Source organism: Grampus griseus, assembly GCF_964374135.1.
Source record: "Grampus griseus genome assembly, chromosome: 10".
NCBI lineage: Eukaryota > Metazoa > Chordata > Mammalia > Artiodactyla > Delphinidae > Grampus > Grampus griseus.
The window spans coordinates 33,208,740-33,260,756 of NC_139004.1; the positions used below are offsets into that span (position 1 = coordinate 33,208,740).

General features: G+C 43.3%; 3 protein-coding genes across 11 annotated transcripts; 1 reads left to right on the forward strand and 2 right to left on the reverse strand.

The window, feature by feature from the left end:
• Positions 1-795: 795 nt before the first annotated feature.
• NFYA (nuclear transcription factor Y subunit alpha) lies at positions 796-25,531 on the reverse strand (the record flags this gene model as incomplete). Of its 5 annotated transcripts, XM_082663972.1 has the most annotated exons (10): positions 25,409-25,531; positions 19,315-19,462; positions 17,659-17,745; positions 14,789-14,935; positions 11,018-11,149; positions 10,721-10,826; positions 9,390-9,538; positions 6,885-7,058; positions 6,005-6,106; positions 796-3,381 (listed from the first exon to the last, which is right to left on the reverse strand). In XM_082663972.1, the coding sequence occupies exons 2-10, from the start codon at positions 19,387-19,389 to the stop codon at positions 3,328-3,330; spliced, it is 1,026 nt and encodes a 341-aa protein (XP_082520098.1). In that variant the 5' UTR covers positions 19,390-19,462; positions 25,409-25,531. The 5 variants fall into 5 exon arrangements, with proteins under 5 accessions (XP_082520098.1, XP_082520097.1, XP_082520096.1 ...); XM_082663971.1 differs by lacking the exon at positions 17,659-17,745; XM_082663970.1 differs by lacking the exon at positions 17,659-17,745 and having other exon boundaries at positions 9,390-9,556.
• A 219-nt stretch (positions 25,532-25,750) lies between these two features.
• OARD1 (O-acyl-ADP-ribose deacylase 1) lies at positions 25,751-33,450 on the forward strand. Of its 5 annotated transcripts, none has more exons than XM_082663317.1 (6): positions 25,751-26,035; positions 26,796-26,875; positions 27,212-27,356; positions 28,389-28,447; positions 29,472-29,584; positions 30,975-33,450. In XM_082663317.1, exons 2-6 carry the CDS (start codon positions 26,837-26,839, stop codon positions 31,075-31,077), a joined length of 459 nt encoding a protein of 152 aa, XP_082519443.1. In that variant the 5' UTR covers positions 25,751-26,035; positions 26,796-26,836; the 3' UTR covers positions 31,078-33,450. The 5 variants fall into 5 exon arrangements, with proteins under 5 accessions (XP_082519443.1, XP_082519440.1, XP_082519442.1 ...); XM_082663314.1 differs by having other exon boundaries at positions 25,751-25,971; XM_082663316.1 differs by having other exon boundaries at positions 26,020-26,154.
• A 136-nt stretch (positions 33,451-33,586) lies between these two features.
• On the reverse strand, positions 33,587-45,505 carry APOBEC2 (apolipoprotein B mRNA editing enzyme catalytic subunit 2). The gene is made up of 3 exons (XM_082663313.1): positions 45,201-45,505; positions 36,636-37,199; positions 33,587-34,002 (listed from the first exon to the last, which is right to left on the reverse strand). Exons 1-2 carry the CDS (start codon positions 45,329-45,331, stop codon positions 36,656-36,658), a joined length of 675 nt encoding a protein of 224 aa, XP_082519439.1. The 5' UTR covers positions 45,332-45,505; the 3' UTR covers positions 33,587-34,002; positions 36,636-36,655.
• Positions 45,506-52,017: the final 6,512 nt, after the last annotated feature.

A 52,017-nucleotide genomic window follows, 5' to 3' on the forward strand; every position in this document is an offset into this window, starting at 1 on the left:
TTTAAAATCTCTTTCAAACGTGAAGCTGCTTTTACGATAAAACTGATTACCTGGGATAAATATCAATAGGGTGGTCTTTTCCTCGTATTATTTTCTAAGGACAAGTTCCATTGGCATCTGACTAAAGCAAACTCAGGATGGTTTTTAAATTTAACACTGTTAGACTAAGGCCGTTTAACACAGGAAGTCTTTTTCCTTGTTAGGGAACTTATTCCACTTCTGTTGTCTGCCAGGACAGGTCATTTGGTCTCACGGGAGTAATCCCCCTGCGCGCTTTTTCTCACACTTCGTGTGGTAATGGCCCATTTGAGGCTGCCGGTCTGTGGCTCAGATTGGTGAACACAAAGCAATAAAAGGACGAGCGTGTTGTGGATTTTTAACAATCAGAAATGCATCTATGTTTTTCTGCATAAATAAATCTAAAAATTACATCTTTACTATTCTTAGTTCTACAATATATCATATAACAATGCTGTTTGGTTGGTAACTGAAGGGCTAATTTTACTCATGGAATTAATTCATCGTGTTTTCATGAACACTTACAGTGGGAAGACCAAATGTATGATCAGTCCACAGGCGACAGAAAATATTTCCTCAGTAGGGTGGGAGGGCCGAAAGGGAAGGAAAAGAGATCAAGGGGAGACACAGCTGAAAGGCCGGACACTCTCAAGTTTGACACTGTCCAGAGCTTACATGTGTGTTTACAGAGTTCACAATATCAGCATTATAAACACAACCCAGAACCCAGGGGATGTAAACTCCTCAAAATTCAAGACACTTTTAAAGCATTTTATAAATTTATTTTAAAAAATAACAATTGAAATGACATCAATGATCAATCACCTGTGCTCCCCCTACAGCTGAGGGGAAAAACCTTCTGTATAGTTGAGTCCCAAAGGAAAATCAAGACATTATTATCAGGCACCCATTAGCCAGAAAAATGCTGTTGGTCCAGTGGTATAGACACTGACATGTTCAATGTACCAGTGCAATTAAAATATATATTTACAATTATCCTGCGGAAAAAAGCACTCAAGAAGTGAACTATGCATTAAACCAGTTATTCACTCATCCATTCACTCTTTTTGCATCTATGAAGCCATCACTAGTCACAAGGACAAATGAATAAAAGAACTTCTAGTAACAAAAGAATCCAAACCTCACCCCCACTTTGTGGGTTATTATGTGCTAAAATGACCACAATAAAAGGGCCATGAGCTACCTGAAATGGCAATGACAAAATGACAACTGAAGCATTTCAAATAAAACCAAACTCAAACTCGTGAAAACAAAAATCCGCAACAATATGAGGTTGGTATTACTATGTACAAACTTACAGACACAAATAAATAGCATTTTAGAACTGTTGTTGGCTTAAGTACTAGAAATTAGGTCTGAGGAATTTCTTTCTGAACTCTGCATCTTGAAGGTTCCTAAACAAACCAAAGGATATAAACTCTTCATTGTTTCTAGTAATCTATCATCTGAAGAACTTGGGGCTTACTGAATAAAGTTAACACCTGAAACTCACATAAAGAGCCAGAAGTTTCTAGTGAGCCCACAGGTCAACCCTGCCTAACATCCGCAAGCCAGGACAGACGACTAGATTCAAGGGACTAGGGAGATACTTCACTTCCTGCTTTCTTTGCATAGCTCTGTACCTCTATTTTGTACCACTACAGTGATTTCCCTTTGTGATGTTTTCTTTAGAGGGTTTAATTTCTTTTCCTTCTTAATACAGCTAGAGTGATATCAAAGAAAGAGCCAATCTCTACTCTTGGTATTTAAATCAAACCCAAATGTTCTTCAAAAGGATTGTTTTCCTTCTTTGTTTCCAAGAAAACAGCAACTCTTCTGAAATATCATCTTAGTTCTCCCAGGGTTCCACGTTTAGAAAAGAAACAGATTACTGAGGCACAATCCACTCTGGGAGTTGTGGTCCTGTTCCTGACCCTGCAGGAATCTCTATTTCCAGTCCGCAGTTTATCCCCAGAACATGGATGCAACGTGAAAACCTTTCCGCACAATGCCTACGGAGAAAAGGGGAAACAAACGGAAACTGGCACCAAAGAATCAGCTGCCATGGGAAGAATGAGAATGTTCGCTCTCCAGGGCCAGCACAAAGCGCAGGAGTGAAGCCAACATACATCTCAAGCTCTAGTAGGCAAACCTGGACTATGTCCAGGATAGCTTGATTGAACAGTGCTTTCCAGAAATTGTCAAGGACCAAATCTCAGACTTTTCCCTTTCCGTGCTTGTTAAAAGGTTATAGTATAAATGTAAATTATTCTCTTCATCTTAATGATCCATCGAGGGTATCCATCCACTGGTGAATCGTGCTATGACAACATCAGAGTATACATACTACCCTTTGTCCTTCTAGACTGAAACAAACATGAACCTTTCTATTCCCCAAATGCTGTCACAAAGCCTGTGATTGAAAATCTCTAGTTCTGCTCTGTTAAGGAGTTACTACAAATGTCCTCAGCACTTCGGCACAGAAGTTCTATAATTTTGTTCTCTACTTAGGAAAGGCAGTGTCAAGGCCCAGCACACTCTAAGTTGTCTTAAAAGTAACCTCAGCAAGAACTACAGTCCATATGACCTGTCGACAGACAAGCAGACCACAACTTGTCAAAGCTAAGAGATTCAGCTATATTTTTAGTGCTTGAGTCTTTTATCAGTCTATCCCCAGAGTTAGCTTCTTCTTGGCTGGAGTCCAAAAATACCAACCTATCATCTGGGTAGAAGGGATTCTTATTATTACCACAGATTAGATGCATGTATCTCAGAGAATTTATTGTTTCCATATCATGAGATGAAGCTTCCTTGCCTGGAAACCATCTCTGAATACAAAGTGTCCATTAGTCAGCCTGAGATCCCCCATCAGAGGGATGGGTGCTGTTTGGAATCCATGGGAAGGAGTGGGCTGCAGCTTCCCTGACTGCAGTTTAGGTTGAGAAGGTCGTTCTCCTCTGCTGAGATGGCTGGCTCGCATCACCAGTCAACATTAAGTGCTAGGTGTGGTACTGCTGGGCTGGCATGGGTCCCCTGCATCATCCCAATCCATGAAATGTCAATGTCACCAACAGTCTGAAATAAGTCCTGACTGAAAGGGTGAGTCAAAGGCTTGCAACTTCAATTTGCCAGACATCCTTGCAATTATAATACTAAGCCACTTATTAAAAACTAAGTGGTTTCTGTCCTGTAGAAAAGGGCAGAATGTAATCGTCAGTGTCCCATTGGAAGAGGTGATCAGTTTCCTTGGAACAGTGGGAAACAGTGCGAGGAACATGACCTTGATCAGTTCCATCACATGGCCTGGGGTTAGGACACTCGGATGATCTGTGTCATAGCCTCTTCATCTGCTTGATTTGGATCCTACAAAGAAAGCATAACAATTAAAGTCCTTTGCAAAAGAACTGGGAACTCATGGCTCTCACTACTTATCACCAAGGGAAATACACAAACTAAGTAAACCAAAGGCTTGTGATGTATCTAAGTCTGCACACACGGATTGAAACGCAGCTCCATTAGCAAAGAAGAGACAATGCATCTTATTCCTAAAAAGATTCAAGTCTGGCCTGGCATTCCATTAATAAACACTCCAGAGTTGAGAGTATCTCTCTTTTCTAAGCACCTATGCTGTGCTCTATGCTTAAGGATTAAAGGTCCTTAGGCGGCTAAGAAAAAGACCCAGAGAAACCAAGTCATGTTGTATATTTTCTGATCATCATATTTAAATACTGAGCCCTTAGCAGGGCTGGAGAGGACGCTGGAATTTATTTACTTTAATGCACTCATTTTGTAGATAAACCTGAAGCCTGGATGGGTGAAGTGATTTGCCTGGACTAGAGTCACAAAGTTAGTGAGGAGCCCAGCAAGAACTAACTCCCAAATCTCTTGACTCCGATTTAATCTTTCCATTAAACTCTGCCTACTGCCTGCCTTTTACAAAACACCTGCAGTGTTCAGACAAGGAACAGCCCTTGGGAGTTCCCTGGCGGTCCAGTGGCTAGGATCTGGCGCTTTCACTGCCATGGCCTGGGTTCAATCCCTGGTCGGGGAACTAAGATCCTGTAAGCCGTGCAGTGTGGCAAAAAAAGGGGGGAGGGGATCAGTCCTTGGAAGCTTTTTGCAACACTCCACAATAACCACCTTCAGTTCCTCCACACCAACACTCTGAAGCCTCAACTGGTGTGATCCAAGAAAAAGCTGAAACATTTCTGGAGGTGGTAGGACCAGAGGCTGGGTCTTGATCAGTGAGCATGAACAATAACCAGCCTCTACTGAGCTCTCGCCATGCGCTAAGCACTGTGCTAAACAGGTGCCTAATGTGACTTACTGCATGAAATCCCAACATTCCTATAAAGTATCAACAGCATCCCACTTTAATGGTGAAGAAAGTGAGGCTAAGTAACTTACAGAAATAGTTTGAGATCTGCTGCAGAAAGCAATGAGCAACTAGCATGCATCCTTGAGCACGGGACTGACATGATTAAGAAAGCACCATCTTATAAAGACAGATTTGACAGTAGTGCAGGTGGGATGTGATGGGTATACAGAATAAAGCATCAGTAAATGGGAGGAACGAATTAATTCAACAAACATTCACTGAGTGCTTGTTCTTAAGTGGGCATCATGCTAAGTACAATCGAGAACAACAATCCTCGACTTTCTACACAGCTTACAGTCTAGTGAAGGAGACAACTACTGCACGATCACACAAATAAAACAATATGATTATTATCAATATTGCACTCAAAAGAAAAGGAAGATGTGAGAAAATAATGGGGTAGAAGAGACCTCTGGATATGGCCTCTCAGATTTAAATCAAGACCTAAAAGAAGGAGATAGCCAAGCAAAAGGATGGTGTGAAAAGCTTTACAGACCAGCTACTATTTTGAAGTCAAAGGTTCCTGAACACTATAGCAAGAGCATAAAGACCAAGCAGCAGGAGGAAATAAAGCCAGAAGTGGGCAGGAGCGAGATCATGCAGGGTCTTGTTGGCCATGGTAAGAACTCTGTATTTTAGTCTAAGTGCAAATGGAAAAGGGTGGGAGTAGAAGGGATTTAAGCAGGATGGTGAGGTGATATGATACACGTTTAGAAAGATCACACTAAGATGTGGAGAGTGAACTAGAGGGGCACAAGAGGGGAAGAAGGGAGACGAGGCAGCTGCTGTAACTGAAGCAAAGAAGAGCAGGTTAGACCAGCCTGACAGCAGTTACGAGGGAACAAAGTAAGCTGATTCAGAGTATATTTTAGAGTTAAAACCAAGAAGACTTCAAGAATTGGACAACTGTAGCTTTAATAACTGGGTCAATGGACATGTCACTTGTTGAGATGAGTGTTTGGTTTAGTCATAAAAAAATAAAATAAAAACCAACAGTTCTATTTTGGACACACTGACTAGAAATGCCAATAAGATATAATCAGTGAAATTAGATGTAAGAACCAGTATGGTTACAGACTAAGTTCTGGAATTACACTGCCTAGGTATGAATTTCAGTTGCACCATTTTATTAAATATTTTACCTTAGGCAAATGACTTAACCCCTCTAAACCTCAGATTCAAATGTAAAATGGAAACTATAATTCTTACCTCATGGGGCTTGAGCTTGTTGTAAAGATTCAATGAAAAAATGCTTACAAAAGAAAAGTGCTTAACATAATGGCTGGCACATAGCAGTTAAGTGTTAGCTGCTGCTGCTGCTGCTACTACTACACTAAGAAACAAACCTGTTCTTTGAAAATCAAGAAAAGTGAGAATTTCAAGAAGGAATTAATAGTAATAACTGGCAAAGACTGGAAGGAAAAAAGGCCACTGATTAAAGACCTTAGTTCTTTTAAGGTGAAAAGGGCTCTAAGACACACAATGTTGCATCTAGTTTAGAGACTGATTAGTACCTAGTTTGAAAATATCAGGAGGACAATGCGAAGGCTTCCACCCAAGAAAATACAAGGCAGTAAAGACAAGAATAAATGGTATAAATCTTCTTACCTGCATATGGGGACTATCTTTTTCCTTTGGAGAGAAAAATCGTCCACCTTCACCACGCTTCCGTGCCATGGCATGACGGTGCCGAGACTCATGCAGGTATTTCTAAAATAAGAAAAATAGAACTACTAGCTGAAACTAGCATAGCTGTCTAATGCTCAAAAGTTTAGGACAGCTGTGATCAAAGCCACCGGGGGCAATTATGACCTTGTATTATGGAGAAATCTTTGGAGAAAACATAAACAGCAGCTAACTATATCTAACTATCATAAGAATGTAAATGCCAAAAGAGTAATAACTAAATAAAGATTCCCCAAAGGTATGAGAGAGATCACTACCTACCTCCCAATATACATCCTCTCTTTCACTTTAATAACAAACCAAATTTTAGTTGGCTGCTCAGTAAAAAGACTGCATTTCCTATACTTATTTGCAGTTAGGTGTGGCCATGTAATTAAATTTTGGCTAGTGAGATGTATGGAACTTCTTGAATGTTTCCTTGAAAGAATGCCTTTCTTATTCCCTTTGCTCCGAGGCTAGAGCCCAGACAGTCATCTTGGACCATGGACAGCATACTAAGAATATCAGGACAGTAAGAAAGGAGGAGAATGGGTCTTGAAGACTGGAAATGTGCTACCACAGCCCAAGACAATTTATCTCTGGACTTCTTTTACGTAAGATAAAAAAACCACCCTATTTATGTCATATTTTTTAAATATTGCAGTTGCAGCTCCATATAGCAATAATAAATGCTTTTACAAAAGGTAACAGCTATCTAACTTCAATGTTTGGAAGGTACTCAAGGAAACAAACTACATAAAAGTAATTTCAAAAGTAGAACCCTGCCGTTCTCATCCTGTATCCTTCCCAATGTTATACATACCCTTCTTTCCTTTGGAATTTTCCCTTCTGCCTCTAATTTAGCCCGGGCTTGCCTCCTCTTAAGTATACGGTGGTACTGTTTGGCATTCACATAGAGAGGCTCTTCTTCAAGCATCTCTGCCCCAGGGAGAGGGATTCTCTGGATAGCAGGCACAGAGCCAGCACCAGGTACCATCTGTGTGAAAAGAAAATCAGAGCTTATTAACTAGTGACATGAAGTATGGACATGGGAGACAGTTTATTGGTCCCTGTTAGTTTTCTTCTGAATGCTACAAAAAGCAGCTTTTATAGGACACTTAGTTAAATGCAGATTCTTGGAGAACATTTACACCAAAGGCCTGCATTTTATTTTTTTTAACATCTTTATTGGAGTAAAACTGCTTTATAATGGTGTTAGTTTCTGCTTTATAACAAAGTGAATCAGCTATACATATACATATATCCCCATATCTCTTCCCTCTTGTGTCTCCCTCCCACCCTCCCTATCCCACCCCTCTAGGTGGTCACAAAGCACCGAGCTGATCTCCCTGTGCTATGCAGCTGCTTCCCACTGGCTATCGGTTTACATTTGGTAGTGTATGTATGTACATGCCACTCTCTCACTTCGTCTCAGCTTACCCTTCCCCCTCCCCACGTCCGGAAGTCCATTCTCTAGTAGGTCTGCATCTTTATTCCCGTCCTGCCCCTAGGTTCATGACCTTTTTTTTTTAGATTCCATATATATGTGTTAACATATGGTATTTTTTTTAACATCTTTATTGGAGTATAATTGCTTTACAATGGTGTGTTAGTTTCTGCTTTATAACAAAGTGAATCAGTTATACATATACATGTTCCCCTATCTCTTCCCTCTTGCGTCTCCCTCCCTCCCACCCATCTAGGTGGTCACAAACCACCTTTTACGTTTGGTAGTGTATATATGTCCGTGCCAGTCTCTCAGTTTGTCACAGCTTACCCTTCCCCCTTCCCACATCCTCAAGTCCATGCTCTAGTAGGTCTGTGTCTTTATTCCTGTCTTACCCCTAGGTTCTTCATGACCTTTTTCTTTCTCTCTTAGATTCCATATATATGTGTTAGCATACGGTATTTGTTTCTCTCTTTCTGACTTACTTCACTCTGTATGACAGACTCTAGGTCCATCCACCTCACTACAAATAACTCAATTTCGTTTCCTTTTATGGCTGAGTAATATTCCATTGTATATATGTGCTACATCTTCTTTATCCATTCATCTGTTCATGGACAGTTAGGTTGCTTCCATGTCCTAGCTATTATAAATAGAGCTGCAATCAACATTGTGGTACATGACTCTTTTTTGAATTATGGTTTTCTCAGGGTATATGCCCAGTAGTGGGACTGCTGGGTGGTATGGTAGTTCTATTTTTAGTTTTTTAAGGAACCTCCATACTATTCTCCATAGTGGCTGTACCAATTTACATTCCCACCAATAGTGCAAGAGGGTTCCCTTTTCTCCCCATCCAGCATTTATTGTTTGTAGATTTTTTGATGACGAAGGCCTACATTTTCAACAAACATTCCAGATGATTCTGTAATAGGGGCCAAGGAGCCATACTGGGAAATGACACAACCATGTCCAAATTTTTGTCCACACAACTGCTCCATTTTCTAGGAATGTCTGCTGCCATCTAATGGTCATGAATGGTAATCATATGGCAATAAAAGAGCACAAGGAAAACACAAAGGAACATAGGTTCAGATTGACCAAGTGCTACTAAATGCTTTTAGTTATATAAATAATTTTAATTAAATTGTTAACTTACTATATAATTCAACCCATATTTTCCTAAACAAACAAAAACAAAACACTACTAAATGTATGAGGAAACAAGTAACGGGCTCCCGTGCCCCACTACCTTCCCAACTATAACAACTTTGAATGGTTGTATTGTTTTTTCTGGTAGTTCCTCTACTTCTGTGCAGGTTTCTACTACTCATTCTTAATTTATCCATTTTAGGTACTGTATACTGGCACCCTATTTTGACATATATGAGGATTTAGCTTTCACTCACACCACCCAACTCTCCTTCCCTGTCTTCCCAATATATCTACATCACAGTTTTTGGTTTCTCTATTGATTACAATCTTTCTAATTTTGAACTTACTTCTTGTTTTACCCACTCTGGGCAATATACTTTCCAATTCCCGAAGATCAGTAGTTTGTATCGCCCTTCATTATTTGAATTATGAATAAGATTACAGAAAAGCAAATACATCTGTTTATCTTCTGCTATATCTCTAGCACCTAGAATAGTCTCTGGCACATAGTAGGTGCCCAGAATGAATTATGGTTTGTTGTAATGTTTATTGTAAAAGTATATCTCTGTAAGTGTCTTAAGGGATTAACTGCAATCCCAAGAGGTCAGCATTATAAACAAGCTTTATGAGAGATATCAAATTGCAAGTTGAAGAAATTTTCAAAGACAAAGATACATGGAAAAACAAATTACAGGTGAGAACAGTGAAATGAAAAATCAATTTTCTTACCATGACCATCCCTCCTGAGTTGACCACATTGCCTGCCACTGGTAGTGTCACAGTGACAGTCCCTTGCCCACTGCTGGTTGTGTTGGTATTGGCTCCGGTCTGGACAATCTGTGCTCCTGCCAAACTGGCTGCAGGGATGGTGATCATGCCTGAAACAGGGACTGTAACTTTAAGAAAATAAAACATAAAACAAACAAAAAACAGGTACACAGAAAGGAGGGAACACAGTTAGTCCCTCTTCTATGTGGCACACACTTATGCACCCTGGAAAAACATACTCAATAGCACAAGGGGAAAAGAAGCTCTCCTCCATTCTCTCCCTGGTTTGCTGTATATAATCCAAGTAATCACAATCTTAGAAATTCTATCAACTATCTGGGTTCCAGTTCTGAATAAAACTACCCTTGAAGTGGGTAATTCACTGGGTATTCCAATAATAGTTTTCAATGGGTGACCAGAAAGTCTGGAGGCTTCCCTTTCTATGGGCCAGTATGACTCCAGCTATATCAACCGTTCTTATATATATGAATAACCTGCTTCAGGATGAAGATTTTTATAAACTTTTAATTTGTCTACCCTAAATTGACAATGAGTCAAACAGCTGCAGGACTAAAACTTCCAATTAAACCAGGTACTCCAAGCCCCCAAGCTATCAACAGCAGCACTTGAGAATTTGTTCATCATTCTCTGAGCTCCTGCCAATTCAGGCCCGAGTCATGGGAGAGCACGCTTACTGCACTCACTGGATCTTGTATACTGCCAAATTTTAATCACAGGTCAAAACTTTAGTCATAGAATACAGACCTCTAATAAGGGCTATGCACTGTGTTTATTTGGTCACATGCATGTCTCACTCACTAGACTAGAGGGTCTTTGAGAAGAAAACTACTTCAGTAATGTGCTACATATACACAGTGGGCATATAAGTCTTCTTGGAATAAATTAATAATGAAGAGTGGCCCAGAAAAAAAAAAAAGCAGCAATAGCAATAAATGCCAACTTGACTTATGATGTATGTCTCTACCACTAAAGAAACGCCATATTTCTAATCTTCTATTTAGAAAACATTTCTCCGCAGAAAGAATAAAAAGCTTATATAATCCGTAGGGTCCTAGTGGTTGTCTTTAACAACCACTGTAGTTCTACAAATGGAATCAACATTGGTCGCATATTGGTGACAAGGAACTAACAATCAACGGAGACTTAGAGGAAATTTTGTTGTTTTTCAAAAATATGTCGTATAGAGGTTGCCACAAAATTTCGAAAGCAGTCATTTGCTCAGGATAAGAAGGATGCCCCCAAAGTGCCACAGAAATGATGGGCACACGTACCTTGCTGGAGAATGGTGCCATCTGCGTTAACTGGCTGATAGACGATGGTCTGCCCCTCGGCAGTCTGTGCCACTTGCTGCCCCTGGACAGCAATCTGCTGTTGCGTCTGTAGGAAATAAATAATGCCACAGTTGAACGCATTCCGAAGACACCACAAGGAAAAGGACTATGTAGTCCTTTTTAAGAAAAAGAAATTTTTCTTCCCCATTTCTACTACATGTGAAATATCTGACTCAGTTGTCTAACCCTCCCAAAGCAGCTGTGCTCCTGTGTTGACACAGTGGACAGTGGAATTACCTGCGTCTGGCCAGCAGTGACGGCTGTCTGGGGCTGCTGGATGATGATCTGCTGGGTCTGGCCCTGCTGGCCCTGTACCTGCACAGCCTGCCCACCCTGGATCTGGATCTGTCCAGGTGGGACCAACTGTATCTGCGGAACAGAACATAAAAGATTAGTGTCCTGCTGACACTGGCCTCCTATGGTTCTGGAGTGTTAGTTACCCAAATTCCTCTAGAAGGCAGGGAATGCCCTAAAGAGGAAAAAAAAGAAGTCCTGTTTTGCTCTATTATGAATTAGAGATAACTTGTTTTCCATTTATGAAACAATGGGGGAATTTTGAACACTGTCTAGGTACTGGATGATATTAAGGAATCAACGTCAGTTTTTAAAACGATGATAGGCTGGCATGTGTATATATTTTTAAAAGCATGTTCATTTAAAAATATACCCTAAATATACCTAATATACCATATTTTTAATAGATGAAATGGTACTACATATATTCAAAATAACCCTTGAGTAGGGGAATACAGATGAAAATGGATTTACTTAAACATAATACTAGTTTGTGTGTTAAAATGGGTGATGAGGATTCACCATACCATTCTCTTTGTTTTTGTCTGTTTGAAGTTTTTTATAATAACATATTGAAAAAAAATTAAGTAATTCCTAATTTTTCCAACTGGGATTCTATAAATATGCATATATAAAATCCTTAAAAGATTTTGTATAGAAAGGTTGAGACTATCATATCAGACATCCCTGCAGTCAAAACTGAGATTTAACAAATTAAATTAGAAAGTGTTGGTAAATAAACAAGTAAAGAAATTTATCTGGTTATCTGGATCTTTTTCTACCTGTTTTGGATAGCGAGGAATACGTGTTACTGGTCAATAGGGTTTCCTCTTCTATCTATTCATATTCTTTGCCCATTTTTCTACTGGATTGTTATTTTCATATCAATACATAATTTTTTTTTTTAATGTATTCTAGATACGAACCCAGTTAAGTGTTAAAAATACCTTCTCCAAATTTTGTCTTCTACCTTTGTTTTATGATATATTTTGATGTATACAAGTTTTTATTTTAAAGTAGTCAAATCAATTTTTTTTTGTCTTTAAGAAATCCTTCTCTACCCCACAGCATAAAGAAAATATTCCTGTAAAGAGAATATAAATGTTTCCAAGTATGCTTTTTTCCATTTAGATTTGTAATCTATCTAGCAAGTATTTTTGATATAGCATGAGGTAGAGAATAATTTTCTTTTTTGATATCATTCTTAAACCATTTCCTCACTGATACTTTATACTATTTTTGTTATATACCAATTTCCAATATTCTTGCATCTATTTTTTGGCTCTCTACTTTAGTTCCATTGTCTATATCAAGCCAGGGATATTAATCTGAGAGCATAGATTTCACTGGAATTCTAAAACAGAAGATGCAATCCAAAAAAAAGGTTAAGTACACTTCTAAAAGACACAGTTATTCAAAAAACACTAAAGCAACCTCTAATAAAAATGGATCGAAATTTTAAGCATTCTAAGGGAGGCTATGGGATCTTACCTAGAGCCATATTATATAACATTAACAGAAAATAAATTTTCCAAGATGGTTTGATTAGTTACAGTCCTGCTTGGAGGGAGGGGAATAAAATAACCATTTCAATGTCTCTTAAAGGCCAAAAAAAAAAAAAATCCCCAAATTTAGAGCTGAAAAATCACAGAATTTAGAGCTGAAATGAACCCTAGCAATCACCTGATATAAACTGCATTTTCAAATGAGAAAACTGACACTCAAATGACTTGGCCAAGATCAGAAAGTTTGTTTAATGGCAGACCTGTGAATGAAGTCAGGTCATCGCACTCGTGGTACAATGTTCCTAGCACTGAATCACACTATTTCTATTCAACAGAGAAGAGGGAGTGGCAAGGGGGGGGTTGGAGACGAGGCAATGACAGCAAGGACAGAAATGAAACAGCAGTGTGAAACTGAGGCAAGTACACACACTAAAATATATTTAAAGGCTCACACATTTATGCATGGAGAAACATGGAAACTATTTTTAATCCTAACTAAAACTCTATCTTGGCAAAAATATGCCAAAAGCATTAAAAATGATCTTACCCTTTGCCCAACCAATTCTTCCAATCCAAAGAAATTACCATAAGATTAAATTCAACTGAAAAAATAAAGCTATAAAATTCGAATACATTTATAGTAATCTTACCTATAAAAGCAAAAAAAGAAAAATGAAACAAAAATCCCTAAATACACTTTGTAAATTAGAAATTCTGATTCATCAAATTGACCATTATGAAGGAATTAAAAATGATAAGAAAATCATGTGGGGGATAAAAAAAAGCAAAGTAAAACAAACAAAAACACCAAACACACAACAATGAAAACTATATGCATGTGTATAACTATGTCTGAAAGGTGTGCACAAGACTACAAGGGAATATGCAAAACTTAAAAGTTTGATTTATCAAGCATGGCCAAATTCTTTCAACTTATATTACATTCCTCCACAAAAATGAAGACATTAATGAAATAATTGTAACTGTTAAAACTAATTAAAGATGTAAACAGCTTTAGAAAATTTTAGTAAAAAGTTCATAAACATATATACTCATTGGGATTTAGCTATTAATTACAAAGGTGAGATGACTTAAGTATATACCTCTCTGAAAATTATTTCTCACTAACAATACTTCAGTATTAACCCCTCACCCAAAGTCAACAGTTCATCCTTTTTAACAAGGACATAACACTCCACATGAATAAAGTATGATGTATTCAACCATTTCTTTATCCTTATTAACACTCAGGCTACAATTATTTATTTATTTATTTGCTACTAGAATGCTGCATGTACAAATGTCTTTGTGTATTTTCCCCTACATATTGATGCTTTTCTTCCTATAGAATAGATTCTCAGAAGCAGGACAGGTAGATCAAAAGGCTTATGTATTTAAGAGTGACATACCTTTCCAAAATGGCTTTAGAATTTGAAAATTACCAAAAATAATGAGTGTTTCATTTTCTTCACACCCATTCTAGCACTGGATATAATTACTGTTTAAAATTTTTGCCAACAAGATAAAAATCCCTCTAAAAATTTGATGCCACAGAGTTGTGTGTCCTGTTTACTTTTGTTTTCTGTTTCCAAATCAGTCTTTCCAGTGGATTTACCTAACTATATGTCTGTTTAAGGAATCAGCTTTTATTTACTTTTCTACATTTGTTGGTTTTCTACTTCATTAATTTTAACCAATCTTTTGCTCATTTTGTTCTTTTCCCAACTTTCTAAGTGAAATACCATTGTTTATTTGCAGTTCTTTTAAAATATTTAAGTTTATAAATTTTGCTCTAAGTACAGCTTGAGGTGTGTGCGACAGGTCTGAACTGAAATATTTCCATCACTTCCTAGATAACTCAAGTTATAAATTACATGGAAGGAAATGAAGACTATAAAATTCCCTCCCCCAGTGCCCAAAAGTGCCAACTGAGATCACACCAATGAATTACTTTTATTAAACTAGATTCTTTTTATATTCTTTACATTGATTTGAGATCACGTCTAATATCTTAGTCCTTACCAGAGATGTCCAATTTCTGTATAGCTCTGCTTTATATCACTGACACTACAAAGGTGGGAAATCGACTAAATGCGAACAGAAGGTAAGAAACAATTAAGTGCAATATCAATTTTCAGTTTGCAACAACCTATTTCTTAAAACCTGTATCCTATTATTCTGTCTAAACATTTTTAAAAATACCACTCACCTGCTGCAAACCCTGTGTCCCAGATACAGGTACTTGCATGATGGTTTGACCTTGTCCACCAGGAACAGCCTGGACCATGATGGGTTGGCCAGTTGATGTGATTAACTGGCCTCCACTGACTTGTACCATTAATGGCTGCCCCTGGACCTAAAATAAAGTAAAATAAGAACAATGAAATAACATAAGACACAAAATGGTTTTTACCAAAAGACAATCACTGCATCTACTCTGCTGCCTTGCTAGAGGAGGAGAAGGTAGGAGAGACACTAAGAAAATAAGTCTCAAGTCCTCATCCTCAAGTAGTCTTCTTTGAAAATACAGTATCTTTGACTAAATGCCAAGCTGAATACTTTAAGGTCAGATATAATGGAGAATAGGCAGTCTTTGGGAAGTCTCAATAGATACAAGGCATTTATCATCAAATACAGGCTAAACCCATGAGAAGTATTTAATCAAATCATCAAGGCTATTATTTTTGTTTTTAGACCAATATCCAGGAATACTCTCTAGTGAAGGCTGGAGAGGAGGCAATGAGAGGGAGGGCTGATGGTGGGGATGGTGGTTGACTGCAAATAAATTCTAAGTAACTTGTAAGGAGTAAATCAAACTGAACCTAGCAACCACTCCAGGTTAGGTAGTGAGCAGCTCTGGGAGCTTTTCTAGAATGCCCTTCCTCCCTACAGTTTCTCAAGTATAAATGAAACATGTATCTTTTACCCTCTTCACCTCACTAAGAATTCTAATCCTGTGGTTGCTCAAGGAGCCCACTAGCAAAAATGCCTAGAAATATATTGCTGGTCAGTTTGCAGTCTCTGTGGTGGAACCTCTCACACTGGACCCTGCAATACCTGCATAGTTATTTTAGCTTTAACAAATATGAAAATTATACAAAGCACTCAAGTGCACCAAAAACTCCCAACTTTCAAGCTCCAATGAGTAAATGGATTACTCCAGAAGCTGGGGCATTGTAAGTGCTCTGTGACATCTTGAGTCTCAATATAAAAATATCTAGCCAACTACATTCTGAAAGCCAAAAAATAAGCCACTTTAGTTCAATAGAATAGCTAAAAGTCCAAACTTTCTATCTTTGTTTTGAGGAATTATTTGTAACAGATCAAAAGAAAATCCGTATATCTGAAATAATCATTCTTAATGCTAGTGAAAGTATGTTCAAATAAGAGGAATTAGTTAAAAGACCGATCTGTCCTAGATTAGTAGATTAGATATTAAGCCTCCCCCGACCCCCAAGCATATCATAATCTTCAGGAACATTCAAATCCTGTATTTTGTTAAACTGTTCATTGAGAAATTCCACTTTACTTTTTAAAGACTTGCATATGCTCTATGAGGAAAGACTTTCCAGAATATTTATTGCATGACTAACTGAAAGAAGTATTTAAAATTCTCCAAAATAGTGAGAGCGCTAGAGGAAAGGTTTCCATTATTTTCATAAAGTACCTCCCTTTCTTTAAATAAAATCTGCCTAAGTAGGAAACACAAGTTTTAAGGCACAGCTATTAGTAATTTTCTGGCTATCCATCATCTTAACTTTTCCCTTCATTGACACACTTTTCCCTATATATGCACACGATGAACTATTTGAGACTCCAAGGAACCCACTGTTTTTACAACATGTGAATGAATACAAGCATACATGCATCAGACAAGAAGCCATACAGTTAAGAGCAGGTTACATTCCCATTCCACAAGTGGTTAATGACAGTACTGTTTTATATTTCAATAAGATGAAGCAAGCATGAGAAACATGAATAACAAACTGCTGAACTGAGATTTGAATATAGTTTGGGAGTACCTATGAGCTCAGCTTATTTCAGCTTAATTTATGTGCGGAATTGGCTGTACATCATCATCAAACACTATTAGTGGCAGGTTTGGGAGTGGGGCTGAAAGGGTAAAGTGAAATGAGTACAATAAGGGGTAGTTCACTGCAGGATACTTGCTAAGCAGCACTAATAATAAAGTGAGATGCCAGTTTTACATTCTAGGTCCTACTCTGAATCATTTCCATTCAATGGAGGGAAAAAGGCAGGGTACTCAAATCTTGTCAATTTCTCAAAAATATGGTCATTTTAGTTAAAGTAACCTATAAACTCAGAAAAGACTTATGCTTCTTCACTTATCTTTATATAGGAACCGGCCAAAATATAACCCCAATTTACATATTTAACTTGGTCATACATAATGTTAGGAAACTGCATTGTTTAAGTAGGAATTCTAATGGTGGCTATAATACTTAAGACTTACAGAAAGCATATTCCACCTCTGTCCAAGAGCTATGGGGCAATCTCTGCAGATCTAACAATAAGACAAGTCATTATTTCCCCAAGAAAGGTAATGAAAAGATAGCAGTTAAGAGATTAACAAGATTCAGAGATTAGATCAATCTTGTCAAGTGCAATCATTATTGCAGGACAGGACAGCCAAGTTGTCCTTTTAATAAAAATAAAGCACAATCTACCCTAGTAAAATGTATATATTTTCTTCTCCACTATCATAATACAAACTCAAGAAAAGTTACCATGCAATCTTATTACAGTTTGATCTCTAAATAGGTTCTAAAGCCACTTGTAAGAATTTCTTCCTGTCCCTTATACTGATTCTTTCCCAGACATTCCCAAAGAAACATTAGCCAAACGGCACTTTTCAGAAAATTGATACTGGGGTCACTACATGATTTAGCATGAAACATTAGGAAACTGGCATCTTCTAAGCCTCAAAGACAAGTTAGCAGCATCAAAGACATGCAACTGACTTTGCCATTTCTCCATGAGATCCTACCACAAACAGCACCAAACATGAGGAGAGGAGAAGTTCATGCAGTGCTTACAGAGAATCAGAGAGGGCACCACTACCTGGAGGGTCTGGACTTGCTGGCCTGAGGCGGATGCCACCTGGGCCTCAGTCTGCAACTGGACAGCAGTAACACCACCCTGCTGCTGAGAACAGGAACAGGAAGAGCTTGAAATGTGTCAGGAAGGAAATGTATAGTTCAAGACATGAGGTCACCTTACCTCTTATGGGAGAGGGAGGGTCTTCTTTCAATAGCCCCACCCTACACAGGACTTTCAAACTGTAGACTCCCTATACTGAAGCTGTTTTGTTGAAGTAACAGATTACAGATATTAGCCCTTTGTCCCCAGAGTGGAACTCAAAACACACTTCCATGACTCAAAAAACCCAATATAGCTGACATCATTAACAAAAACATTTTTAACACAGTCCTTCCCTCCAAAAATAGGTATTTGATCCTTCTTCGTGAAGTTATTTTAAAGCTCTTTTTATTTCCTCAATTGAATTCACAAGAACAAAAAAGTTAATCAGGTTTTAGCAGCTTTGAAGCTACAATGAAGAATTTCTGGAACTGAAATGCAATCCCCAGAAAGGAAGAATGAAGGTAATCACTAGAGCCAAAATCATCTTCAAGAGGTCACTCACTGCTCTTGTGTCCCCAAACTAGGATTACTCCTACTCATCTGGACTACCTTAGAAGCAATGTTTTCACAGATTCAACCTAATTTTTATTACTCCGAATAGTAAGTTCTGACAGAACAAGAATTCACCCACCAGGGCATTGGTATGAATGGAGGGTCCTCTGTGGAATCCCCTTTTCTACCAAGGCAGTTGAAGGAAGCTGCGGTTACGTGGAAGGAAAAGGCAGCAAAGGAATTTCGATAATTAATCTCTTTTAATCAAGGGTAGCTCCTTTCTTTGATCATTAGATGGAACAACTCACCATCAAAACATCCTCTGCCCTCCCTACTAACTACTTTTCTATATTATCTAAGTTCCATTTTGGAAATAAAACATTCCCAATCTTGGCCTAAGGTTAAATCAAGGCATAATAAATTTCTTTTCTTCCAGGGAGAAAAAACCAGTGAAGTTTTCCTAAAATAAAGCCAGGTATAAATCATCAGAAAATGTAATCTGTGTATAAATTCAAGAAGGCAACCTATATTAATTAGGATAAACCAGCAGCAGGGAATTCCTTTCTAATATGTGCTTATCCATAAGTGTGGCTATCTAAATATTATCCTCATGTTAAACTAGAGCTTTTCAAAATAAGCACTGTGATGGATCAAATCAAAGGACAGTGGATTTCTTAGAAGCTATCTTGGTTTGTTTATTGTGGCCAAAGCCTTACTAGACCACAAGGTAGCTTAATCAATAAGAGAAACAACCAAATTGAATCCAGGAAGAACAAAAAAAACCCCTGCATAATTCCATCTGAAAACAGACTAGGTGTTTGATTTCTAATACGATAAAAGGGGGCAATTTACTATTAAACCAGGCTCCCATGAAATCAAATTCTAAGTGGTTATGGACTGGATATAGACTTCTGAACAGAGAAAATGAGAGAAACTGCAAAACATCCAATCTTTGAAAAGCACTTCAGCACAAGTCACCAGACCCACTCTTATAAGATCTGAGACCTCTCAATTCCGCTACTGAGCAGTGCTATTATCAGCTCTTTTGCTGTGATGTTTAAAGCAGTTTTACTTCCATACCTGCTGCTGAATCTGTCCAGCCTGTACAACAATCTGCTCTGTTGAACTATTGCTGTTTGCTGTATACTGTTCCATCGTCCCTCCAAGTTAGAGTCTTGACCACAGTGATTTTCACTCTGGAGATCCTAGAAGACTTCAGGATGCACTCCTATTAGAAAGGTAGGAAAAGTAAAGTGAGATTGTTAATAAAGGCTTCACCAGATGCTTAACCTTGATAACGCTATTTAACATATGTAAAAAATGCTTTGTCATTTCTCATCAGCAAACTTTCCTTTCAAAACTACTAGAGCAACACTTAAGAAATTCTCATTAAGCTACAACATCACTTTGTTACAAGGCCTATTTAACACTGATTTTCAGGTCTGCACATGTACTTTAGAGAACAGTTTCTTTAATTTGTAACACATTTGCACTACATATGGCAAGCAATTTAAAATTTCAGGATTTATTATTTAGTAAGTAATTACCCAGACCTGAAGTCAAACACGTTGCTTATCAAAATCTCCATTAAGTAGTGTTAAGTAAGAAAGACCGAGCAAAGGTTTAGGAGTTTGTGTTTTAATCCAGAGCAAGGAATAAAAAGGAATTACAGAAACAGCAGACTATGATTTTCTCTGAAGAGTTTAAGTTTTCCTCAGTCATGAATCTGAATGCCTAATAATACCCCACCCTTTATTGTATAATTTTAACTTTTACTATGATAATTTTCAAAAATGTATCAAAATAGTGAGAACATTATAATGAACCCCTATGGCCATTACCCAACTTCAACAATTTTCAACCCATGGTCAATCTTATTCCACATATATCTTATCCACTTTCCACCCACCCCTGCATTATTCTGAAGCAAATCCCAGACACTTTATTATTCCAAACTCCAAAAATACATCAGCATCTATCTCCAAAGAGTAGATTCTTTTCTTTATCGTTTTATCACAATGACATTGTGCCTCTACAATTACTTCAAAACATTAAAAAATTTGTAAGCTCTTAATATCAAATATGCAGTCAATGCCCAAATTTACTATTCTCATACACTTTAACAGCTGAAAGCTCCTTTTTGAAATAAGCACACAATTAGATAAACTGAAGTGATATTTGAGAACCTTGAATGAAGACCTGATTCAAAAATTTAAAATTATATAAATTATCAAAGGGTAATTCACCTTGGAAACATGGGGGAGGTACAGCTGTATATAAGCAAAATGTAGATAAATCTTTCCCCAAACTTTTCTCCAGGCCTTCATGAATTCTAAAATTTGAATGACAAAGTTATGTGAGTTACATGATCTGCGCATCACAGCAGCAAAGCAGTGCACCACTCTCCACAAATCCACACATGGTGGAGGATATGAATCACCCAGCATGATTGTAAGGTGTCTCAACGTGATATGAAGAAATCAAAATATATTCAAGTGCGTGCCCAAATATTAGGAAGAAGTATCTTGATGGATGAATAGATGGAGAGATAGACATATATAGGTATCTCTCTGAAAAGGCAAGTATAGTACATTAACAGTAGACTCTAGATGAAGGGTATACAGGTGTTTATTATAAAACACTTTTAACTTTACTGTATGTTTGAAAATTTTTATACTAAAATGCTGGGAGGAAAATCTAATAAAAATCGACTGAGCCTATTACTCATAACCAAATTGGTATGTAGTATAAGAGTGTAAGAGTTATAAACAAGTGACAGGATGACTATGTCATCACAGCATGATGGTGTGTGGCGATGTGGTTCTTCAACTCACTACCCTTGCTCTAATGGAATACTCACCAAGCACACATCTAGCTATAATTTGGATTTACATATACAGTAGCCAACAGGGAGCAGATATGATCAGAAACACAAGTAAACTTGATAGTTATTTCTCATTGCATACTGAAAAACTGGCTTTCTGATTTTTATGTCTCTTCTGAATTGGGTGACTCAGTTGGCTCCTGAGAGATTCTGGGAACAGTACAGAAAATCAGATTTGCAGCCAGACGAAGTGGCTCTTCCAGGGAAGCGAATGGTCTTCCCTGAACTCTATCTTGTCTCTAACTGTAATACACACAATACATTTATATTTCTAAACTAATAAAATTAAAAATTAAGGGTCATGATACAAAACAGTGGTGTGATTGCATTTATATGAAACCCTGAATAGGTAACAGTAATCTAGAGACAGAGAACAGATCAGTGGTTTCCTGGAAATGGAAAAGGGGGTAGAGGGGAAGGTGGGAAGTTGACTGGAATAAAGCATTTGGAACTTTTCTGGGGCGATAAAATGTTTTATATTTTCACTGTGCTGGTGGTTGCATAGGTGTGTAAATTTGTCAAAATTCATCAAAATGTACACTTAAAATGATTATCCTTTATGTCTAAACTATATCTCAAAAGAGTTGATTAAAAAAATAAGGATCAGGAAGGAATGTCCTCTATATTTTAACAACCCATCCCACCCCAAATTCCCTTCCTGTATAAGATTTTTTCCTTGACCGCTAATTTCCAGAAGTTTACATCGCACTGGAAGTGCAGGGAAATGACTAATAAAACGTCATGCAGATTTTCTTCTTAACTAGTTTATCCTGGTAATACAAATGCTGCAATTTAAAAACACTTAAATTCACTATACTTTGAAGGGTCAAAAGGAAGCAGCTTCAAGTCTAACAGCAATTCTCTGTCATATTAACGAGGGAGCGATTCAGCGTGGAGCATGATATTGAGACTGCTAATGGTGAAGGCTGGACGCAACTGGCTTCTATGAAGCCACATGTTCCCATTACTGTGAGCTTCAATTAGCAGAACTGCAAACATCGTCGTCTTTCCTCAAGTGCCTTTCGGCCACATTCTGACAGAATTAAGCCAGCCAGCTTTAGTCTGTCTAGCTCTCACTCCTAACTCAAAGTTTGAATGTTTTTTCCTCAAAGAGAGAAAGTGAGTATGTTTATTCCGGTTAGCAAGAAAATTTCCCTTCCTCTTCACTTCAAGCTGCAGAACCTGAAATGCAGCTAACTACTTAGGAATCCATTCATTGTGGAACAACACACATTTTTATTTTAAAGCTAAAACTTCCAGAAACTCAACTATAAGCAAGTGAAAAACCCCATAGAATTATCATATTTGACAATCACTACCAGGTAAAAACTAGAACGGCAGCTTTCAAACTTTGTTGACAACTCACAGTAAGAAAAACATTTCACATCACAAATGCACATGCAACATATTAAAAAAGTAACTAAAACAAAAGTTTCATGAATATTTACCTTCATAACATAAGATGAACTGTGATAGTTTCTATTCTATTGTAAAAAATTACCAGCATTGGCCCACTAAATTGACTTCACAACTCAACAAACAGGTTCTGATCTGTGTTTGATAAAAGACTAGAGAACAAAGGGCTGTCCAGCTTCCCCATCATCCAAAAGGTTCTGGATTGCAGTTCCTAACTTGCTTCTTAATCTCCACGAATGATGTACCACCTGTCAGACACCGTCCTGAAGGTTTTAGAAATAAAAGTAAAACTGTGACTAAGATTTTAACTTCAAAGAGTCTTTAAATTTAGTAAAGGAGTAAAAATCTGTACTGAACCCCTAAGAGAAAAACAAATATGGGAGTATGGAGGACACAGAGTTCTTCCAATTGGGAATCGATAAAAAGGCTTTAGAAAAATGTGGCATCTGACCTGGTCTTAAGCATGAGCAGGATTTATATATGTGATGAAGTGGGAGGGAATGGAGTGCTCCAAATGAGGATAGAGCATAAAAACAAGGAGAGAAAAATTTCCACATATGAACAGTATATACAAGGCCACATGTCAAGAGAAAGCTAAGGCCAGATTACTGTATCTCAACATTCCAGGCTAAATTTTTCTGCAGATAGGTGGAGTCTCTAGAAGGGTTTAGCAAAAAAGTGACCAGACTATAACTGTCGCTTAGAAAGAAGTCTAGCAAAAATGTTTGCTGGTGTTTTAGTGACTAGATATAACCATTTTTAAGTACCAAGGTATTCATCCAGTCCAAAGGCAAATGTAAACATTCTAAAAAATATCTAAACCACAGTGCTCCATCTGTTAGATATTTTAAGAATTTAATAAAATTTAAAAATGACTTAAACAATGAAAAACTCATTACAAAAAGTGAAAACAAAAACTGTCCTCAAATTTTTAGTAGTGGAAAGAGCACTACTCCTCAGGAGTAGTTTTCTGCAACCTACCAATTGTATGACCTTAGTAACTGTGATTATACTAAAGGCCTACTCTATGTGGCAAGGACTGCTGCACTCGGTGCTTCACATGAGTAAAAACTTTTAAAGTCCTAGGAGAAAAATCTTCCTTTTTCCCCCAAAGTCAGCTGCTATTGTGGAGCAGAACCCCATAAGCCAGAAACTTATTTTTCCAATCTTAGAAAAAAGTGTGTTTCTAGATTTCTCCTATCCGAATTTCCACAAAATAACTGCTTCCGAAAAATTCCTTAGCAAGATATACAAGTGTTTTTACCAACTGGGCTTTCCAGCCTAAACTCTCACGGCAACTGCCCACTGCCCTATACTTTCTTCCCCCTTGAACACACAGCAAAGCTTGGTGCCTCTGCACTTGCTTTTCTCCTTGTGAGCAATGCTCTTCCATTCTTTCTTGTCCGAAGAAATCCCATTATCCTTCAAGGCCAATCAAAAGTGTGGCAATGCTGGCCTTCCACCGGGGCTGTTGGTAGCTCACACATCAGTGCACCACAGAACTGAACCTGGTCCCGTTACAGCACTAACCGTGAGATATTAATTACTGTTCACCTGTCAATCTCCACCAGGCTGGGAAGGTTCTTACCGACCTCTAACCACTCCCTCCCCAGCACACAGATGGACGCCTGGTACATACGAACTGTTCGATACTTGGTTGTCAACGGAGATTTCCTTTCACCCTAACCAAAACCCCACAAGACTGTTACGTTTCTATAAATACCTGCTGAGAAAACATCAACATACTGGAAAAAAACAAACCAAGAGATGGCTGTGGACTGAGCTAATGAGTGAAACCTGACACGTTCAAAGTGACACAGAAAGGTTAAAAGAAAATAATTGTGCATTCCCAAGGGAGCGAGAGTTCACAAGATGAAAAACAACAGATAAGACTAATGAAAGCAAATTGTGCAGCCTTCGGGAAAAGGAATGCACAGGGCTCGCCACCTTCTATAGTGAGGTTCCAGGCACCGAATGGACAGGCCTTACAGCCCGGGCAAGGACGGGTGACCGCCTGGTTGCGCTCCAAGACGGAGGTTTGCAGTTCTGCCCGGCGATCGGGGCGGGGAAGAGAGGAAATGACGAGCCAAAAGGGGGTGGTAACGGCGCCGGGCCGGAGACCCGGGACGAGCGTGCTGGGAGGTGGGGCGCAGCGGGGCCGGGGAGTGGGTGCACTAATGGATCCCCTCCACCCATCAGGGGGACAGCGGGGACGGCGGGGTGGGCGGGGCCCCCCTTTCGGCCCACCCCCTCTCCGCGCTGCACGCGGGTCCCGATGGCTGCGGCGCGCGTCTTCCCCGGGCCTGCCTCCCGACCCAGAAGGGCTGCAGACAGACAGACCCGCTCACGGAGGGGTGGGGTGCGCGGGCCCCGCGGGGGGAGACTTCCCGTCCCGAGGGCCAGAGCGTGTTGAGTGCAAGGGCGGGCTTAACTGTGAGGCCGGAAGGACCAGGAGGAAACCGCCAAGGCCCCGGGCCCACGTGTGTGTGTATACCTGAGCTTAGGGGCCTTGGTGGCAGGCAAACCCAACACCCCCCGGCCTGGGGCCTGAGAAGCTGTGCCTAAGGGTCGGGGGGACGGGGACGCATCGCATCCCCAACTGGCTCTGGCACCCTGCGAGGCTCTGGACCCCGAGATGCCTGCTCCCGAGGGCGCCATCCCCGCGCGGGGCGGCCCCCTGCAGGCCTCGGCCGGGAGTGCCCTGGGGCGCTCGCAGGCTCCAGCCTGGGCCGTCGGGAGCCCAGCTCGGCTAGGCTCAGCTTGACTCCCCGGGCTCGACGGGCGCCTGGGCCTCTCCTGAGTGGTCAGCGAGACCCGCCAATCGGGGCGCTGGGGCCGGCTCTGGGCCGCTGGATATTGGCTCCTCACACTCACCGTGCCTCGCTCCCCCGGTTCGCTGCCCGCGCTGATTGGCTCCAGTACCGGACCCCGAAACCCAATCAGAGGCTCCAGCCGCCGCTGCCGCCGCCACTGCCGCTGCCTAGCAAAATGGCGAAGCCGAACAAAGGGGAATCGGGCCTCCCTCCAACTGCCTCCGCGCAGGCGCCTCTGAGATCACGCCCCCTAACCCGAGCTCGGGCTCGCCCCACCCCCAGTTGAAGGAGCACTGCTCAGGCGTCCCCTGAAGCCACGCCCACTTCCCTGATTGGATCACACCCCCCGGCCGAAGGAATACGCAGGCGCCTTCTAGACACGCCAGACCCTTCAACCCTTCAACCTTCAAACACCGCCCTGAGCATAGTACCACGCAGGCGCTAAGTTACTCCTTTGCCAACTGCCCTCCCCCGCCTATGCGGCCCCTGGAGACACGCTCCTGGGGCTAATGCGCAAGCGCCGTTCTACCCAACTCGCTGCCTCGTTACGCATGCCCGGGCGGCGGCGGGGTACTCTATGGAATTTACCAACGGAAGTTCGGCGGCCATCACCAAAGAGTGCAGGTTCGGCTAGCTAGCTAGAGGGGTCGTTTCCGCCCCGGTCCCAGGTGGTGGGCGGCCATCTTAGGTGCGTGCAATTAAGAGCTTTGGCGGGATTGGCTCCACATCTGGGCTCTTCTCCTGCTCCCCACCTACCAGAGCCTTTCCCCGCGGGGCGGGACCTCCTAACGGCCGACTCCTTTCCAGGTGAAGGGTAACCCCGGTACGTTGAGGCTTTGCACGAGCCTTCCCGCTCCCTACCACGGGACCCCGGGACAGGCCCCATGCCCTCGCTGATCCGCCCTAGGGTAGGAAACAGAGAATGGGAGGCCTCTCTAGACTTCTTCCCGCAGCTCCCCCCAAAAGATGGGGGTGAGCCTTCCTTGAGAGGACGCCTTCCCTCTCCACCTGCCCACGCCTCGGCAGTACACTCCCCCAGGCCTGTATACTCCCTAGATGCGGCTTAATGGGACTGTGGCCAAGTCCCACCTTTTTGCTTCTTGGCCAGATCCAATGGGGAAATACTTTTGCATCTTGCAGGGAAAAGGAGACTGTCTTGAATCAGCCTTACTCGGCGCGGGCGCGGGGAAAGGAGGAGGCGGGTCCTAGGACCGCCTTTCTTCCGCTCCAGGAAAGCGCGAAATGCGAGCGGGGCCCGTCCGCCTCCGAAACCCGGCATTCTTTCTTTTTCTTAACCCCAGAAGAGTTTTGCATTACTTCCTAGAGGCGAACTTACTTTCAGCGATAAACGGTGGGGGGGAAATGTTTGTACGTGGGTGGTCAGGGCAGTCTGAAAGTAATATATTCAGGTTGCCTAAGTATTTTTACTTACTTTCCCCTTTTTATAGTTGAAGAAACACTTAAATTCTGGAAATAGCGACTCAGTATCATGGCTGGCAGCCCTAATGAAGATTCAGAAGGAAGCAGAGTGCGTAACAACTATTAATTTACTGGTGAATTGAAATTCAGAATAATTGAGGTCAAAAGCGTAAACACTTTTTAATTAAACCAATAATTGAATTGTCTTTCTCTCTCCTGCTGATTTACTTTAGAAAGGCTGATACAGTCCTAGGCAGAGACCACCCATCACTTTCTTATGCACATGCTTTAATTCGCTTTAGATAACCCCTTAAATTAAATTCTGAGGATTTGTCTTTAAATGAAGGAGGGACGGAGAAGTGGTGGTGGGCACAGTAAAGGAAAAGAAATAGCTTAGTGTTTTTCTGTCACTAATGAAACTTTTCTTTCCCTTTGCACATTTTAGATTACTTATGTGAAAGGAGACCTTTTTGCATGCCCCAAAACAGACTCCTTAGCCCACTGTATCAGTGAGGACTGTCGAATGGGCGCTGGGATAGCTGTCCACTTCAAGAAGAAATTTGGAGGGGTGCAGGAACTGTTAAATCAACGTGAGTTTTGAAAACAGCTGAACTTATCTGCCCTGGCTAGAGCATCTTTTGATGCTCTTGTTATACTTAATGATTAAACAAGATATACATGCACACATGGGGTTCCTAACTACTGAGTCCTTTTAACTCTGCAGATTAAGTTTTTCCTCTACAAAAATGGCCTCTAGTTTGGGTCCTTATCACAAGAAACCTGAATTCTTGTAAAAGTTTTAAATTTCTTCCCCGTCTTTTATAAATCTTTCTTGATAATTTTACTCCGTTTCTCTGAAACCTTTAATAACTCGGAAGTGCTTAGCAAAGTCCACAGATTTTAGCTTGACATTCAAGATCCTCTGTTTACCCATATTGTGCTATGCTTCAAAGAGTTTAGAACCTTTTCCTTACAGACTCCTCCCATCACTTTCTACCAGTGATTTTAAACCAGAGATGTGTATCAGAATCACACGTGGGGTTCTGAAACAGTTGCTCAGACCACAGTCCAGGCTTACTGAACCAAAGTTTCCACTGGTGATTCTAATCCCAGCCTTTAAGAAAGCAACTTCTTACTGCTTTGTATTATATTTATTTCTAAACATGACATGTTTTCCTGATTGAAATCTCTTTAATAATTAAGAACTTTTAAATACATCTGTGTTCCCCTTAATGCTTAACGCATTAGCTGTTTTTGTATGTAAAAGGATTATTATTAAACACATTTGGCAAGTAAAAAGTGCTGTGCATTCCAAAACATTTCACGGCAATAGACATTAAAGTTTTTTAAGTGAACAAGTAAGGGTATATTTGAAAATGCAGCAGGACCAAAGATGGGGTGTGAGGAAAACATGATTCAGAAAACATTAAGAAGAAAGCTGGAAGTTAAGGAATACAGTATTTAGGAAGGCTGATGAGGATCAAAGTGTTCTTCAGGGTTGAAAATTAATTCTAGTTCTGAAGTAGACTCAAATTTATAAAGATTTTTTAAAAATCTAAGAATGGAGATCAGTGTTTCGGTTTTCTTTTTCTTTTTTACTATTAAATAACTGTTTTTCTTAGAAAAAAAGTCTGGAGAAGTGGCTGTTCTGAAGAGAGATGGGCGATATATATATTACCTGGTAAGATGGGGCCAATTCTCAGTAAGTTCTAAGGATTGGTAAACCAATGGGCTGTACTGCATTTATGTCGATCACAGTGTTTCATTCCAGACAACCAGAGATGTCAAAAAGCTGACCTCATGCCAACTCAGATCCGGAAGTGGTGGCCATTTGGTGCACTGGATTAGAAAGGAACATGAGGCTGCGTCCCAGCTCCATGGGAAAGAGTAGTGACATTCACCAAAGACCTGTGCTGTGAGACTTGGAAAAGTTAGGGATGCCTCCCATAGTTTAATTCCTTCCTAATCATAGTAAGATAGAGACAATAAAGTCTCAAGAGATAGATTGCCCAAAGGAGTTTTTCTCTCAGTCTTCCCAATCAAATGCAGTGCCAAGTAATACTCATCTCCTTTCCTGCCTGCTTCCTCAGTGTGGGATTCTTCCACTATCCAAAGGGTCTTTGGCCTCAGAAAGAGTGCAGCTTTTTGGCGATGGTGCTGGATGACTTATAGCCAAGTCACGACAAGCCTGATTTGGACAGCACACTGAGTGGGGACATGTCCTAGCCTCTTTGAATGTCCTTAATGCTACTTCCAGTCTTGTTTGGAATGCTACCAGTTTGTCTCTGTTCTTTTATAGGGAAATAAAAGGCAAGCACAGTTTTTAAATAAATAAACCTAACAGGAAATTTTTAGCTGTTATGGATTCTTCCTTGTTACAGATATGCGGCTTATCTCTTGGAAGTGGCACAGAAACTTTCACCTACTTTGCTTAAAAACAGTAGACAATAGGCATACCTGCTAATCTGGTTTTCTTGGGAAAAGGAAAGCTTATTATATGGCAGTGTCTGGGTTTCTCAGGCTCTATGTAGTGGATTCCTGAGGAGCTCCCGTAACTGGAAGGGACAGTATGACATTTGTCATTTAGACTATTCTATAAAAATATACTTACTATTTTAATTATCGGGATGTTGGGAGAATATGATGACTTTCCTTTGGCTCTCATTTTGGACTAATGGAAATTTGAATTCGTTCTTTGTACTTAGATTACAAAGAAAAGGGCTTCACACAAGCCAACTTATGAAAACTTACAGAAGAGTTTAGAGGCCATGAAGTCCCACTGTCTGAAGAATGGAGTCACCGACCTCTCCATGCCAAGGCAAGGAAATCCAGGGCCCTAAATGAAGACTTGATTAGTGGGGTTTACTGTCTTACCCAAAGACAAGTGACTTAAAAGCTTAATGTAACCTAAAATACAGACTTAAAGGTGGAAAAATTTCAAAACATTTAAAAATCATCAGTAAACAAGTTGTCAGATCTTAGCCTAAGGTGTGCTCATCTTTTAGCCTGGGCTGAATGAATCAGGATGATTAAACCACAGACCTGCCTCAGCCTACTTAGTAGGGAGGAACCATTGTTCACAGACATTAGTTGAATTCTGGGCATCCTCTACCTGAAGCTTGGCCTCTATTTCTGAAGCAATACAGCTAAAGAACAAAGACTGATCAATTGTGATTTCTCTCTGGGCCACTTCAGGTGTCCCAAACCTGTTAATTCTGTGTGAAGAAAGTTGTAAGTTACCACTGCTTTTTAAACTGCATGCTTGTTTGTGTTCAGTGTGGACAATAGCCAGAGGATAGGTCCCTTATGTAATGTCTTAGACCCTAGATATTGGGAACTTAAGGGACTGACGTTAGGGGTTCAATATCCCCTTTGTTTCCTTTTCAGGAAATAGGCTTGGGGTCCCTTCTTCTCTTCTTGTCAGACTAGTTTTGTCAGTGCTGAGCATGCATGCAGGTTTATTCCAAGGTCCAAGTTACTTACGAGCATGGCTACATGGTCCCTTATGTTACGCTGGTCTTTAATATGTTCATCGCTTATGTACCAGAAACTTTTTTAATCACAATTTTTTCAGGTACTTAACCACATTTATAGAAAATTATCAATTTTAAGCATCTCTTTTCCCTAGGGATATTGAGGATCAGTTAAGTAACATCTTGGAAGAAAGGTGCCAGGTAGTAAGAGTTTTGTGGGCCGATTGGGGTTTCTCACCAGAGTGCTGCAAAGATCCGAATTACAATCAGCTTGGCATTTCCCAACATTCCCTCTTGACTTCCTGTGTGCAGAGATCCTGTCCTTTGTCATTCTCCTTTTTATCTTCCTACCATTTCATTATCATAAGTGTATTTTAAAAATACCAACCTTTTGCCATCCACCAACAGCTAGTTTTCATCAGTAGAAATAGAAGGATAGTAAGTTCTTCCATCTCACGGCAGTTATACATTTCTAAACGTAGCCTGAAGTAACTGGGAAGTGGTACTTTATTAGGCAAAAGAGAAGTGACAGCTGTTGGATGTTAGGGCGCTCTAGGAAACAGCCTTAGGTGACTCACAATAGGAGTTAACTTCCCAGCTCCCACCATGGCTGCCTATAGGTGTGAGACCAGATGATACCTTAGGCTTTGGGTGGATGCAGCCTAGAGGAAGAGGGAAGGAGTGTTTTCCCAGATACCTTCGTCACAACCAGTGGGGATGTTTTGTCTTTTTCAGGATTGGATGTGGTCTTGATCGTCTGCAATGGGAAAATGTATCTGCGATGATTGAGGAGATCTTTGAGGCAACAGACATCAGAATTACTGTGTACACACTCTGATCAGATGAGCATTTTGGATATGTCTACCTTCTGTGTCATCTGGGCCTTAGGACTGAGCAAACTGATCTTAAAATGGTCAGAGGAAAGTTTCATGTGAAGTAGTCTGTTTCACAGGCCAGACTTTGGTTGCTGTATTCTCACGATTGGGCTGGGAATTTGGAGGAGGGATTGCTTGGGAAGTGTTGCTGGGAATTTTTTTTTTTTCCAGGAAGGTAAGGCCTAGATGGCCTGATACTAGGTGGGGAAGCCAAATGTTGGGCCTATGACCCCTGTTTTGCTAGGGATGCTACTTGATTTGTTTGGGTTGCCACTAGGTGTCAGCATTGCTTCTACTTCTGCTGTTTAAGAGAAATTTCAGGAAGGATGAACATTTCAGTTAATTTTGCATCTTTTGTCATTTGTGCACTTACCTGGTATTATCCTTATGTCATAATATTCATCCTAGGAGAGAATTATGGGTTCAGTTTTGTTTAAATTACAAGAAAGAGTTTTATGTTGTTAACAAGGAATTTGTGGTGACAAGAATGGAAAAATAAATTCTTGGGCGGGGGGGGCGGGCAGTGAGGTTCTGTGCACATGTCTGTGTTGTTCTGGACTTGGGTAATGGAGGATTCACCTGTAACTTAATCCGGAGGAGTCAGATAGAGGGTCCAGTACAAAGAGCAGCAAGGTGAGAAATAAGACATCAGAATGGGCAAGAACTGTGGGTCAGCACACTGGAAAGGCAGGCTTTTAGAATCTCCCCGTGGTGAACTCCTGCTCTCTTTTGTCCACCACATAGGTTCTGTGATTGAACCTGTTTGAATTCAGTCATGAAACAAATAAAATACTATGAAATATGTGGCAAAGTTCTTAGTGTGGAGTAATGAGTCAATACATCAGTAGTTCTCAACAAAACCCATATGAATCTCCTTAAAAAAAATAAAGGTCCACTTCCTCCAAAAAGAATTCTAATTTGGTAGTGGGGGGGGTGGGGGAGAGTGGCCAGGTTTCTTTGTATTTTTAAGCTCCAGAGGATTCTGATGTATAGCCACCTGGGATCGAAAACAGTAAATATTAGTTCCCTTTTCTTCTAAGCTAAGAGAGCAGTGCTTTGTCCACTCTTGATTTCGATGGTGGAAGAATAAGGTTCATGGATTTAGCCAGTGGTTCAGTATCAGAAGTATGGGGAAAACTAGTAGAGTATTTCAAACCCTCCACCCCCTTACTGTGGTGTTGAGTTCAAAGAGACAGACCTCCTATTGATTTTCTCCCTAGAGTGAATTCTGGGTCTGTCATAGGACTTGCTGCTTTCCCAAGTGTAAAAGAACTGGATTTTAGAAGCGGCTTGTTAAACACCAGGAAAGCACTGGTTAAATATAATCTTTGTACCTTAGACTTGTGTTTTTATTGCATCTCAGCCTGAATGAGGCAGCAGTTTCAAAAAGTATTTCACTTCTTTTGTATCTATGTGTAACAGACAAGTTCTCCATGTTGTTGGGGGTAGGGGCAGTGCCGGGGGCAAGTTCATTGTCAAACTTTTAGACTAAGACTTTTTTGGAGCTTTGTTTCTGTCCACATACACACAGTAAAATTGAAGGGGAAAAAAAAGGGAGAGAATGTCTATACAAAACAAAATGAGAGTGGAGTGGTAAGAGGAAACTTAGAATTCAAGTATTTTGCCTAACTATGCAAATAAATCTTAACACTGGGTCAAAACATTGATTTTCTAGGCTGCTTCTACATTTTAAGGGATTAGGGTTAATTTTTTTCATGGAGTATGAGCCTCGTTCATATTTCTTTAACAAAACTAGTCTTGTGGAGGTCTGGCTGTGAGTGGAGTTCAGCAGGGATGTGATAAAGTGCTTTGTCATTTGCAGATAGTCTTGGGGCCAAATTCCAATGACTTACCACACTTGAAGCCTGGGGAAGAGGCATGGCCTGATACTCAGAATGGACACATTATTCCTGGAACCTAGTTAGAGTTTGGGAAACACCCAGAAATTCACATGTGAAATTTTGCTTCTACATAGGACTCAAACAAGCCTTTTAAGAAATGAGACTTTTGACACCATCCTGCCGTTGCCATCAAGTACCACATACTGACTATTCTTACATTATGTGTATCTGAACATTGAAATCCTACTTCTTGTCCTTTCCTCTTTAATCAAGGTGCTAATTGCCTATGAGTTGGCACTTGGGATGTTTATATACCTTAGAAACAGATTTCTTGTGCCTTTTGTTTCATCCTCTGCCATACTCCTTGTCTTCAGAGGAGGGAAAAGGTACTCATTTACAGCTAATCTCAGAAGAAAATATTTCATGAAGGTCAAGACCGAGGTGTGAAGTCTGCATGGGAGAGTTAGTACATCCTGTGTTGCCTAGGCAAGTTCTGGTTTAAGCCTTCCTCCCACTTTATATATTGTCATGGCTTGGTTCATAGCCTGGGACATCCCTATTCCTGGGACTTGCTTACTGTCCATAATAACTTCTAAATGTCCAAGTTCCTTAAAAAACTTGGTCACAGAAAGACCACACCACCTCTTTTATTAATGTTGCTGTTTTTCTTAAAAAAAAGAACCCAACTTAAGATGCATTTCTGGACATATTTCAAAGATCTGTGCAGACTTTGGGTCTGAGGCTCTTTGACCTAAGCAGCCCAGTTGAGGGAAATGCGGACCTGCAGCCCCGTGGATGCCTGGTGCCCGTATATGGTTGCCGTTTCTCTCTTCGCAGCTCATTTTCCTCTTTCCCAAGAGCAGCCTTAGAGAGAGAGGCACAGCTTAAATGATTTACAGCATAAGTGTATTTTGAGTCCTCGGAGGGCGTTGTGCAGTAGGATTGGTTCGTGTCAAATGTTGTCCAGCTCCAAGTGGCATTGGGAAGTCAGGCATGTCCCAGATGGCCACATGTGTCATTGCTGTCTCTTGGTGGCAGCAGACAGACCTTAGTGAGAAAACAGAAAGCATGTTACTGAGAGCCTTGCTGGCCCTAAGCAGTGAAGGGTTTTCTTTTTGAGTTAGGGATTCTTTGTGCCCTCGCCAGCAAGTGCCTGAATTTCTCCATAGTCTCCTGTGATTTCCGGTTTACTCAGGACTGGATTTGTTTCATTCATGTTTTGGTGTGGTTCGCACAGAGAAAGCCCCAGAAGAGATCTGCTTTAAATATGTTATCTTGAGTTAAATATATGGTTAAATCCTATTCTGTCATTTTTCAAAAAGACGGAATAAGAAATATGAGACAAATTTTCTTTAACAAGTGCTCATTTCTTGAGAGTATTTTAATTAAGCAGAGTTCTTTGCTTTTAGATGACAACTTGATTTCATGCCAATTTTTTTTTTTAACTTGGTACATTTTAACCTTTCCCTTCAGGAATATGAGCAACTAAAATAGAGTACAGGGAAGCATGTTAATGGGTCCAATAATACGGTTATGTACACTAATGGAAGGAGGCTTATAATGTGGAACATGTCCAATAATATTTTATTTAAAAATAATTTGACTTAGAAATGGACTTTTCCCTCAAACTGATTTATCTATTTTACTTGTTTATTTAGATTAGCAAAAGATATAACTCTCAGTTATCCAAAATTAAAGGCTCTTTTTAATCCTCCTTGAAATGCTTAATTTTTATAGCAGGTTTAGCTATTTAATTATTATTATTATTATTATTTTTTGCAGCACACGGGCCTCTCACTGTTGTGGCCTCTCCTGTCGCGGAGCACAGGCTCCGGACGCGCAGGCTCAGTGGCCGTGGCTCATGGGCCCAGCTGCTCTACGGCATGTGGGATCCTCCCGGACCGGGACACGAACCCGTGTCCCCTGCATCGGCAGGCGGGCTCTCAACCACTGCGCCACCAGGAAAGCCCTAGCTATTTAATTATTTGACTTAATGGACAACACACACACACACACACACACACACACACACACATCCATCTCTGACGTCTGGTTAGTTGGGCAGCTGGAAGAAGTGGCCTGTGACTCTGAAAGATGCGTAAGAAGAAAGTACACGAGTTAAAATTAGGCTACCAGTCATCATTCTACATAATCTATGTAGGGTTTATAATTACGAGTGACAGTCCCTATACTAATAAAATCTTCGAGGAATTTAAGTTAATTTTGTATTTTCAGAGGCCATCCTTAGAAATCTGTTTGTATTACTACTCACCACCACTCAGAGGGGTCTTATTTTGTGTGAGCAAAGTACCGTGTGGCATTACCTGACCATAGTCTCACTGAATTCAGTGAATGGGTCCTGCTTTTTGTAAGAAATGGCCAAAAACTCTGTCTTCATGGATTGGGGAACGCTCAGCTGGAGAATGATCAGGCACCCTGTGTGCATGTCTAATAGCAAACACCTGCCAACATCAAGCCCTGAACACTTACGTTTCCAAAACGTGTCCATGAAGCAACATCTCTTTAGACTATTACGAGTGTGAGACACCAAAAATAAGTTTAATATCTTCATGGAAGCATGCCGCTTTCATGTTTTATTAATAAGTGAGGTGTTCCAGAATTAAAGTTGGATAAGAGGGTGGTGAAGACCCTTTCTCTGTTACGGGAAAATTTTGATCGGTAACTCAGGTCTTGTAAAGAGACTTAGTCATTGCACTTCTATGGGAGCAAACTAGATCAGATGAAATTCAAAAGGAGGTAGTAAAGGATCCTTTACCCTCTTTCCTGAGGGCAATCGGCCTGTTTCTCTAAGAGTCTAATTTACCCTCAGCAAGAGGCCAAATTTGCCTTAATCGTGTCCTAATTATTTGCTTAAATAGCTAATCTTTACTTCCAGTTCTCCTATCACATCTTGATATCTGTAGGAGGCTACTTCTGAGCTGCTGCCTAATTTACAAACATCTTTTAAACCTTTAAACATTGCTGTATAGCAGAACTTGTTGCTATATTATCCTCATTCCCCGCATTCATTTTTCTGCGAGTTCTGATGAGGTCTTCTCAACATTAGGGAAATGTTCTTGCATTGTACATTCAAACAGCAATTATTGGTCTCCCTCAAAGCAGAACCATTCGTCTGAAAACATGAAAGCTTCTCTGGCCCCCAAAAAGTTGAATACAGATCCATTCGGGGACTTTCAAAAGTACCAAAAATGAAAAAAAAAAATGCCCCTGTAGGAATGCAGAACCTACATTAGAGAAAAATGGAATGGTAAGATTGCAAATGGGGTGGCGGCAGGGCGTCTAGAAGGTGTCCAGAGTTAGTAAGTCTGAACAGGTGGACATGGGGACATGCTTAGGGGGCTGAAATATCTTTGCTGTTCAGTAACAGGTCCTTGCACCGTCTAAATCTTACTATGAAAGTCATTCTGTCTCATCAAAGCTTCTGGATTCCTGTCACCCTTGAGCACTCCAAGTTATGGGGAAAATCAGTTTGATATAAAAGAGTAGGAGAGAAAAGGATTTAGGGAGAGGAATTGAGAAGAAAGAGAAAAGAAGGAGGGATCTTCTAAGAATGTTTTTACAACCAACCAAAAACAGAGATGAAATCCTATCAAAGGAAAATCAAAGAGACCACTCGTTCCGCCTGACCTTCTACCCAAGTTAACATTGAAAAGACTCACGTGAGGCTGAGCCCACTCGCCTACTTCAGGATGTCGGCCAACTTCTCGTCATAGTACAGGAAGTTCTCCTGAATGTCCTCCCAGGGCTCAAAGGCCTTGGATTCACCCTCTTCTTGCTCCACGAAATTCTGCCAGACGTACTCGAAGTCTTGGGGCTTCATGATGCGCAGTTTGCAGCCAGCCTCCTTCAGCTTCCTGAGGGCCGCCTGGATCTCAGGCTCCTCCCACATGAAGAGCCGCCCCACCAGGAGGAGCAGACGCAGGTTCTTGGTCTTGTTGAGGGTCCTGACGATGCGGTCAGCGCAAGCCGCGCAGGGGCTGGAGGACACGTACCAGGTGACCAGGTAGCGCAGGGCCGGGTCGAAGGCTGGCATGATGGTGTTGAAGAAGGCTTCCTCCGCGTGGGCGGCGACATGCTCGTCCTCTAGGTATCCCTTCGAGGCCTGCACTTGGCCTCCCTTGCTCTGCGCTTCAACCACATAGCAGAGGAAGGTCTTGTTCCGCCCGGAGCTGTACTCCACATTCCGGAACTGAAACTTAAAGAAGTTGGCAGGCAGCCGCTCCCTGTGGGTCAAGGAGGCAAAGGCACAGGGAAGGAGAGAGAATGATGAGTTCTTGTTCTAGGACTAGCATGGAGTGGATGGCTCTCCAAGATAAGTACCTCTGAGACGCATTCACTCTCAATACCGAAACAGGACTTGCCTACGCTGACAGCAGTGACAAAAAGACACGAAGGAATTCAAATGTTTATCTAAAGGAGAGGAGAGAATTTGGAGTGAGGTGTGCATCCTGGACACCTCATTAGCACAGGTCTCCAAACACTCCACCTTCACTCCCAGCACACAGCACACGCTCACATTTCTAAATCAGTGACTCTTTAACCTGGCTGTACGTTAGAATCCGCTTGAGGAGCTACAAATGTCCATGCCCAGGCCCCACGCCAAGCCAATTAAATGAGAACATTTGGAGGAGGCCCAGGCATCAGCATTTTTTAAGTGCTCCAGGGCTTCCCTGGTGGCGCAGTGGTTGGGAGCCCGCCTGCCGATGCAGGGGACACGGGTTCGTGCCCCGGTTCGGGAAGATCCCACATGCTGTGGAGTGGCCTGGCCCGTGAGCCATGGCCGCTGAGCCTGCGTGTCTGGAGCCTGTGCTCCGCAATGGGAGAGGCCACAGCAGTGAGAGGCCCGCATACCGCGAAAAAAAAAAAAAAAGTGCTCCAGATGATTCTATGTGGCCAGGTTTGAAAAGCAGTGTTCAAATAGTAATTTTACAAAGTAGCAAGCCTGTAAAATATCTCATGACAGAGCAAGAACATTTCATGCTTTCATATCTCTCCTTGTCAGTCACGGATATTGCATCTTAGGTACAGGATGGCCTAAAACTTGCAGTCCCAGGCTCTCCCAAGGACCGTTTTTCTCAAGTCTGTCTTTTCCCTCAGGTGAAAGAAGGGTTGTCATGTAAGTGTCCAAGAATGTTTATCTTTGAGGCCAGACTACCTAAGGATACCTTGATATGAATTAACTTGTATAAAAGTTAAAAGACTTGGCCTCTGCCTTCCAGATGCTTGTAATCTAGCAGCTAGATTATAGCTGGAAAGAAAAGATGTAAAGAAGACAGCTGAGAACAGTCGAGGACTACTAAAAATGAAGAGGTAGAGTGGAGGACATGTGATGAAGGTTCTTGAGAGTTTAGCCTTGACTCAGTAGCCAATAGAGAAGTGTTACAGGTTCCTGAGGAAAGAAAGGTATCATGAAAGTGAGGTCCATGGAGGAGTACCGGGGTGGCATTAGGCAGAGAGAGGGAAGCTGGGGGAAAAGCCTGGAATTTAGAAAGCCCATTTGGTGTCTTAGAGCACCAGACTTGGTAATGAATATGTCCAAGGGGAGATGGATGATTAGGAAATGAAAGCAGCATAAAAAGCCCAGGTGTTTTGCAAAGTTTAGTAGTAATAAGGGGAGAAAAAAGGAGAGGGCCTAAAGAAAGCATCAGAGGTGAAGATTGTTTTCATCTTTACGTGTATGTGCATGTTTTTCTAAAATAGGGAAGATTTGTGCAGGTTCGAAGTCCAAGGAGAATGAAGAGGCTGCAACAGGAGAGATTGAAAAGGTCAGAAGGAGAGGAGTGGATGAGGACCAGCTGGAGAGGCTGAATGTTTTCTTTTAAAAAATGTAATCTCTGTGGTTGCCCCAGAAGATACCCTATGGCAACCATTAACTCTGCTCTTGCTTCTCTACACCCCTTCCCTTCCCCCAGAGAGGTCACCCAACTCCCTGGGCTGCAGAGGGATCCCTGGTATCCCAGGGTCTTGGCTTCTTAGGGGTAAGTAGCAGGTGCCAAAGAGCTGAGGAAACTTGAGCCATTTTCCTGCAGTCCTTCCGTCCCCCATCACCACATTTTCTCCAGCCAGCTTTCCATGTCCCCTGCTGTCAGGTTAAGTTTCCATTGTGGAGATGGATGTGTTTGGGGACCCAGCCCTGGGATTCCTTCGGGTACTATCTTTAGCTCCCTAAGTCCCTCTGTCCCTGGTTGAATGTGTTTATATTTACTTAACATTTGGGGAGGATGGACGGCCAGATGATTCCCCTGTCCTCTTTCAATCCCTGCTGGGAATTCACTTACACTGGGCTTTCCCCCATTAAGCCCACCCCACCAGACCACTCCTGAACTCAGCCAGTTGCTAAATGATCCCTTCACTTCCTAGAGTGGCTTTTTTTTTCTCCCGAGAAGCACAGAGCTTACCTTCCTTGCTGAAACTGTTTTTGTTTGTTTATTTTTTAATTGGAGTATAGTTGCTTTACAATGTTGTGTTAGTTTCTGCTGTACAGCGAAGTGAATTAGCTATAGGTATACATATATCCCCTCTTTTTTGGATTTCCTTTCTTCAAGGCCTTTTGCCGGACCACTTCCCCAAGTCCAATCCAGAGCTACCTGTAGGATGGATTCTCAGGTAAAACTTTTGGAAGGATTCATGGCTGCTTGGTTGGCTTGGGGGCTTCCACAATAGCTGCCTGTTGGTCCCTCAGGTTTCCTTCTGGAAACCCCGAAGTATTGCTCCAACTCTGCCAAGTACAGCCCAGCCGAGAGGACATGTGTGGCCCAGTGTGCAGTTGCAGGTTGGCTGGATGGTCTACAACTGATGCTTCTCTCAGCCCATCCTCCTCTTCTTTAGGCAAGAGGAGAGGACCCAGAGAAACCGGAAACCCAAGGGAGAGGAAGAATTTTCACCTCTCTGTAAATATGTTTCCACCGCCATGGGCCAACAGCCCCATGGTCTACCCTGTCCCTCAGCAGGGCCTTCTGGACTAGGGACCTCAGGAACGGAAGTGCATCCAAGGGGCAAAAGGGAAAGTCACGGAAGGTCCTGGCTCCCCAGAGATTAAGCGTGCTTGCCTTCCCCGTGGGATTCTTGGTCTTCTAGAAGGAGCATAAAGGTTGAATGAGGTTCTTTGGGCTTCCCACAGACTGAAACAGCTCGGCCCTGGAGGGCTACCAGAATAGAGGCAGCAGAGGTCTGAAATTTCTCCAGAGAGCTAGCCAACATGGCCATCTTGGGTTATATTATAGAATCACATAACACTATTATGCCCACTAGTGGAAGGAAGGAAATAGTGACAGTGATTTCGTAGATAATCACAAACATCTTTTATTTTCTAGTAGCATGATATGCCCAAGTACCACACTTACTTATATTATAGCCCGTTGCTGTCAACCCCAGCAGATATTTTACTGCTAAAGTGTCTGTGTGTGTGTGTGTGTGTGTGTGTGTGTGTGTGTGTTGGAGTGGTGGTCAGGAGAGAGATGCTGATGGTAGATTCCTTCACCTGGACTCAGTCCCTTCTTTAAGCACAGAAACCAACAGCATGATTCCTACCCCCTCCTGCCAACTTCAGCACCTCTTTCGGCACCACTTCCTCATACTTTCTGCAGACAAGGCCATTCATACTTCATCTGCTTAGACCCCGGTTTCTGGGCAATTCTCTAGGCAGGACGTGGAGGATCCTTATATCTAGAAAAAAGTGGGACAAAGGTCTGCTTGATGGAGGGAGAAGAGATGTGAGTCAATGCAATATATATATATATATATATATATATATATATATTCTCACTTTCACATTAAAAAACATTTGCATTTCCTAAGCATAAATCTAGACAGTGAAAGGAAGCAACCTGAAGGGCAGTGGAAGCTACTCCAAGTTTAAACATTTGCCCCCAAATAATCCATGGAGTAGAAAATCTACTCACAGGTAATTGAGTGTTGACTTGTTTCCGCTTTGCTCACGAGACCTTTCGTGACCTACTTGTAAGAGGCAGAATTGCCAGTTTCAGTTTCCTTTTCCCTTTTCCAGACCACTTTTCAAAGAAGATGCTAGGAGTGGGCATCGTCAGAGGAGGAGTGTAGGGAAGCTGAGAGTTCTAACAGCCCGACTTCCTAGAGCTAAGAAGGGGTTTGAGGAACTGCTGGCTCCTGACTGACAGTTCTGGATGGGATTCCCAAAGCCCTGGGCCCGCCCTGTTTCCCGGGGAAACACCATCTCTGCACATGAGCTTCCACCTTCCCCCAACCCTCAGTGGAGGCCAGGGTGGCCAGAGTCAGTGGCCGTCTTCTGTTCTTTATAGAACAAACTTTCCCAGCCTGCTCCAGACTCCAGGTGAGGGGTGAGGGGCCATGGCATCAACAGTGGTGTCGAAGGCCCCTCACTCTTTGCCTGGCCCTTCTCTGAACCCTGCTTCTCCTCTCCATTCCTCACATGGGTGGAGTAAACTCCTGGGGGCTAGAGAAGTGGTTGGAAGGAGACTCGTCGCCTGTGCCATTTATCTCCATTCTAGAATAATCCCTTTGATAGCAGGTTCAGCTTATGTAAAATCGTACATAACATAACTAGAGATAAAGACAAACACACAGCAAGGGGAGCTGCCAGGCAGGGCTGCAGCTGGGGTGGAGACATGGGGAGCCAACCCGTTCCGGCGCCCCAGAGCTTCCCTCAAGCATGCTGAGTTAAGAGGCAGGCATGATCCAGTGGAATTCTCTTGTGAGCCTAGCGCTGCTAGATCTTCGTATATATTTCCTGAACTTCCCTCCTCAAGAAGCCCTCCCCGCAATTAATTCCCTACCCGAATGTCTGGCAGAGAGCCTACCACACAATAGGTGCTCGATCATGAGTTCACTCACTTATTCAGCAAATGTTTATTGAGTACCAGTTAGGAGCTGGGTACCATTCTTGGTGCTAGGGAAAGCAGCTAAAAGGCAGAGTCCCCGTCCTCATGGAGGTTAAATATTTCTGGGGGAAACAGGCAGTAAACAAATGTCTCCTATTCAGAAAATATTTGTTGAATATAAAAGACTCTTCTTTATGGCCTTTTTAGATGCACTTGCATCACTGTCTGATGCAAATCAGAGAGTCTTGGGGTTCACACCCTACTCCATCCACTAGCTTTGGGCAAATTATTTCTCCCTCTGAGGATTGGTTTCCTCATCTGAAAGATAGGTTGAGTAATCCAACCTCTCAGATTTTGGACAGCAGTCGACACTCGAGAAATTAAACCTGGTACCGATGGATGGTACCTTCTCCGGGCCTCAGATCTTACCCCTTAGGCACATCCCTCCTCTGCTCTCCTCCTGTTCAGAGGGTTCTCTCTTTCAGTGCTGCGCTGGTTTAACAGCTCTCTGAAAGAAAATTTTTTTAAAAGCCCTGATTTCTAACATTTGCTGATTCCTGTAAACACACCCATTATGGAGATTTCAGGAAACCAACAGGATTTAGTGAACACAGACTTGGTAAGAGATGCACCCAATTGACTCTCAGCTGAGAGGCATGAGCGGGCCTGGGCACACTGCCACGGTTATAGACCTTTCTCTAGCACTTTCTACCACATTATTTTTGTGTGTGTGTGTGTGTTTTTTTTTTTTTTTTGCGGTATGCGGGCCTCTCACCGCTGTGCCCTCTCCCGTTGCGGAGCACAGGCCCTGGACGCACAGGCTCAGCGGCCATGGCTCACGGGCCCAGCCACTCTGCGGCATGTGGGATCTTCCCGGACTGGGACACGAACCCGTGTCCCCCTGCATCGGCAGGCGGACTCTCAACCACTGCGCCACCAGGGAAGCCCTACCACCTTATTTTTAATGTTCTTAGGTCTGCTTTCTATTTTTTTTTTTTTGGCCATGCCACGAGGCTTGTGGGATCTTAGTTCCCTGACTAGGGTTTGAACCTGGGCCCTCGGCAGTGAAAGCTCCAAGTCCTAACCACTAGACCACCAGGGAATTCCTTTAGATCTGCTTTCTTTCCCGAGTGCCCTATTCAAACAAGAATCACGATAAGTGGGCATGTCTCTCCTTATTCCTACCCAGTACCCCCTCCTCCCCTCAGACTGTTTCCTGAAAAGCCATCTGCGGTTCTAGTCTGGGGCCCTGTTCTAAGAGTCAGTGTGGCTAGACCTCTCCCCCGTGGAAGTCCAGGCTCTGCTGGTCCTTTGATGCCAGGGCGCCTGGAGAGCGAGAGAGGAGAGCTGTTCCCTCTTCCTGTCCCGGCACAGACACAGCCACATCTCTAGGCTATTTTAAGCTGTCTGTTTACTTGGAGGGGCCCAGGAGACAGATCTCCACAGCTGTTCCTTGTGGCTGGGAAACACGAAGGGCTCCGCCTCCCTCCTGAACTGCTCTCAGAGCACCCAGAAAGCTGCCCTACTGTGCCTTTTTTTCTGAGCCTTGGGTCAGGGAAGCCTCTGAGCCTCACCATCTCGAGGATGGAGAGAGCTGGAGCTCTGTTTGGGAGATCAGTGGAAAGGATGCTAGGGTGGAGTCAGAAAACTTGCCACTTACTGTTTCTGTGGTCTTGGAGCCATGACTGGATCTCCCCTACTCTCAGCTTCTCCATCTGTAGAGCGGCAATGATATAGCTCCTCTCCTGGCCTTGTGCCGAGGCCTGAAGGCACTCAGGCCTGTGGAAGTGTGCTGAGATTATAAAGCCCCAGACACATGAAGTGACATCAGAGGATTGAACCTTTCAAAACCAACCACGCTGAGACCTCAAAGCACATTCAACTCAACAAACATACTCTAATTCTGTTCTGAAGCAACCCTGCCCCTGTGCCGGGGAGATCACAAGATCACGACACTGTGCAGAGTGGGTGTGCGTGTGCCTGTGTGTGTGTGTATGTGACCAAGGCCAGCATGGACCAGCATGTTTAGGTGTTAGAAGAAGGATCTCCTTCCACAGAGAGCCACCGGAATCAAGGATTCTCCTGTCCTGGTGGCCCTAGGCTCTCCCTGTGAATGTATTAATCTGTGCCCCATTGCTCCTTTAATCCTGGGTTGAAGGGGACATTACTTGGTTGGCCATGGGTGAGTGCAAGTTCCGGGGCTCTTTCCTTAAGCCTTGCCTCAGGAACTAGGATGCATTTCCCTCAGGTTCTGTTAGAAATCGGAGAATATCTGAGTTGGAAGGGACCTTGGGAATCAACTAGCATAACTTCCTCATGTTACGAATGAAAAAACTGCAGCCAGGACTGGAAAAGCACTTGCCCAGCTTCAAACAGCAAGTCCAAATTGCCTCCCAGGGCCCCTTCTGCCCCTTGAAGGCATCAGGCCTCGGTTCTTCCTGAAGTTTCTCTTCCTGTGGCCCTTCGTCTGCTGTGGGCATTGTTGGAGACTCCCGTGAAGGAATCCTAGTGGCCCCACGTACTTCCTTCTTATTCTTTGATTAGGAACTTAGCAGAATCTTCTGCCAAAGGGACAGAGAGGGAAGAGGAGGAAGACAGCTTGCTTTCATTCCTGGAAGTGGCATAATCTGGAGAAGACAGGGGGACCCTGTGTGCAGCCCCCTCTTTGGAGCTCAACACTCTTTGCTCTAGATTCCGCTTCCTGCAGGCTGTGGCTGAGGGTGTTGGAACCCCTCCTCTGCCCAGAAGCTCTGGGCCTGGCCTGTTACTTCTCTGTTTCCCTGGGGGGCGATGTAGGCAGCCCCTGGGGAGACTCAGAAATGATTCAGCAAGCAAAAAAAAAACAAACAAAACGCTTCTCACTCTAGCTTGGGAAAGGATGGATCTGTCTTTCCTGTCTTAGGATCTTCTACTCCAGGGAGAAGCTCTAAAGAAAGAGTGAGAGACATACAGGTAGAGGAGAGGCCCACTCAGAAGCAGAGAGAGACGTTGAGGGAGGGGCTACTTTGGGACCATATTGAAATGTACCGGTGGCATCCCATGTTTTTACCAAATTCCCTGGGACTAAACAACCTCTACCCAGAGAGGCAAGTGATGCCTCCGGGGTAGTTTCCTCCTCTGGGCCCTGGCCTCCACGGAGTTTCCCCACCTCCCCTGACTGGAGGTGTCTGAGAAGCCAAGAGAGATTTGCTGCTGCGTCCCCTGCAGCCCCTGCTGTGCACACCTGTGCACTCTCATGGCTGCAGCATGGTGACCCCAATCCCTACTCTTACCATCCTAAGTCCCCCCAGCCTGTCCCCAGCTGGTGCTCTTCTAGGGAGGAGGAACCCAGTGCACACCCAGCTCTCAGCCTGTCCCCAGCCAGTGCTCTTCTAGGGAGGAGGAACCCAGTGCACACCCAGCTCTCACCCTGTGACGATCTCAAAGGGCGGCAGCTCCTCCAGTTCCTTCAGCTTCTTGGGGTCCTCCAGGTTCTCCAGATCCTCGCCATCCTGCGAGGTAGGCGCCGTGGCCGCGGCGGTCTCTTCTTTCTGGGCCATGGAGGGGCTGAGGCTTGGGAGTCTGAGAGAGAGGAGAGACGGTGGGTCTGGGCCAAGGCCTGGAGGCAGAGTCCCAAGCAGCTGTCAGCAGCTAAATCTGCCTGGGGGTGACAGGAAAAGGATCTGGCCGTCCGGGAGTGTGCTCACCCGCTGGCCCACAGGCTTTATAACCAGAGGCCCCTCCCCCAGGCTCTCTCGCTCTGTCTTTTTTTAATTGAGTGACGGCGGGTGCCGGGATGGGGGGAATGGAAAATCTGGCCATCGGTATCCCCTATTTATCAGCAGCAGACAGGAAGCTGGCAGGTGGGGATGGCTTGGCCTGCTCTCCCTCCCCGCACCAGGTCACACATGTATGCATATTCTCTTTGTTCTCACCCTCCCTCACCATGTATCCCTCACCTTTCTTTCCCACCCAGGTCGCCTGGGGAGATCGTGGAAGGGACCTAGGGTGGGTGAGTTTTCGGAGGGAAGCTCTCTCAGAGGTTTAAGCAGGACAAGGCTTGTGTTGAAAGGGGCATTTGCAAAGAGACCCAGGCCAGCTTGGTTGGGGAGACTTGGGTTCAGGGAAAAAGGGTCCTGAGACAGGGGGCGATGAGTAGTGCAAATTGGGAAAGAAACTGTGAGTTGTTACTCAAAGGGAGTGGTTGCTGATTTACCTGTTATGATGCATAAGCAACGTCACATCGACTGGGCGCCTCCAGAAGTAACACTATTGCCATTTACTAAGCTTAGTTTTGGAAAGAGGCCAGGCAGTGAGTTTAGTGTTTTATATGTGAAATTGGACTTAATGCTCTCAATAGTCCTGGGAGGCAATGTGGATTATCCCATGTTACACATGAGGAAACTAAGATGCACAGAAGGGTTAAGGGCCTTTTTACGGTCATAAGCCCCAAAATGGCAGGGCCAGGATTAAAACCAGGCCTTTTCACTCCTGAGGCCAAATGTCCAACTGCCATGTATGTCCCCTCTCAGTTGGTCCTTTATTCATTTAACAAATATTTATTGAGCATCTACTATATGCTAGGGGCTGTTTCAGGTACTGGGGTATGGCAAAGAACAAAACAAATGAAAATCCTTGCTCTCACAGAGCTTGAGGGGGTTGAATAATATACAGGATAAGTAATATCTATGGTCTATTTGGTGGTGCTAAGGAGAAAAGGCAGGGAAGGGGGACAGAGTGACATGTTTTTATAGGGTGGCCAGAGAAGAACTTTGAAGAAGGAAATAATTGAGAAAAGATCTGAAGAAGGTGAAGGAAATACTCATAAGCTTATCTAAGGGGAAAGTGTTCCAAGGGAGGGGCAAAGCAGGTGCAAAGGTCCTGAGGTGGAAGCTTTCCTGGTGTGTTTGAGGAACAAGTAAGGACATACACATGGCTGGAGAGTCCTAGGAGATGAGGTCAGAGAGATAAACAAAGGCTAAGTAGGCTGGGGCCTTAGGGACTGTTATAAGGACCTTGGCTTTTTCTCTGAGTGAGATAGGAAGCCATTATCTTTGAAAAGATGGGACACATGGTCTGACATATTTCTGTAGGATCACCCAGGCTGCTTTGTTGAGAACAGAGCAAAGGTGAGAAAGAGCAGAAGCAGAAGAACTGGTTTTAAGACTATTGAAACTAATGAGAGATGACTGTTGCCCCTGGAATAATCCCTGAGCTGGGACAGCATCGGGAGGGGCTGGATGATTTTTGCAGTTGACACGGTGGGTGCTTAGCCGGGGCCATGGGTTTTCGTGTCTGGGGCAGTGCAAACATTCTAGGACATTCTCAGGGCAGCAGAAGTGTGGGTCAGAGTCACCTAGATGCTGAAAATGAGGAACCTAAGAACGCTGGGGACCTGATCTGAACACAGCTCCCAGTGCAGGTGGGTGGTGGGAATGAGAAGGTAGGGGACCCCTTCCATGGTTGGGGTAGAGAATAGGAGTTAGGATGATTTGGAGGATTTGGGGCTCTCCCCTCCGGAGAGTTCTGAGCAGCTTTGCGTCCTATGAGTAAGATGTCCAAGCATTTTGGTTTGCCCAGGATAATCATAGTTTATATCTGTTGTCCAGGCATAATTACTACTGCCTTCCCTTTCACTCCCAAAGTGCCCCAGTATAGGTGAACTATATGGTCACCCTACCTATTAGGCTTATTACTAAAAGCATTCTTATCCAGAAGTTATTTTTTTTAATTCAGTCATTTTTCCAGTGATGTAAAGCACAGGGTAGCCGTAGTAGTGCCTGTGTCCACAAAGAAAGGCAGTGATAACTGATAAATAGCAAACACACATTATTATTATCATCACACAAACATACATGATTTAAATGCAAAGAGTTTACTTTGTTCTTTTTTTTTATCAACATTTATCTAGGGCTCCTACATGCCAGGCACTACTGTAGTAAACACCAAGAATCCAGAGAGGAATAAGGTGCTGCCTCCCCAGGAGCAGCTCCCAGCTTTTATAGCATTTGGGGTCATTCAGGCACTCAGCCTCTCATTATCGCCTTTGGTCCTCATGCCAGTCTCACGCGGGTGTGTATTATTGTGTTCATTTTGCAGGTCAGGGCCCTGCAGCTCAGAAAGGTGATTTGTATAAGATCACACAAAGATTTAAGTCCAGGTCTTCTGAGCCTACCTTCTTATTTCCAGGGCCGCACCCAGCTAGTTCTGATGAATACATCTTTAAAGCATCCCGGTTGCAGCTACAGTGATATGCTTGGATCAACTGAGGAAGAGTAAAATGTCTTGCAGGGAGGAAAGTGGGGAGAAGGGATCCTTTCAGCTCACTGTTCCCTCGTGGGGAAGACTTCCTCCCTGAGGACAGGTTCTTATATTTTGGCTGTAGTGTATACCCTAGATTGGGAGTAAAAAAAAAAAAAAAATCCATGTTCATATCCACATCTCAATCCTTGATTCACTGTGTGATCTTGGCCAAATCACTTAGCATCTCTGGATGGGCCTCAGTGTTCCCACCTGCGATGCAGGCTGAGTTATTGCTCTCTATTCCAGGATGGTAAAGGGATGAAAATGAGGAAGCAGGGCTGGCTCCTGAAGACCTGCAGGGTGGAGATGAACAGTGTGGAAATTTTCTGACTCTGAATGATGTTGGGAGATGGTCCCCAAGCTGGTCCTCTCTGAAGATGTGACCACTTACTCCTACCACATCCATACACTTTTACCTTTGACATTTGGGAGAGTGCCCTGGACGCTCCCTGGACTGATGACTGACAGTTTCCTTTTCCACTGCTCCTTTCCAACCCTCCCTCCCTGGAGGCCCTCTGACTCCCTCTGACTATTTATGGCATCTCTTGGGGGCACAAATTCCTGCCTGGTCCGTGGCTCTCCTTTCCAAGTTAGTCCAGTCTCCCCTGCTGGCCCCAGAGCGCAGTAGCTAATCTGTGGGATCAGGTGCCAGGAGCTGGATTCCTGCTCCTGCAGCTGCCACTATACTCTTTTTAGTGCAGGCATTTCCCCCCCACCGCCCCGTGTTAACACTGCTGGGTACGTTTCTATCAATACACCCCTTTTGCAGAAGAGGAAACTGGGAAATAAGGTATCTATTTATTTCAGTGGGGTCAGTGGAGTGCTGGGATTTGAACCCAAGTCTGTCAGCCTCCGAGTTCCATGCTTTTCCCACTGGGTTATGCTGCCTGGAATTCAATAACATGAGAGCTGACCCGGGCCCAACCCTCCCTGGGGCTTGACGTGGCTCTAAGCAGGTCACGTAAATGAACTCATTTACTCCTCATAAGGATGTTGGAGTAGGTACTATTATTATCCTCATTTTATTGGTGAAGAAATTGAGATCAGAGAGGTTAAGTGACTTGCCCCCAAAGTCACATAGCTAGTGAGAGCAGAGCTTTGTGGTTCCAGAGTGTTAACTCCTTTACCATTGAGTCCCTACTGCTACCAGGACCCCTGAGGCCAGGCTCTCAGGGACGAGGGGCAAGAAGGGGACTAGGGGCAGAAGGAGTTCTTGCAGGGAGATTGGGCTCTGGAAGCAATTAGTATATGAGGGGTGTGTGTGTGTGTGTGTGTGTGTAGGGGGTATAGGTATAGAGACACCAGACAGCGGGTGAGTGGGGATGGAAACCCAAAAGGGAATTCTCCCAATCTGCCTCCGTAGGCCCCAGCCCCTCTCTGTGTCTGGGAGGAGATGGGTTAGGCCCAGGGTAGGCTGCGGCCTGCCTCTCCCTGCCCCATTTCCCACGGTCATTTCAGAAAATATTCCAACGTTCTAGGAGGTGGCTGAGAGGAGGAGACAGGGTCAGGCACGGCTATTCCTTGGGTCTCGGCGGGCTGCTGAGTTGCCGTCACGGGGAATGGGGTAGAGAGGCCGGGGTGGGCTGGTGGGCTGGAGGAAAATAGCGGCCTCACCAGGGGAAGGTTTACATTCTCACTCTGCGAAGGAAGATACCTTGCGAGCCCGTTGACAGAGTGGGTGCTTTATGTGCAGGGACAGCTGGGACCCCAACAATGCGTTGCCCCAGAGACCCAGCCCTGGCGTGCCCGCCCCTCGGTCACTGCCAAGACGAGGTACACAGACAACGGGCCACGGGCACCAGGCACAGCCCTGGCGGGCAGGAGCCTGACCCCGCTAGCAACCGCTCTGTTGACATAAACACAGGGGTGTCCAAGAGCCCTGGCAGGGTGTGGGATGGGGGCCAAGGGCCTCCAGAGTCTGAGGCCAGGAAGGGAGGAGGCTCTAGAGTCACAGGGCCGGCGGGAGTTTCCAGTCTCCTCCTGTGCGGGACATCACGGTTGGCTGGCCATGCAGGACACAACGCCCTGGGGAAAATGGTGACACCTGGGACTTTATTCCTGGTCACCGCGCGGTCTTCCATTCCAGTGGCCACTCTTGGCACTGCCTGGCTCCCGCAGCTGGTGCTTTGAGTCTCTGAGGAGAGCGATCTGATAAGAATCATGCCCATTAAGGTAACTAATAGTGTCCCCCTTTGAAAGGGTGTTTGAAGAACCTACTGGGAGAAAGCGATAAACTTAACAATCAACGTTTGAGAGGAGACTTTCAGCCCTTAGAAATGTGTTGGGGTAGGTGAAGGTGGAGGGGGGAGGGGCTTTTCCGGGTGCTCCTCTGAGCAGATCATTTCTGGGCAGGCTGACGGACCTCAGAGGTATAGACACTAGAGGGACAAATGGGGTTGATTAGATACCGCTGAGGCTCCTGGCGTGACAGAGGGCTTCTCTTAACTCCCACGCCGGAAGAGGGGACCTCTGTTATGAAGGGTCCTTGAAATCTAGGTAGGATGGAGGGGCCTCGGTGGACTCTGCTTGAGGATGGAAGTGGCAGGGGTGCCAGATCTGAGTGGATCCCCCCAAAGTCAGGCTTTGTTTGGATGGGTAACTAGTTCGTCACTGACGAGGATCAGCAATAAATCTTTAAAACAAAAGGGTCTTGTGCTTGTTTTCTGGAACAACGGGAAAAGGGATCTCTGGGAAGACTCTGAAACTGGGCTTGGAGTGCAGGGAAACCCCAGGAAATAGAATGGATGGTGGCCACCACAAGGGAAGCAAGACTTTGGAGCCCTGGCCCGGGCCTGACAGTTACGCCTCCACTAGGGCATCACCTCTACCTGCCCGTAGGTAGGAGGGACCAGAGATGCACAGAGAAAACACTTCCTGCACTCTGCCCGCCTCCCAGCCCAGCCGACCGACGTTTATCCACTGGACATACACCTACCGTTCTGCCCCACCTCACCTGCCCCTATGTATCCCCATTCTGCAGACATTGGCAAAAGGAAGAAGAATGAAGGGATCAGGGGAGAAGAGAGGGAACTAGGATACAGTAGAATGAGACATCACACTGCCTCCTGGGGTTGTTTTTTCACCTGGAGCTGCTCCCCGCCTCTCCAGACACTGGTGAAGGCCTTGCCTCTCCCCTACCCACCGAGTGAATCATATTCAGACACCAGGTGCCCACTCAGAGGCAAATGGAAAAACACTGCCCAAGGACACAGAAGCACACACACGTGATTTGGATGGTGGAATCCCGGGACACATCTGGCAAAGAGAGAAGGCAGCTCCGATTCGATTTGGGCACAACTCTAGGTAACAGGAGAGGAGGGGCCGAGGGCAGTGTGTGCTCCAGACCGGGCTCAGAACTGGGAGGCGGGGTAGAGGAAGGGCAAGAGGCCAGGCAGGTGGGGAGGCTGGAGGATTAGAGGCTCCCACTCAGGAACCAAGGAGCTGGGGCTGAGGGGGATTTTAAGGATGACTTTGGGGTCAGAGGTTATGAGTTTGGGGTTGGAGATCCTGCCCTTTCCAGCTGTTTTTGCACAAAGCCAGGAAGCTGGGCCGGGCAGTCATGCTATCCCAGGGCTTGGGACACTGCCCAAATCAAGCTTCCTTCTAGGGCCAATATCCAAAACTAGAGGCATCTGGACCCCTGGACTTGTGGTATCAGCTTGCCCTGCGGAGGTCACAGTCACGTGACAGGCATGGTGCATCCTCTCAGAGGGCCAGTTTAATTTCTAGAATTAGTTGGCAACATGAATAAAATGTGGTAGCAAGTATCTGCAATGCCTACATGAGATGGTGATGGTAATGACAATGACAAATACTTCTGGGTGTAGACTTGTTTAAGTGGAACTAGGATAAGGACCCATGCAGTGTGGCTCCTGAGCCTGTCCTCGATGAGTATTTATAGATTACATTTATAGATTTATATAGATTTTATAGATTTTATAGA

What these genes read in the sequence shown, in the direction of transcription:
- OARD1 (XM_082663317.1), top strand. Translation starts at nt 26,837, where the DNA reads ATGGCTGGCAGCCCTAATGAAGATTCAGAAGGAAGCAGA. An exon ending in AAGATTCAGAAGGAAGCAGA is followed by an intron (nt 26,876 to 27,211) that starts GTGCGTAACAAC and finishes TGCACATTTTAG; the next exon opens with ATTACTTATGTGAAAGGAGA. An exon ending in ACCGACCTCTCCATGCCAAG is followed by an intron (nt 29,585 to 30,974) that starts GCAAGGAAATCC and finishes TGTCTTTTTCAG; the next exon opens with GATTGGATGTGGTCTTGATC.
- APOBEC2 (XM_082663313.1), bottom strand. Translation starts at nt 45,331, where the DNA reads ATGGCCCAGAAAGAAGAGACCGCCGCGGCCACGGCGCCTACCTCGCAG. An exon ending in CCCTTTGAGATCGTCACAGG is followed by an intron (nt 37,200 to 45,200) that starts GTGAGAGCTGGG and finishes CTTGACCCACAG; the next exon opens with GGAGCGGCTGCCTGCCAACT.